The sequence below is a fragment of the Sabethes cyaneus genome, chromosome 3 (genome assembly GCF_943734655.1).
Source record: "Sabethes cyaneus chromosome 3, idSabCyanKW18_F2, whole genome shotgun sequence".
Taxonomy (NCBI): domain Eukaryota; kingdom Metazoa; phylum Arthropoda; class Insecta; order Diptera; family Culicidae; genus Sabethes; species Sabethes cyaneus.
Genome location: NC_071355.1, coordinates 244,338,568 through 244,399,515, shown reverse-complemented (window position 1 = coordinate 244,399,515; position 60,948 = coordinate 244,338,568). Strand labels below are relative to the sequence as shown.

Here is a 60,948-nt window from a genome sequence, read left to right as displayed (position 1 = left end):
TGTGAATTTGTTTTTCTTTCCTCTGTTGGTGATTTAACCAAATCTTCCGACCCTTCCAGCATCAGAAAAGTAGCAGGCATTAGTTGCTCATCGAGAATGTCATTCATGTTGATCGAAAAAACACTTGATTCTGTATCGCCGGCAATGCACCGGGTCAAAGTTCCCACTAACACAAATAACAGAAGATCCATTTTTCATCACATTCTACGAGTATGGAACAAGCCCGACCATTTTCCTCCGCAGCCCGTCGTGAAATGAGGATCATACTTTTGCAAAAAGTTACAGTTTGATGATCATGACTGCAAAAGTGCAGTCTGCATATCTTTCGCTACTTTTTCCAACTGGCTGCACTTGTCTCTGCTGGCTTCCCAGCCAGCGCGATATCATCTAATGGATGTGTAACCGTTAATCACAACCTTAAATACAGTTAAATTTTCTCCAACTAAAAATCCAAAAACATTTTTTTTTTCAGAAATCGAACACCTGGCAAATAAAACTATAGTAAAATGTCCCTTCCGGTCTACACCCGACTAGAGGATGGCCAAAAATCCCACAGATCATATCTTTCCACGCTAATCCTACTGTCGATTACGGTAGCGTTTGTGCTGTTTTGTGCCATCGGGTTCCTCACCACCACCAGACCTGGGAAATATCTGCTTCAGCCTCCGTACTATCAACCCCAGCCAGAGTACGTGTGGCTCAATCAGTCGAAGCTGATGCAACAACTGAAGTAAGTTGGCGAAACAAGTTAATCTGAACACAAACTAGACTCGCAACAGATTTGTTCTGAACTGTCATTCCACAGAGGCCAGCTTCCGGATCGAACAGCGTGGCAAGTATTGGGTGCTGGAGAATATTCTTACCCCTAGCGAGATGCAAATTGGCATACGGCAACCGCGCCGACCGGTGCAGTGTTACGAAACCATAACCTACACCACGCATGGCGACTACCGGTTTCTGGACAACATTGTACCGCTGCTGGAACGCTGGGACGGACCGCTCAGCTTGGCTCTGTACGCTCCGGGGCACGAAATTGAGCGCGCCATCGACGGTCTGCGATGGCTGATGTTCTGCCACCGGCAGTCCTATCTGGTGGAAGAGTGGCTCTCGGTTCATTTGTACTTCGACTCGGACCGGATGCCACCGATGCCGGTAAGTTATTTTTTATCTTTATATTTTATTTAAAACACGCCTGTTGTGATACTCTGAGCATCTCTTGGAGATTTTACGAGATTTTGACACACGAGTCCTTTATTACGCATGGGATGGGCTCCAAGTTTCCTATGAAAACGCGGTAAAGCGACCACTAGCGAGGCCAGACATAACCAAAAAGTGGCGCAACCGACCTTTCAAAAGAATGCTTTGGCCTGGAAAATTGAAATCCATTACTAGTTGTCACAAAAATACCAGCCGATTAGGTTAAAACTCCAGACTTTCGGAATTGGGCTTGTGATTAGACTTAGACTTATTTTTATTAGATTTTCGGATTAGATTAGATTCGGACTTTATATCATACTTTAAGTTTGGTTTAAAATTGAAATTAAATTGGACTTGAAATTGAACTTGACATTGAGTATGAAACTAGACTTGAATTCGAACATGGATACAAAATTAGCCACAAAGTTTTACTTGAAATTAGAATTTACACATTTCGTCTTACTCTAAATTTCTCACACGATTTGCCTCTTTCCAGTTCTATTTTTTCTCTATTCAGTCCCGATTTTGCACCGTTCTTTCCCTATTTTCTTCTTTTCTGTACCGTTTTCTTGGATTTTGCTCTCACTTTTCTCCTTTTTCCCTCTTTTAATAACGCTTTTTTGTTTCTTGTTTCTTTTCTTATTTTCAGTCTTGTTTTTCCTCTTGATTTTCACTCAATCTTTTGTAATTTTCTTTCCCGTATTCAGTCCTTTCACTTCTTTTTTTCCTTGTATTGTTTTCGTCCTTTTCTAATCTCTTTTCTCCCGTTTCGTTTTTTGTCATCGTCTGTTATGTTTCCTCTCTTTTAGAAGCCCTTGTTTTTTTCAATTTTCTGCCACGTTTATTCTGTTTTTGGCTCTTTGCTCTCGGTTTTCCTATTTTATTCCCCGTTTTTCGTCTTGTACTCTACAGTTTTATATATTACTTTGGTCCATTTCGTTCGTACTTTTCGTCCGTTTTGTCTCATCTTTCTTCTGTAACCTCTTCCTCGTTACCCGTATTCCTCGTTTTCCGACATCCATCAGTTATATTTTCTCTAGCTATTCTTTTCCCTTTTGGTTTCTATTGTTTCTTGTTCCATTTTGCCTTTCTTGTCTCGTTTTTTCTGGAAGTTTTTCCACCATTTCTGTCCCGTCTTCCTTCCATTGATCTTGTTTTTCCTTTTTACTGCCGGTTGTTTTGTCTTTCTTTTCTTTCCCTGACTCGTTTATCACTATTTTCCCTTATTTCTCTGATCTTGATTTTTCTGTTTTTCTCCTTTCTGGTACATTTTTCGTCTTTTTAGACCCATTTCTTCCCTGTTTACAGTGACGTTTTTTGTTTTCTGTCCCGTTTATTCTTTTTCTATTTTTTCTCGACTGTTCAGTTTATCCTTTTATTATGTCCTACTTTTCTTGCTTTCTTTCTGTCACGTATTATTTTTCGTTTTATCCCGTTTATCTTCCGTTATTTTTTTTTCTTTTCGTTTCCCCCTTTCTCAGTTCACATTTCTCAATTTTTTTTTGCTCTCGTATTTTCTTCTCTTCTTTTCCTCCCTCTCCATTATGTTTGTTTTTCTTTTTTGGTCCATTTTTGACTTTTGACTGATGAAAACATCATTTTCTGTCTCGTTTTCCTTGTTTTCTACATCGCCTTATCGGATCTTTTGTCTTATTTTTCACCTTTTTCCCGTTCCTCTTTTTTTGTCACGATTTCCCCCGTGGTATTTTCCATAAGTCATAAGTCATAAAGTCAAAAGTCAAACGTCAAAAGTCAAAAGTCAAAAGTCAAAAGTCAAAAATCAAAAGTCAAAAGTCAATAGGCAATAGGCAATAGGCAATAGGCAATAGGCAATAGGCAATAGGCAATAGGCAATAGGCAATAGGCAATAGGCAATAGGCAATAGGCAATAGGCAATAGGCAATAGGCAATAGGCAATAGGCAATAGGCAATAGGCAATAGGCAATAGGCAATAGGCAATAGGCAATAGGCAATAGGCAATAGGCAATAGGCAATAGGCAATAGGCAATAGGCAATAGGCAATAGGCAATAGGCAATAGGCAATAGGCAATAGGCAATAGGCAATAGGCAATAGGCAATAGGCAATAGGCAATAGGCAATAGGCAATAGGCAATAGGCAATAGGCAATAGGCAATAGGCAATAGGCAATATTGGGTTATTTATAGACACAAATTGTGCCTCTTCCTCGATCTATTGTAATCGAACCACCGAATTGAAAATTTATTTATTAACTTTTTTTATTGCGGCTTTCAACTAGTGGTTGGTTCGCCCCAACCCGAATTGAGAAGTTTTAATCTAACTCGTTTTACTCACGGGACGACAAAACTGCAGGGGCACTTGCGACTTACACCAGGCACTGCACGTGATGTTGTTCGTCCGTTACCGTTGTAAAAGAAGTACCGTTTCAAAAAATGTTAATTGTTTCAGATTTTCGAACTGATTTGGACTGGATTCTGGACCAGATTTTGACCAAAATTTTCATCAGATCTCTTGACCAGATTTTGGATCATGTTCGGAATAAATTTTGGACTTTGTCCCGATTTTGGACCACAGTTTTGATCAGATTTTGAGTCAAATTTGGGTCCGTAACTGGATCTGAATATAAAACAGATTTTGTTTTAGATTTCAAATTTTGTTCCAAATTTGGACTAGATTTTGGCCAAATCTTGAGCCAGTTTTCGATCAGTTTGTCATTTTTGATCAGGTTTGGATCAGATTCTGGATCTGGACCAGATTTTGGACCACATTTTTATCCGATTTCTGAGTTTAGATTTTTTAACTGGATCAGAATATAAACCCAATTTTGGGTAACATTTTTGATCAGATGTTGAACCAGACGCTGGACCTGGACAAGATTGCGCATATTTTTGATCAATTTTTGTTCTAGAATTTGTAACAAACTTTGAAACATATTTTAACTAGGTTTTGGACTGCATTTTTGATTAGCAAGTTTTCAACCTGAACTAAATGTTGGACCTCTATTATATTCTACACCAGATTTTGGACCGCATTTTTATCAAATTTGGACCATGTTTTGGATCAAATTTCGGACCACATTTTTGATTAAATTTTGGATCAGATGCGAGACCAAATTTTGAGCCTGGACCAGATTCTAAATAGATTGCATTTTTTATTAGATTTGGGTTCAGATTTTGGATCAAATTTTGGACCATATTCTCAAAGTGGGCCAGATTACAAGCTAGATTTTAGATCACATTTTTGATCAGAATTTGGGCCACATTTTTAATCAGATTTTAAACCAGATTGGTATTTGGTACAGATTTGGTACAAATTTTGAACCAGCCTCTGGACCTCGACCATATTTTGGACCTGTACTATATCGTGGACCACATTTTTTTACAAATTTTGTTACAGATTCTGGAAAAATCCAAATCTGGACTAGTTTGTACCATCGCCACGATGTCTCAGCACCCGCTTCTAGTGGAGATGTTTTGCGGACAAATTTAGGCTTCTTTCAGCTATGGAATAGAGGGAACTAAGAGATTTGGGCTCATTATAAATTCTGCCAAAATGAACTACAGTGTGGTTGGCAGAGAGCGTGTCTGCTCGTAAGGTGTTTGTGCTCTGTTGGGAACGCTTTTGTAATCGATTTAAAATAATCGTATGATTTTGACGTAGGGTTACGTCTTTGATTTCTATAGTGGGGTGCACTTCAGAAAAACGAAAAGGGAACATGTAACGAAAAGTGGTTATGGTTTGCTCGCTTATAACTCAGTCATCCCTCAATAGAATCTAGAGATATTGATATCAATCGATTGGAAATGTTTCTAAGAATTCATAACAATACAGTTGATTACACGTTTCCCTAGCAAACTTTTAAATAATTAAGAAATTGTAGGCATTGTCTAACTAAAAATCCGCGTTACTGGTTGGAATAAGTAGTACCGGTTTGCCGTAGCGATAATGATGTTTCTATACCACAAGCAGTACAGTTGTACACAACCGTACTTGAATTTACACTCATTCCAGTTTTTATACTTGCATTTAACGGTTCTCGTTAAATTTTCCTTTATTTTTATTTGATATCTGTGCTTGGGAAGTACGCCAGAAAGGGTGATAATTTTCTTAGGACTTACATTACAATATAGGGGCATTAGGGGCATAATGAGCACCCTAACTTGTTGGCTGATTTAAGCTCCCAAAATGACTGAATTTTTAATGTGTCGTCATTGCAAAACATATATTCACTATCGATAATCAAAGGCATACTGTTAACAAATTGAAAAATAATTGACATGATGACGAAAATTGCAATTTAAATTCATGCTTCCAAAACTAGAAATCGGTTAGTATGTGGGGCACAATGAGCACCCCCTGGGGCATAATGAGCACCCTTATAAACACATGCTTGAAGGGTGTATGTAAGTACAACAACTACACACACATACGCACACACACTCACACACATGCATAATCACATGCATGCACACATCCATGCATATATACATATACACATACACACCCATACATACACAAACATAAAACGTGTAAAAACGTCGAAAAAACTATTGACCGCAAGCCGCTTAAAGCCAATTGAGCCGCGGAGGTTACCTCTGGAGCACACAAGGAATGTTTCGGATGACGCTTAAGCTAGCTGTGTTTTAGTGTTGAAGACATATGCTTTTCCGTTTCCCTCTGCCAGGTGGTATACGAGGGTTCTGATTTCGCGGGTAGTAATATCGTAGCATCGAATCTCCATATACAAAATATGGGCCACCAGCTCTTATTCTGCAGCGGGAACGAAAACAGTTTTGAAGGAATCAATTTGGTCCACCTCCTGCCCCGAGATTGCCCTTTCGTATGGCCCCACATACCGAGCTAACGTCTGTCGCAGAATGCCTTGGTACTTGGCGACTTGTTTTGTGGATATTCCGTCTCGCCTTATAGTGGTCAAGGCCGCTTGCAAGGCCTTTTTGACCAATTATGTCTTCCGGATTCCCTTGGCATATTCATACTATCACTGTAAACAAGCATTGAAGCGATAAACAAAGAAACTGACAGGTTAGTTAATGCGACATAGTGCTCGTTTCACTCCATCTAAGGGTGCCCATTTCGCCCCCAGTCAAGTAGTTAAAGTAAAAATGGGTTTTTAAACTAATTATAGTATGAAAATCAAAACTTCAATGAAGGTGAAATTTGAGATACAATGTATACATCATGTTGCAGTGTGCCCTTGATAAATTAAGATATTTATATGATCGTAAAAGCTTATTTGGTAGTGCACCAAAATTATAATTTTTTCAGCGTCTGAGAACCTATTTAAGTTTTTTAATATAACTCCGTGTTTTAAAAGTAGAGATCACTCATTTTTTGATAAATTGATACTATAGTACCTACAGCAGTGTTTCGCATGCCATATGATGTTACAAAATGCGTACTTTCGTAGAAAAGAGGGGTGCCCATTTCGCCCCGTGTGCTCATTATGCCCCTAATCCCCCTACGACTGCCATTTTTGAAACTATCTCTGAACATTTGAACGACAAATAAATCTGACCTGAATTTTCGGACTCAGAACTATCAGTACTTACGATCTAATATTTATGTTCTGACCATTCCAGATCCAGTACTACCGGGATCGGGTTTACCAACCGATCGACGATTGTCCACGCCCTTATTTCGAAGATCCCGTGGATCCTACCCAGCCTTCCCTTCGCCAAGCCGGGTACAATGACTCATCCGATCACATCTACCCGGTGAATGTGGGTAGGAATATTGCCCGCGAAGCGGCAACGACACACTTTGTGCTGGCAAGCGACATCGAACTCTATCCCAATCCGGATTTCATCGAGATGTTCCTCCAGATGATCGCCCAGTCGGCTTATTGGCACACACTGGCCGAGCCCAGTGTCTATGTACTGCCGATTTTCGAAGTGCCGGAAACTGCCACCGTTCCCGAGAAGAAGTTTGAATTACTCCAAATGTTGAACGAGGGCGAAGCGATAAAGTTCCACGAGAAGATTTGCGAACGATGTCATACCGTGCCCGGCTACGAGAGCTGGTTGAAGGTGATCAAGCAGGATGATACGATGGGTATCGTTGCCAGTGCGTCCAGAACGGGGCCGTTTGCCCTGTGGGAACCGATATTCGTTGGAACGAAACGGGAACCGCTGTACGACGAGCGGCTCAGTTGGGAGGGAAAGTTCGATAAAATGAGTCAGGTTCGTCGTTTGGTCTCGTGTTGAAGATTTTTGATTTTTATTTTATAATTTTTCCTTTCTTTTTCTACAGGGCTACATCATGTGCGTACAAGACTACAAATTCTACGTGCTGGATAATGGCTTTCTGGTGCACAAACCTGGCATAAAAAGTGTTAGCGAGGCCGCCAGGCCAGAGTTGGAACAGAAACAAAGGAAGTTTGTTGAAGAAGTTATTTTTGAAGAGCTTAAAATTCTGTACGGTGAAAGTGACCAGTGTGAGTTATGATTAAAAAAAAAATACAAAGTGACTGACTGGTTTTGTGTAGGTTAAGAAACAACCTACATATTCTAGAGCTATTCGGCTAAATTATTATTGTACACTATAGTTTTGAGTATTGAGTGGGTGGTAACTGCTGCTGCTGGCAGTTCCTGCTTAAATTGCACAACCGGTAACATTTTCGATACCATCACAGGCATTGATCAGCTCGTTGAAGGCATAGTCTGGACCACAGAGATTAACCCGCGGTCTATCATCCACGCAGATAAAGTACTTCTGACAGTTGTCCGGAGCACGATAGAAACGGATGGGAGCAATCAGTCCGTCCGCTTGCGGTGGACAGGAGAATCCCAGGTAGGCATCTGCATCGCAGTCAGCGACTAAATCGGGCCAGTCACACTGGTAGGTAGCGCTGTTGAAGGCCAGCCCGTAGGGGCAATCCAGCACGAAGCCCATACCGTTGGCACAGTTCATAAACTGGCCACAATGGGAACTGTCTCCGACTTTGTAGTATCCGAACTGATGCGGACACTGTTCGGTCGGAATCGCAGGCTGAGTGCGTGGACGTCCGGTGCAGTCCACATCGATCGGATATTGGCATGGGTAGGCAAATGGTCCGGCTTTGTCGTTGAACAGCAGACCATCGGGGCACAGTTTGCGCTCCGGAATGCCTTCCTGGAAGGATAGATGAAGTTAATTAGATATGGTACAATTAATTGTTGTAAATGTGTTGGAACTTACAATGCATTCTATGTAGGCATCACATTCGTCCGAAACAGGAAAGCGACCGTTTTTATCCGGACATGATTGACTATGTACTGTTGAATAGAACAGAAAAATGTTAATATTAGAAGGGTATGGCAGATGCGAGGCTATATCGAATCTTTGTTCCTGCGGAACGCTTTGCCGATATAAGAGGTTGGAAAAACCTGTTCGTTTACGTTCTTTAAATTGGTGAGGAGGACATTCAGTCTAGACAAAAAGAAAAGAAGGAATGACTGACGTTTTCTGATCACTTTATCTTTTTTCAGTTATCGGCGTACGAAGGCGGACGTGCGTCGAGTAAACGAAGAAAACAAGACGGCGTGCAGCAAAAATAAAGGTAATAACAAAAAGAAAAAAAATTGGACCCGGAAAAAATATTCTCCTAATGTATGTACTCTAAATTTTTGATCTCGGATAATCCATTCTTGAGTTATGATGATCACAACAAATCATATTTTTTGGAAGGTTCTCTCCAAATTTGCTCTGTTAGCGAGGCTTAAACCGCAATTTAGCATTCTTCAATAACTAAATAACAATGTCCGAATGAATTAAATATGCTTACTTTTACAATTGCTCAAGAAAATTCTCAAAAATGGTCTTATTACCATTTAACGGGTGACAACTAGAATTTAATAATTTTTTCAATGCCCCTTTGCACAACAACAAACGGAATTAGAGAGTAATGAGAGTGTGCATGTATTAGCTCTCAGTTTTTCCTCTTTCTACCAGTATTTTTTGTTTTATTTATGCTTGCCAAGTTTTGCTGAAAATGGCATCAAAACAAGAAGCATTTCCCGAGCGCGTTTTACACTTCTACGAATTGCTCAAAGATCTCGGCAAAAAGTATACGGTACAGCATTTTAAAAGCGAAAATGTTGCGGTTTTGACTAGGTATCTACCATATCCTAAAATCCCCAACAACTACTCGCAAGCAAGGTAGTGGAAGACCAGCCAAAGATGTGGACGCAGAAGGACTTCGTTCTCTTTCTCGTGCCTTCAACAACAAGGATTCCGTGAATCGACGGGATGCCACAAAAAAGATCAACTGTTCCTACCAGTACATCTGCAAAACATTGAAAATAGTCGGAATAAAATGCCGAAAGAAGACAAGAGCCCCGGAATATGCTGAGGAATAGATTTCGACGCTGTAATTATTTTGGCAATCTCGTAAGGGCTACACACCGGAACCGGACACGTGTAAAGACGTGGGAATCTAATCACAAAAGAGCGCGAGCTGGTCGGCAGATGGAAGCAGTTCTTCGATGATCACCACAATGGCGAAGTTGCACACGGAGGCGAAACGGAAGTTAATCTAGGAATGCCCATGGAAGATAGTAATGTCCCAGCACCTAATCGGCAAGAAGTCAAACGAGAAATTAGGTTACTGAAGAACAACAAAGTCGTTGGTAAGGATCGCCTACCAGCGGAGCTTTATAAACATGGCCGAGAAATGCTAGCAATGGATCTAGACTGGGTAATTTCCAAAGTAATGATGATGATGGAGCCCACCATGAAGATTTGGGAGAAGGCGTGATCTGTTCCATCTACAAAAAGGGTGATCGTCTCGGCTGCTGCGACTACCGTGGCGTAATGCTGGTAAACGCCGCCTAAAAGGTACTCTCCCAGATTCTGTTACGCCGGCTGTCACCGATACCAGAAGGTATCATAGAGAATTATCAGGCTGGCTTCATGGGGGCTCGCGTGAGCACAGACCTAATTTTCACTATCCGACAGATCTTGCAGATCTTGTTCAAATGTCGGGAGTACAACATGCCTACGCATCACATTTTTATTGACTTCAAAGCAGCATACGATACAGTCGATTGAGACATTGGATCGAGTGATGTGTTTCGTGCGCATCTCGGTGACACTCTCGAGTTCCTTTGAGACGCGGCGAGGGTTGAGACAAGTTTAGGGCTTATCCTGCAGCGCTGTTCAACATCGCTCTTGAAGGGTGATCCGACGAGCGGGTATCGAAACGAGAGGGATGATTTTTACCAAGGGTAGTCAACTTCTAGGCTTTGCAGAAGATTTTGATATCTTAACCAGGAACTTTGCGACGGTGGAGGCAATGGACGTCAGACTGATAGCGGAGTCTAGGTGGATTGGAATAAAAGTAAATGCGTCGAAGACCAAATATATTATCATTAGAGGAAAAGGTTACCGTCGACGACGACGAACTAGAAGTGGTAGACGAATTCGTGTCATCAGTAAGCAGTAGGAAGCTGACAATGTACAAAACCCTTAGCAGACCGGTAGTTCTTTGTGGACTTGAAGCTGTGACGCTGCTCACGGAGGACAACCCTCCCTTGCCGTGTTTGTGCGGAACGTGCTGCGGACGGTATTTGGCGGAGCGCAAACTGAAAACGGACAGTGACAGAGGCGTATGAATCACGAGTTACTCGCACCGCTAGTAGAGATTCCCATCGTACACCTGGCGAAAGTTGGTAGGCTACGGTGGGCCGGACACGTCGGAAGGATGCCGGACGGCAGTGCGATGGAAACATTACTCTTTAATAATTCCACCGGCATCGGCACGAGAAACAGAGGGGTACAATACGTAAGTTGGATCGACTAGGTTGAAAGTGATTTGCAAATTCTGAGACGACTGGAAAATTGGCGACGAGTAGCCCAAGATTGAGTTGAATGGAGACAACTGCTTGAAACAGCACGAGCCACCCCGGTTCCATCCTGCTGACGACGACGACGATTTCTGCTGTTTATGTGCAGTGCAGTTTGGTGCAGTGTACTCGGTCGGTACGGTACGTGGAAGCCAGCAAAGCTAGTTAGATGCCGAGTGAAAATTTTGGTAGATGAGCCGAAGGACTAGATGCACTGTGCAAGTTTCTGGATTACGAGGCAGCGTACAATACAGTTAATCTAAGCAAGCTGTGACAGCTAATGCAAGAACGCAAACGCCTTGGTGACGTTCGATGGATTGAAATAAACGTGCTTAAAGTTTTTATCATCATTATTCTTGAAGACAGAGTGCGAAGAAGCGGTGTCAAATCTCAAAATCTTCTTCGTTTAGAGGATGATGTCGATCTAAGAAATGGTTGGTAAACGGCTGGGTAATGCGTACCATCGGCGCCTTGCACTGGGTCTGGGTACAAAGTATAGTGATCTATAACCTCTTAATATTTTTTGAAATGGTAGTTCTTTTACAATTGACGAAGGGACGGTAGAAGAAGGAAATGAAATTTTTAAAGTGAAGGAGAAAGAGCGGAAAGATGGGTGGGTAGAGTTGGCTATAATCTGAGATTATAACCGGATTCGAACCCCCAACACCCGCTAGGGCATGTGGAACGCTGGTACAAATGTATCTTTGAACCATAGAGGCACTGGACTATGCATATTTCTGTTCCCACGCATATCCTGCTCATTGATTTCAAAGCCGCATAAGCTAGTGTAAACCGGCAAAAGCTATGAAAAATTCTGGACGAAAACGGTTATCCGTGTAAGCTTACAACACTTATCATGGCTACCAAGAATGGGATCCAAAGCTGTGTGAGAATATCGAGTGGATTGTCGGGCCCATTTGAATTTCGCAGGGGACTTCGAGAAAGAGATTGTCATTTAAGCCCACACCTTTTTTGGGTACCCGCGGAACTGGAGAGCAGCTGCCATGGACCAATTTAGATGGAGGAATTATGTTACGCGGCCTACGAAGTACGGATTCTACAGACTACGCGCCCGATGAAGTTCCGTAACGTAACGTAACCAAAATTACTTTCTGCGGAAAACTAAGCAGAGCCGCGAAGAGCATTCTCGTGGTAGGTCCAGATGCTGTCTGAACTTAACACAGTCGAGTTTGCTGGCTGCTTGTTAGCGAATTTAAAAGTTGATTGTAAACTCGCCCAGAGTTATCACATATGGCGGGATTAGAACGGCAGTATATTGACGGACAATCGTGAGGTGACCGAAGTGTAGAAGCAGCACTTCGACGTACACTTGAATGACCCTCAGGCAGAGAACCAAGGCAAATGAGAAAGCAATTTCGACGGTGCGACAAACTTGGCCGATCGTGCCAGCCCCAACGAAGTTGAGAAGGCCATCAAGCAGCTAAAGAGCAAACAATCAGCTGAAAAAGATAGTATGGGAGCGGAGTTGTCCGCTTGTCTGCACCAGATGAATTTAGAATTTGGTATACTAAACTGCTACCAGAGGAGTTGAAGATTGGCGTTATTTTACCGATCTACAAAAAAAGACTGTGAGAGCTAGCGTGCGATTACCGTTCTTAACGCCGCCTACAAAGTGCTCTCCCAAATCATATTCTACCTACTATCACCAAATACGAACAGATTTGTGGGAATTTATCAAGTCGGCGTTGTTGAACGACAATCAATAACGGTTTAAATATTAACTGCGGCTGCAGTAGATCCTTCAAAAAGGTCGTCAATACAGAGTTCTCACGCATCATTTTTCATTGACTTCCAAGCGGCATATGATATTGTTGACCGAAAATAGCTACGCGAATTCATGAATAGGAACGGTTTTGCCGGGAAGCCTATCGGACTGATTTAATCCACGATGGTTGGTCACAGCGTTCTCTGCGGGTTTCGGGCGGATTGTCGATTTAATTCGAATTTTATAGAGCGCTTCGTCAAGGTGATGGTCTCTCATACCGGTTGTTCAACAGAGCACTACAAGCTGTTACGAACCGAGCGAATAGTACTAGATAGGATAGATAGGAATATTAGAGAGCTCAGGTACAAATTTATTATTTCAAATTAAACTTAAAGCACAGACAAACAGACATAACTCTTGGAAGAAAAATTATCGTACCTCACATTTAGCCTGAACACCAGCACCATCTGTGATAGACATTCCCAAATATCAAATAGCAACAAGAGTATCCCTCGAAGTAGCAAGTATTTTTTATGGGGAATTCCCCTTCTTTCGTCAATAAGCGCCACTTTGACCAAAACGGAGACATTCCCAACTAAGGCCAAATTTAAAATGACGGTTTAATCGGTATGAAGAATGGAAAACGAGTGTTATGTCTATTTGTCTGTGCTTAAAGTTTCAAACGAAAATTGATGAAATTCTAATATGGACAAATAGGCAACCACGTATCTGAATGCAAGTGGCACCGCTAATTGCACAAAAAGGACGTTTGCGTTTGCATATCGGTTCTCTGTGGTTATGGTTCGAAGGACTACCGTCTTTTATTCTTTTAAAGAACAATTATTAAATAATGAAGCTTTAGAATGTAGTTCAGCACATTTATAAAAAGTTAACTTTGACTAAACCAAAGAAAATTTAAGGTAAATTTCCGTGACGAACGCAGATTTCGCAGCCGAAACCAATTGGGTTGAATGGTCATACTTTTCCAGTACTTTTGGTGACGATTTTAATGTATGGAAAATGTGACCCCATATGCAATTCCCCGTGGAAAGGTCACGCAGTTCTCAGATAACCAACCAATGCCGTCAAAATTACAAGAATCGAAAACGTGCCATGTCGTGCATTGGTAAGACTACGTCGTTGAAAAGAATGCCTGGCTTATGTCACTAGAGTTTACTGTGTCTAATATTTAAGTTACGTTAGCAAATGCAAGTAAAACTCGCTTGTGTGCGAGATGAATCACTGAAAGTTAAATCAAAACCACATTCAAGCTTCCATGTGGCTCTTGTTTTCATCTAAATACAATTCCCCAACCATCTAACCTAACCTTGTCAAAGTTATAATTACTAAACACGAAACAATATACTTCCTCATTCCACTCATGCACGAAAATTTATTCGACGACGGTCACAAATAACGTCCCATAGGTCAAATTCGTCACCGAAAATCTAGTTTATCCGAGAAATGCTAATATTCTTTTCATCGGTCGGAGACAAACTCAGAGCTTCAAGGTAAACCACTCGAAGATCACGCCTCATCTTCGTTCGCACACACGCTGTACGCTGTTGTTCAAATTCGATGCAGCGCAGCATCCCGTAACCGACAGATGAGCAAGCCAGGTTGATGTTGGTTGGCGTGATCAATAGCAGGCACATTTACTCAGTCAGTTAGTCAGTCAGTTACTTGGCCTTGGCACTTAATCGCAAATTGATGTTTTTTTTTCACCACATAAAATGATTGTGCACTGGGATTATGCAAATGTTATCGACAGTCGAACAATTGAATTTTACCGTATATACTGAACACGGTCAGTACAGCAACGATCAGGAATGGAACAAATTTGGCCAGCCCCATCCTATAGCTTTTGGTTGGTCACAGATTGATTAATGTTACTAAAACTTAAACTTCGAACCTTCCTCACCGAAATCTGAATTAAAACTGAACATTTTGTCGATAGATAAACTGAACCTGTTACGACCGCTTCAGGTGCAGGGGTGGTAGGTTGCGAGAGAATCATCCATCCGAGAGAAGTGGTGGGTGTCATTTTGTTGCATTTCACACACCTTGCGTCTCCATCGAACTGCTTCCGAACAGTTCCGATTACCTACCTCTCACATTGTCAAAGGTTTAGTTACGAACCTACTTTAGATGCGCGGCATTTGAGGGTGCTAAACTCACATTAAACTCATCCCCCCGGGGGCGGTGATAACGATCGGGTAGAAAATTCTCGCACGCGTTGCGCCGGTAATAAATTTTCTAGCCTAACAGAAGTTACCGCGTGATCTATGGGATGCCCTCCGTCTGAATGGCAACGCATACCACAACTTCGTTGTGGAAAAATTACAACGTGTCAGTTGAGAAGTTTGACATTAATCCTTATATTAAAAACATGGCAGCCGCCACTAATTAAAACAAGGTTCAAGAATCAAATTTCGTTACCGTTTTGTGATATTCACCTGATCGGCAGGCGCCATTCTCCGGTAACGTCTCCGACGTTCTCGGGATCGGCTGTTCCAACACAGAATGCGCGTCGTGATAGAGAGAGAAAAAAAGTGTTTGAAATGCATCACCAATTGCTAACTGCAAATAATAAGATGCAGTAGCAGACGGCTAACGTCGTCGTCTTGTAGAGCCGACAAAGATTGAGCTGAGCGCATGCAAGTTGATCGTATTTTAATATATTTTTTTTCGCTCATCATGCCATTCATAACTTAACCACTGAAACGCGTCGTCGTCGTCGGTTCCAGCTGAGAAATCAAAAGATGAGCGCAAGCAATGCAAATGCCTTGACATTTGATCGGCGTGTGGACTTTGTTAGGGGTTGCCATGGGAGACTTACTGCTTTTTTCTTATTTTTTTTTGAAATATTAGGCTTTTTATGTGCCGACCGGTTATTTAGTGTGCTGCTAGTGGTGCTAGTGTGATCAATCTGTCGAAGAAACTAAAGGTTAAACGGGTTGAAAGTTCCGGTTAAGTGAGAATCAGAAACGTAAAATCAACCGCTAGTCAGAATATGTCGATAGGTATTGGTATGCAGCTTTTCTACAGAAAAATATATGCTGTGATTTTGTTTAAGCTCATGGTACATTTTTTGTTTTGAAAATAATTAGACACCGATGTAATGTGTAAATGAGTATTGTTCCTCATTACCCAAGCTGGTGGTTCGATCAGCGGATATCCGCGGAGCTTGGGTGAAGAGGAACGGTACACGTACCTTATAAGTGTTGCTTCAATGGCCCTCCCTTCCCTAATTATTTCACTCTTTCACTTCACGTCTTGCCCCACTCTGTTTGGATACTATATAAATAAGTTACTTTCTTCTATCGTACTCTCCGTCGATTGTACAGTGTCCCGTTATAAAAAATTACCGATTTTTTTCTATATAATGAAGGTTCCTTTCGCCACTAGGTGGATTAAATCGGAGCACTTGCAAGAATTAATGATTCAAATAATTACATGTAAGCCCACTGTTGCTTCCCAGGCAAGTTTAGACACTTGCCTTTGTGAATCAGCATTGCGATGGACCCAACTGAGACGACAAAGCTGAGATGGTGTAAATAACAATACTGAAATAGAGCGATTAGAATTGTATTACTGTTATATATTTACTATCATCCCCATAGAGAATATTAGATTCCTGGAGATGCTGAACAAAATTTGTAATATATAAATCACCCCGATTATGAAAAATGGAACAACCAGCAGAGAGGTAAATAAGAACGAAAAGTCAATTTACAAATTGAAAGTCGTATGTCTAATTCTGCGCAAATAAATTTTATTCCATAGTAGCTTAGAGATTGTCCGTACTTGGCTAACAAAAAAAACTAAAAAAATAGCTTCTCTTTATATTGAATTTACCAGGGATTGCAATTGTAATGCCAGGTAGCCAAAAACAAAAGAGACCGCTGAAATTAAGCACCACAAATCCTACGGGAGAAACGAGAACGAGCATCTCTTGGTAGTCGTCCGTGTTGGAAAAACGGCGGCAGACGATTGCTTGAAGAACTTTGACGTAGGACTACGTCTTACGGCAAGGTTTAGTACGGTCCAAAAAAAAGTATGGAGGTCTGTACCTAGAGTGAAGAGAGTATAGATTACAGAGGCGACAAAGCACTTAGGGCTTCAAATGGTGAGTTGACAACCTGGAAGGAGTGTCAAGCACAACTCTGGTCCTCACAAGATCGCGCCTCACGCCTCCAAGAGTCATATGATACCAAATGCGGCGTAGCCTGGGCAATGTTGTCAATCTGACAATAGCTAAGTGAGGAGGTGCGACTCGAATACTGGGGCGGTAACCATAGCATGGTGGTAGAGGAAATGCTTCGTCAAACATGAGCGTCTGTTCACCAAGGGGGTGCGGCTCAAACATCGTCTGTTCTCCATGGTAGGGACGGCTGATTATTATACTCGTCTTCGTGCCAGCATGGACAGTGCTGTGCACGATGGTCTTCCGGCGAGACAGGGGGTTAGGGACAGGCCCAACAAGCCGCCCCGGAAAACAAAAAGTTACCAACAACGAAGAAGAAAATAGGGATCGGAACAATCGGCGTCGACCTACGCGACGAAATAAGGACTACGATTGGAAACTCGGGACTTGGAATTGCAAATCCCTCGGCTTCCCGGGTTGCGATAGAATAATCTATGATGAATTACATCCTCGAAACTTCGAAGTCGTAGCACTGCAGGAACTTTGCTGGACAGGACAGAAGGTATGGAAAAGCGGGCATCGAGCGGCAACTTTCTACCAGAGTTGTGGCACCACCAACGAGCTGGGAACCGGCTTTATAGTACTAGGGAGATATGCGCCAGCGTGTGAGTGGTTGGCAACCGATCAACGCAAGGATGTGCCAGTTAAGGATTAATGGCCGTTTCTTCAATTACAGTATCATAAATGTGCACTGCCCTCACGAAAGGAGACCCGATGACGACGAGGAGGCGTTCTATGCGCAGCTGGAGCAGGTGTATGATGGCTGTCCGCGACGGGACGTGAAAATCGTCATCGGTGACATGAACGCGCAGGTTTGACGAGAAGCTATATACAGACTGGTAATCGGGCCAGCAGCCTGCATGCCGCAACGAACGACAACGGCCAACGATACGTAAATTTTGCAGCTTCCCGCGGTATGGTAGTCCGAAGTACCTTCTTTCCCCGCAAAGATATCCACAAGGCCACCTGGAGATCATTAGACCAACGAATAGAAAACCAAATTGACCATATTCTAATCGACGGTAAATTCTTCTCTGACGTTATAAACGTTCGCATCTACCGCAATGCGAATATAGATTCGGACCATTTCCTAGTTGCAGTTTGCATGCGCTCAAAACTCTCGACGGTGCATAACCAGGGTTGCCACATGCACAGATTACTCTGTGTTTAACAGATATTTGAAAGATATCGCCTGTACAGAATCTGTATGCACAGAATACAGATTTTCGCCAATTACACAGATTAAACAGATTTTTGAGCTTCTACATGAGAGTGTAAGTGACGGAAATAGGCAGCAAAATTACTCTCCGTCTCTTTCACTCTCATTGTTATGCATTGGACAGATTTTTGCACAGATATTTTCCTCGCTGCACAGATGGCCAGATTTTTCCAACAAAAAACACAGAATTTTATGCGGCATCCCTGTGCATAACACGCGTCGAAGTCGTACGCTGCGACACAACATCGCGCAGCTACAAGACACCGGAGTTGCCCAAGAATACGCGCGGCAGCTGGAAGCAGCGCTACCAACGGAAGAGCAACTTGGTGCAGATGGTTGGAACTCTTGAAGATGGTTGGAAAGGCATTAAGACCGCCATCGGTAGTACTGCTCTAGCGGCACTAGATACAATGAATGCGAGCAATTAGTGTCGTCGATTATCACCATTTGCAAAGGAGTTCGTGGGGAAACATCAAGCGGGATTCATGGGTGCTCGTGCAACCACAGATCAGATTTTCGCGCTTCGGTAAGGTGTTGCAGAAATGTCGCGAATACAACGTGCCCACGCATCATTTATTCATCGGCTTCAAATCGGCGTATGACACGATCAGCTATGGCAGATTATGCACTACTACGGATTTCCGGATAAACTAACGCGATTGGTCAAGGGGACGATGGATCGAGTAATGTGTGTTGTTCGAGTATCAGGGGCAGTCTCGAGTCCCTTTGGATCTCGAAGAGGGTTACGGCAAGGTGATGGACTTTCATGTTTGCTGTTCAACATCGCTTTGGAGGGTGTGATAAGAAGAACGGGTATAGACACGAGTGACACGATATTCACGAAGTCTGTCCAGCTTCTTGGTTTCGCTGACGACTTTGACATCATTACACGTACCTTTGAGAGGATGGCGGAAACGTACATCGGACTGAAAGCTGAAGCCAAACGTATTGGACTTGTCATTAATGTATCAAAAACAAAATACATGAAAGGAAGAGGTTCTAGAAACGTGAAAGCTGACCTCCCTCCTCGGATTCATTTAGACGGTGATGGAATCGAGGTGGTAGAAGAGTTCGTGTATCTGGGCTCACTGGTTACCGCAGACAACGACACCAGCAGAGAAATACAAAGACGCATTATGGCAGGAAATCGTGCCTACTTTGGACTCCGTAGGACGCTGCGATCGAACAAAATTCGCCACCGCACGAAGTTAACAATCTACAAGACGCTGATTAAACCGGTAGTCGGCCATGGCCGGTTACGGCCATGAGACAGGGACTATGCTCGTGGTGGACCAACGTACCCTTAGTGTTTTCGAACGGAAGGTGTTGCGCACCATCTACGGCGGAGTGCAGATGGAAGACGGAACGTGGAGGAGGCGAACGAACCATGAATTGCATCAGCTGCTTAGGGAACCACCCATCGCTCAAACCGCAAAGATCGGTCGCCTGCGATGGGCTACGCATGCCGTGAGGATGTCGGACGACAGCCCGGTTAAAAAAATTCTCAATAACGATCCGACTGGAACGAGACGGCGGGGTGCGCAGCGAGCAAGATGGATCGATCTAGTGGAAGGCGACCTGCGGACTCTACGCAGACTACGTGGCTGGCGAATGGCGGCCATGGACCGAGTGGAATGGAGACGACTTCTTCGTACAGCAGAGGGAACTACGGGCTAGAGCTGATTAAGTAAGTAAGTAGACATGAGATGGTCTCTAATCGCTATCTTGTGAAGGTCTGATGTTATTTGATATGCGTGATATGTCATGTTACATATTGTACTGATGCTGAAATGTTTCTCTAATGGAACCGGTTCCAGATCCCCAGTGTCATCCCAGCGCCACATGGCGCGTACATGGCTTGTAACTGCAGCAAAGTAACCGATATGACTACAGTCGATGATTTGTTAAAAAAAATCAGCATGTTTTCAGCAAATTTAAAATATTTAGCAACATAATCTAAAAAACTATGTCGCGGTCCCCCAAAGAACACAGGAATAACTCCGAAACCATGTGACATATGGCTATGATTTGTAGATATTATGAAAATAGAAAAGATTTTCGGGAACATTCCCACATTTGGTGAAAAAATTTTGAAAGCTAAAAAAGTTTCGCCCATTTTAGTAAATTTTGTGATGCTAAAACTGATGTAGACCTTAGAAAGGTTTATATGCACATTGAATGTTGTTTGTCAAATTCGTCATCACTGAACCATTTCTTATAAAGTTTGTGGCCTTTCAAAAGAGGTCTGATGTCAACTGAACCACTTCAATTAAACCATGTGAACTCCGATTAGTTCGTGCATCTCAACATTAGCATCATTTTATAGGCTTATATAAAAATTTGTCGTGAATATTAGACTAAGTGGGAAATAATCGAACGTAATTTCAAACACGATGAACGAACTTAAATGTATCTTTTATTCGCCTCGATTCTGCATTCCGATCGAGCTCGTTCCGATCAAAAACGTCCCGATCGACGTGTGTTATAACATACGATGCATTCCGATCGAAGCGCAATTTCTGATCGAAACTGACTCCGATCGGTATGTAGAATAGAGGCGATTGTTTTTTTATAAATAACCAAACTTAAATTGAAGTATATATTCAATAATAAGATTTTCTGTCAAAAGTTTATTATATTAACCATTATCTGTTTTATGCCTCATATCGACGTAATCTGTTGGATGGAATAAATACTTATGAAGATTCAACAATTCTAAGTGCTGGTATGTTCCATTTTCCAATTTTATTGTTTTTCAAGTTTTTATTATTTTCTACAAATTAGGATAAAAGACAAAAACTAGTTGTTCAACATCTATATTATGTATATCTTATATTTAAAAATGGATTTCTGTCTGTCGGGATGTTCCTTATAGAATCAAAAACTACTGAACCAATCGGCGTGAAAATTTGCATGTAGAGGTTTTTGGGGCCAGGAAAGGTTTTAGTGATGGTTAGAGACCCCTCACCCCACTAATGAAATACAAATTTCCTCATAACTCGAGAGCAAATGGAACCAAATTTGGCATGTGGGAGATTTTGGAGTCTTGAATTTATTTTATGATAGTTAAAGACCTCTCCTTCCTGTGGTAGGGGGATATGGACTCTTATATAAATAAAACAGAAATTTTTACGAAACTCAAAAACTAATCGAACTCGAGAAATTTGAGACTCTTCCATAAAACATTAGGCAATAACAAGACCACAAAAACTATCTATAGTAACTCTAGATCATTCAGGACGAGATGGCCGCGAGTGTCGCTGGCGACCCGCCGTCGGAAGCGCCGCCCACTGGGGGGAGGCAACTTCCCGCAGAAATCACTATTGTCTAGGTTTATTTGTTTTCCTAGGTCTACCTGGGTTTCCTGGAACGAGCGACAGCGAGTAAGGAGAGGATCGCGAAATGGTACTTTCCACAAAAAAGTTTTCCGTGAAAAGGTACATTCCGCTTAAGGTTTTTCACAAAATGATATTCGGCGAAATGTTGTACAATCATGGCGAATATTACTATCCGCTTTCTGGCTATGCAATGAGGGGACAGGGGAGTTGTTTTCTACTTTACTATGAGGAAAAATTGCAAATTTGTATATTAAACTAGCATTAACATAAGCAGCAGATCAGCCTATCTGGCATTTTATACTGCACGATGTTGTATATTAGCTTTTTGACTGCATAGGTGTTGTAAATTGGCATCCAAAATGGTATTCAAATTCTTCGTGTCGGTAATTAGCAGCAAATGAAGCACTATAAGAAGGTTATCAGTAAAGTAGCTGTATATTTCGCCAAAATAGTATTTAAGTAGCATTTAAGGCGATTGCAAAACCTTGCACGAGAACGCTTCGTACTGAGCCTCGATGAGATGGACTAGCTTATCTGGAACTCCTCTACGCCTAAGTGCGCCCCAGATGTTTTCGTGGTTGAGTCGGTCGAACGCCTTTTCGAAGTCAACGAACACTAGTAGAAGAGAGTTCTTGAATTCGTTGATCTGCTCAATTATAATGCGGAGCGTTGTGATATGGTCTACACATGATCGGTCAGCACGGAATCCAGCTTGCTGCCGCCGGAGAGTAGCGTCCGCATTCCGTTAGGTCTCCTTTCTTAGGGACTTTGACCAATATGCCCTGCATCCAGTCCACCGGAAAAGTTGCGGTTTCCCATATATTGCTGAAAAGCTCATGCATCATCTGGGCTGACAAATGTGGGTCAGCTTTGAGCATTTCGGCTGAAATACGATCTATCCCTGGCGCTCTATTGAATTTCATACTCTTGATGGCTGCTACAATTTCATCCAGCGATGGCGCCTTCGAGTTGACGCGATTTATTCGACGAACTGTAGGCGTCGTACGCTGCTGGTTTTGTTGGTCTCTGATATTTGAAACTCGGAAGAGTTGTTCAAAATGTTCAGTCCATCGCTTAAGCTGTTCTGTACGGTCAGTCAATAGCTGACCAGCTCTGTCCTTTAGCGGCATCTTTGTATTCATCCTGGCACCACTAAGGCGGCGAGAAATATCGTACAACAAACGGATATCACCATTGGCGGCGGTGGTTTCTCCTTGTTCGGCTAGGGAGTTAGTCCAGGCTCTCTTGTTCCACCTACAAGCACGTTTAACAGCCCTCTCCAGTTCGGCGTATCGTTAACGGGCAGCTATCTTAGCCGATCTGGTCCACGCTCGCACAATGCCGGCTTTTGCCTCTTTCCGCTCATCGATCTTCCTCCAAGTTTCATCCGAAATCCACTCCCTCCGCCCGCCGCGTGCTTTGCCGAGGGTTTCATCAGATTCATCAGCGGTTTCATGCAGATGTGGTCGATTTGATTTTCTGTTCGGCCGTCGCGGGAAACCCACGTGACTTTATGTACTGGTCTATGGGGGAAGAGCGATCCACCAATGACCAACTCGTTATTACCACAGAATTCTGTAAACAGCTCCCCGTTTTCGCTCATCTCTCCTAGGCCATGGCGTCCCATGACGCGTTCAAGGTCCGCGTTGTTTGAGCCAATCTTCGCGTTGAAGTCGCCCATGTTAATTTGGATGTCCCCCTTCGGGATTTTCTCAACCACGCTGTTCAGCTGGCTGTAAAAACTCTTTCTCCTGCAGGTCGGCAGCATCAAAGTATAAGTTATAGAATTTATCATTATTTTCAAGTCTTTAGGCTCGCACTTCAATAAAGTGCCCTCTTTCATATTCAATCTTTCGTTTTCCATTTGAACATTTTTTCCCATCTAAACTATTTTTCTGATCGTCGAAGAATAGTAACCTTCATGTACTGTACCGATTTGTTTTATTTATTATTCTTGCATGTAATTATCTATTCGGTATCTGAACATGGATTTACCTCTGCAACTAGCAAATAACTTGTGCCAAATAACGGAAATGTTGGTACAATCAAAATCGCACAGCGTTGGAACATATATTATTAAAAATTATTGAACATTCCTAAATAAGCGTCCTAATCCGTTTGACTAAACCTTAGCGCACCTTAGTCTAAATGAATATGACCCGTTTTTTTTTCTTTTTTGAGTAGTTTTAACCCAAAGGGTCATTCACCAATATTTTAAATGTCTCATATATCTTAATGATTCAACTAGATTTTCCATAGTAATAGCGGGTGGCTCCTCCAATATGGAGGAGATTCGTAGTCCTAGGTAACGTGAGCCCCTCGTTCGTGCTTCATACTTTTTTAATTCACTTAAGGATCGATAACACTGCATTAATGAAATTCAATTTATTCATTGCACCATCAAAATGATTTAAAAATGCGGACAACAAAACCACCATAAACACAAACAGTGTTGCACAACACAAACAAGTGTGAAAGTGTCACACAAACCGAAATCACATCGACTATGAAAAATGGAACAACCAGCAGAGGAGCAAATAAGAATGGATAAGTAATTTTTGCAAATTAAAGTCGTATGTCTTATTCGACCCAAATAAAATTTATTCCATAGTAGCTTAGTGCTATTACAAACGCTAAAATAATTGTCTGTCAGGTCATATATTCACTTTAAAGGCAAATCAGACCCTTCGAATCAAGCACACACAAATTCTACGGGTGAAACGAGGACGAGCATGTCTTGATAGTCGTCCGTGTTGGAAAAACGCAGCAGGCGATTGCTTATAGGAATTTTTGACGTGCGGGACTACGTCTTACGGCATTCCAAAAATGATTCCTGGAAAAGTGGTTAGGGTTTGAACGCTAATAACTTGACGGTTTGCTGATCGATTTTCAATACCTAAGCACCAATCGATCGGAAAATCTTCTACGCGGTGACGTTTGAGAGAACAACGTCTCTCAGGAAGGTAGCTGGTAGAGGGTTATCGGTGAAATACCAACCAATTTGGTAGAAAAAGTGGTGCGAAAGTTGACCTTGACCGGCCCGGATTCCTCGGCCAGCACTATGTTAGTTTCTAAGACATTATTCAATGAAATCAAGCGATAGACAGCTGTCGAAAATGAATCGAATCATTTTTATTGAATGCTTTAAGTTTTTTCCGTTTAATTAGAAACGACAGACAACATCGGTGACAAATGAGACGTTTGACTTATTCTATTATTTCTAGATTTCGATAGCAATGATAAATACCTTCCTTACTCTCTAGACGCCTAATACTCTAGTATACGGATTTCTCTCACCGTCGACATTCACGCCATGATCGCGTCCATAATGAGATTACACAGTTACGTTACCATAATTTTTACAACTCACATCTCACATAAACGCCGCGGCGGTCGCAATGGAAGCCGCACTCAGTCCGACGTCGTCCGCCGCGTACGACAGCATGTGCTCCATCAGGAGCTGATCCTGTTGGTCCTGATCGATCATGATGATCACCTCGGATGACGACGAAGGTGATGGATAGTGGTCTGTCGCTGGAAAGGCGGTCGTCATCGTCGTCGTTGTTGCGGCCGCCGCCGCCGCTGCTGCTGCCGATGCGGTGCAGTGAATTTTCGAATGAATCGCCAGCGCTTCCTTCCGGAGGAATTTTGCATCGCATGCTGTACAAGCGAAGAATTTATCGGATCGATGTACGCGCTCGTGGCGTAGCAGTTTATCTTTTCGAGAAAATCGTTTGTAGCATTGTTTGCATTCGAACGGCTTCAGGGTGCTGTGGACGGCGTTCATATGGCGGTCCAACTCTCGCTTTCGGATAAATTTTTTGTCGCACGTATGGCATCGGTAGTTGCGAACGTCCGAGTGGATCAGCTGGTGCGTGTGAAGGGTGTTCTTCGATAGGAATCTCTTCGGACACTTGTGACAGGTGAAGAACTTGGCCTGCAGCGTTGGTGACGCATTTGGCCGGCCAAGTGGCATCGTAATGTTGGAGAATTTCGATATGGCCGAAATCGGAGCAGCGTTTGGAATGCCTGGATCGTCTTCGGTTGGGGGTTGGTCGATTTCCTGGTACGGATCTAAAGCGATGACCATGTTTTCGGCATCGAACTCTGCTTTCGTCATTGTCGTTGTAGTTGTTCCACCGGAAGCGGTCATGCTCTGGGTTGTCTGCTGTTGCTGTTTTGCGTAGCAAATCCTCTCGTGGCTCAGAAGTTTATCCTTCCGAGCGTACGTATTGTTGCATTTGCTACAAGAGAACTGCTTCCCTAAGGACATGTGAATGTTCTGGTGACGAACCAAATCGGCTTTGTTGGCAAATGACCTAAAAGAGAAATATTTCCGTCGAAAACGATAACTTATAAAAACACTAAGTGTTTTTCGACTCACCTGGGGCAAGTGTTGCAAATGTGCGGCCTGAAACCCGAATGAATTCTCAGGTGTTTCGTCAAATTGGTGTTTCTGGAAAAACTTTTACCACACTCGTGACAAGCAAACGGTCGAACCCCACTGTGAACGAACGTGTGCTTCTTCAAGTCCGACCTCCGGTGAAAACCTTTGTTACACTGAATGCAAATGTACGGCCTGTCGATCCCGTGAACATCACGGATGTGTGTAATCAGAATGCTTCGGTTAATGGTTTTAAACTCGCAGAACTGACAAGCGTACGGTGCCAGCAGGTCGTGATCCTGAGTCTCATGCACGTAGCACGCATTCGACATGGCAAAAGCCACATCACAATACTTGCACATATGCACCACCTTTTTCAGCTTACTGTCCTCTTCCATTAAATCTTCCGAAGAATCATGTAGGGCTGCTATTTTGAGGCTTTCTTCGATGACATCGTCCAACCCCAAACCATCCGTATTTTCGTCATCGTCGGAAAAAAGTTCCTGCAAACTTTGATTCGAACTTTCATAGTCTTTCGTCGGATCGACAACGATCGTTTCCGAAGGTTCCTCCTCTTCGTCATCAGCATCGACGCTTTCGTTTTCCACCGTAGAATCCTCGTGTTTCGTTGAGGAAACATCTTCCGGCTCGCATTCCGGCTCTGGATTGACAACAGGCTCCTGGACGGCAATCAACTCCTGCAGCTTTCGCTCATTTCGGATGCAGTTGTCTCGAAAATCCGAGCAACTTTCCGTTTGTAACAAGCACAACTGACAAATGTGCGTCGGAAGGATGTCAGTCTCAACTATCTGCAACACAATTTCAAACATTTTTCACACAAATCCGAAAAACTATGGACCACGGTCCACCCTTACCTGCACTTCGAAAAACCGATGGATTCGTACATTCAGAGGCTCCTTGCCGGCTTCGTTAACGCTTTCGCTGAACACCGAGATCAGCTCGGTTCCGTCACGGCCAAGACACAGTCGACAAAAGTCCAAATCCAGTACGGCTGCAGTTTGACCATTCTGCAGTTCCACCAGTTCCATAAAAATTGCCTCGTCGGACTCCACGATGATGCTGTTCCCTTTGCGGAATGGATTACAGATTGTACCCGAACGCCCGATGCGGTTCGTTGTTTACGGCCTAACGGGACTGTGATAGTAAACAGTTCACGTCGTTGCTGGATTGCGTGCAGCAATGTTATAGATGTTCACTGATCGGTTACGCTTGCCGCTGAATGTTGCTTCATAGTTACACATAAAGTAGATACACAATCAACAAAGAACTATATACTAATAATGATACTGGCGATTTAGAAAAATCCAACAAGTTACTAGAAAATGTTTTGTAAATAAAAATCGATTGTTTTGAAAACGCTCGGAGCTTCGTCGCCTGCTTAGAAAGGAAAACGATAAAAAACGTACAAACAGTGCGGCCAGTTTATTGCTTCCCACAGTTCCCACATAATATTCGGTTGTCTAATTTTGAATGCGCGGGATGTGCTTAGGGCGACCAGGCCTCCTTTTGCATACCCTTTTTGCCAGAAAAGTATTTACCCAACAAAACGTAAAAATAATCATGAAAAACCAAGTAATGTTAAATACTTACATTGCTGGCGCATATCATTCAAATTCAATTTTTTTTTCTTTATTCAAATTTTCAAAGAAAGAATAAAATTTCACGATGAAGCCGCAGCGAAATCAAATTCACCACACTTCGTTGGAGATGGAAACGTCTCAGCGAACAAAAACATGAAACGAGGTGAATATAAATGTCATTGCTGCTCACACCTCATAGCAGCACAGGAGACAGGACATTCGTCTCCGAATGTGTCGTTGCGGTTACGGCATTCTAAAAATGTTCTCTTGAAATCGTAAACTTGATAATGAAAGAGAAGTGGGTAATTTCCAGTAGTTCACAGTGAGCGACGCGGGAAAGTGACATTTTAAACTTTAATTCACGTTCATTTTCACGAAAATGGTAAAACAGCCTTTAGCATTGATTCTATGCGTTCAAATCTACCAAATCCACATTTTCGCCTGCGTAGTGGCGGCTAGTGGGTACAACTTTCGGAAAACGTTAGCATGCCTTTTTCAACTTTATTTACGCCAAGTTCAAGAGTACGTCGCTTAGAACTTTGTGGCAGGCTCAATTTAGGAAACAGCTTACCTCATTGATTGCAATTGCGGTACATTCATTTCACAGTTTATGGCACGCTGTGGCCCACCTTTTTGACATTTAAATTTTGAAATGTTAGAAATTGGCAGCCCTGCCAATTTTTGTTATTGTCAAAACGATCAAAAGAGTCTGGCTGGGCGTAGGCAAGTTTGACAGGTTTCACACGATCAGAACCTCGGCGGCACAGTAAGGCACAAACTGAACAAATTTTATATGAATGAGGTAAACGGAATATTCTCAGCGACTTACCCTTGGCTATAAACGAATAAAACGGTATAGTATCTACCTTTTCGCGTTTGTTATGGCGGCTAGTGGGTACAACCTTCGGAAAATATTAGCATGCCTTTGGCAACTTTATTGTTAACTTTATTTCCACCTTTGATTGTTGTTGTAGAACTATCAAGCGTACGAGAGCGGAATTGCCAAAAGCAAATAAACATTTTTAAAAAGTGTACCTACTAGCCGCCATTAAGCACGCGAAAAGGTGGATAGGGATGTCACCGGCCTGGCTGGTACATTACAGATGCCCGCGATAATCGCTCGATTAACCTACAGAGACTATAGGATACAGAGGCGCAGAAGGTACTCAAAAACCGCAAAATTTTGAATCAAAACGGAGAGTACCAACACAAATGCAAAATGAGAGCGAAGTTGTGTCGCGTCGCTGTCGCGTTTAGCCCCGTACAGAGTGCACGCGACAGCGTCGCGACGCGACATCTCTCACATTGTTTTAAATGCGTAGCCCTGCTTCCGGCGAAGAAGAGCTGCGTATTCAAATGAATGTGAGTAAAGGCGCGTCACGTCGCTGTCGCGTTTACACTGGCGGTACAGTGCACCCCCGTTCGTTTGAACGATTCCTCATGCAAACTAACGGGATTTGTTTTTAATTTGAACAACTACTGTTTTACCTGACTCACTGCGAATATGCGTATTATTGAAATAAAACGTAACCATACGTTTTACTCGTTTATAACGCATATGGAGTTAATATCGAAAACAAACGATTTTTTATAAGTTGTGCTTTTGTTATTGCATTTAATTTGTAAAAAATTGCATAAATAACAATTCAGTTTCACAATACAATTATTGCGTACTACAGGCACACGAAATATAACGTTTAAGTACGTTATTTTAGTGATCAAAATTAACGATATCTTCGATACAAGGGCGATATTTTTCGAAAACTTTCGAACCAACACGATCCCGCGAATACAACGCATATTCGCAGTGAGTCAGGTAACACAGTAGCAACCCTAAATATGCTGAAACTTGTATAAACTGGCCGCCCTGCTCTTTGTTATTGTTTTGGTGGTTTGGTTTGATTTAGTCTCATTTAGTTGGTAGTTGCAAGCAGCGAATATGTTATTCTCCGATCGGATTTCTATCGTAATCGTTGGTGAAACTGATTAAACTAGGATTAAACACGCTAGATCAGTACAAACAAATCGTGTTTATGTGCATTGTCTGCGAAGGCAAATGATGCCATGTTGAGAATGACATTTGAACCATTTTTAATTTGCACATCGTGCAAACCAGTTGGGTTCAAATTAAAAAGTGTTCAGATTAAAAATGGTCAAACGAACGGGGGTTCACGGTACCCTTAGACCCCGTACAAAGTAAAAGCGACTCGCCGCGACTTCACCCACATGTTACTAAATGCACAATCCTACTTCGGGCTAAAAAGGGCTGCGCGTACCTATAACTACAGCAAGAAAAACGAGTTTGTATACGTTAGCTCACTGGCAACAGAGGACAACAATACCAGCCGTGAGATTAAAAGACGTATCAGCGGAAGTCGGGCCTACTACGGACTCCACAAACACTTGCGGTCGAACAATTTGACCGTACAAAGTGCACACTGTACAAAACGCCAATTAGACCGGGTGTCCTCTACGGGCACGAAACGTGGTTACTGCTAGAAGAGGACCTACGAGCACTTGGAGTTTTCGAACGGCTGGTGCTAAGAACCATCTTTGGCGGAGTGCAAGAGAACGGTGTATGGAGATGAAGAATGAACCACGAGCTCGCGCGTTTCTACGGCGAACCAAGTATTCAGAAAGTGGTTAAAGCTGGACGGATACGTTGGGCAGGATATGTTGCTAGAATGCCGGACAACTATCCTGCAAAAATGGTTTTCGCATCAAATCCGGTAGGAACAAGACGAAGAGGGAGCGGATCTGGCGAGCACTGGGTGCCCGCGGAACTGGAGATCAGTTGCCATGGACCGAAACAGATGGAGAAATTATACTGCGCAGGCCTTGTCGTAAGACGTTACCCAGGTAACCAATAAGCATTAGTATAAGCAGTAAATCAGTCGTTTATTAGCATCCCTGGCATTTTATACTGCAGGTTGCTGTTTATCAGCCTTTTGACTGCATAACTGTCGTAAATTGGCATCCACAATTCTATTTAATTTCTTCTTGTCGGTAACTAGCTGCAAATAAGCATTGTCAGCACTATAAGAGGGCTAGCCGTAAAGTAGCCGCATATTTTGCCAAAATAGCATTTAAGTAGCATTTAAGGCATAAATGCTTACTGGCCTGCATTTAAATTGCATTGGAAATGCTTATTGGTTACCTGGGTAGGCCAATTAAGTAAGTAAGTAAGGGCTGCGTATTTAAACGAATGTGAGTGAAGTCGTGTCGCGTTGCTGTCACGTGCTGACTGAGTGAAAAAATGGAAACATTCGCCTCTATTCTACATTCCGATCAGAGCCGAACCCGATCAGAAAATGCGCGTCGATCGAAATATAACGTATGCTATTACACACGAACGGGTCCGATCGGACAGTAAAATCGAGGCGAATTGCAGTTGAAGTTAGTTGAACAGAAACTTAGTTTTGTGGTTATATTTTGCTGAATTATTGTCACATTGACCCAATACAAAGATTATTTCAGCCAATGATAGCCACCCCAAGCAACCAAAAGTTCGAATTTCACTTAAGGAACAAACTTGAAAGTTCATATTTGGTTCAAATTTAGTTCCGCAGAACTTTCTTGTTGAACAACTAGACATTACATTTGTAAACCGAACTTCATTCTCATTAAAGTACCGTTAATATCTGTAGCAACTTGAAAGTCCAACATGCAGCTTGAAAGATCAACATACAACTTGAAAGCAACTTAGAGTTCGGATAATGGTGTCTAAGGAAGGTTAACAAGCTTTATGTCTATGGAGGTATAGCTTGCTAAGCAGCTTTACTTGTAACTAACCGAACTTCAAAGTTGCCTTGAGCTCGCTGCATAGAGCGCTAAGCAGCTTCTGAAGAAACTTTGGCAAAAGTTTATAAAACAGCGCTTGTAGTTCTATTTTTATACTTTTCCTTTTTCTACCTCCGCCTCCTCCTAACTTTTGTAAAGTCGGTTCATGCGCTTAAGATGGACCAATTAAAAAAGCCTAACTTACACCGACCGCTACTGGATTTGAACCCGAGCGTTCCTCGTTGCATGCCTATCCTGATGCACTGCGTCATCTCTGACGCCGCTAGTGACATGAATTTTGCCGATGAGTTGTTCTTAAGTGTAAGTTCGTTTTGGGGCTGTGATAAATGAGAAATTAGCACATCGAGTAAAAACGATGCAAATCGCATATTCCAGCAACGGAGCAGTGGTCTGCGTCTAAGTTACCGAAAAGAAGTACTCGAGTTCAAATCCCCGAGGTTTATGTTGGTGGCGTGTGGTAAGTTACAATAAATTAATATTTATAAAAAAACAGTCGATTATTAACCGAAATTAAATACCTCAGTTAATGAGAAATATCATGAATCGGCAAAACAGGAAGTGGGAAAATATTCCCCCAATCTTTTTTATTTTGAAAATTGTTGGAGTTTCTTTTTGGGCTGAACAGTGTTCTATATAGCGACTTAGGTGAACTTTTTGCGAACTTTCTAGTTCTGTTCGAAGTTACTTTGTATTCCTTTCGAAGTTTAAACATCAAATACGAACTTGAAAGTACGGTTAATTACTTAAAAATGAAGTTGAATAGAGTTCTATTCATGATCATTTCGTTGGCTGATTAAGCCAAAAAACCCCTTTTATCGAAACTTTTGGTTACTTGGGACAAAAGCACAAAAATTTGTTTTCCCTCAACTAAATTACTCTTCGGCTTATCTGCGAAAACTAAACATTACATTTTTCCACTCAACCAGCAAACAATCGTAGTGGCTTCGATAGTAACCGCGCCTGCATTGAATGTCAAAACCGAACTGTATCCTTTTGAAAGTTGTACCAACTACAGAGACTATCCACCTTTTCGCGTGCGTAATCAGGTTGACATTTCCAGCCTTGATTGTTGTTGTAGAATTTTCAAGCGTACGTGAGCGGAGTTCCCAAAACCAAATAAACATTGTCGAAAAGTGTACCCACTACCCAGCAAACATTTTTGTTTAAGAGTGGCTTATTCAACTATTGTGTGGCTAAAACCAATGGAACAAGCGCTGGATAAGCTGCGATTCAACAAAAATATTCCTTTGGTAACCGCCATTACCCGCGCGAAAAGGTGGATAGTCCCTGTAGTACCCACCAACCACCATTACCACTCGTGGAAAGCTGGAAAACTCAGTTAACTATATTTTTAAACTTTAATTATCAATATGTTTATTTACCAACAATTGTCCAAAAATTTACTTCGAGCAAATATTGTATTCCCAGTTTTCCATCCAACTTTTCCCGTACTATTAATGAGAATTCAACGTAGTTTCCACTGTCAATCCATTGATGCTCCCTAGTTTATCTAACATGTAACCCCATGCATAGAAGTCGTGACGATTCAAATCAGGCGTCGAGGCAGATCGCTCTTTCGAAGAAATCAAATCCAGAAAACTGTCCTCGCTCCAAGCCTGTGTAACTTTCGCCTGGTGAGACGTTGCAGAATCTTGTTGGAAGCTGTATGGTGCAGTGTTTTTTAACGATAGAAAGTAAATAGTTCTTCAAAACATTATCGATGTTGTACTGCATATATTTGATCTTGTTGTTGGTTGTTGTGATCCTGTAGCAGAAAAATTGTTTCGTCCGAAAACAGAATTTCACAATTACCCTTCCGCTTGAGCAACTGCCAACATCTTTCGATTCTTACAGCCTTCTGTTTTTCAGTCAAACCGCACACCCATTGTTTTTTGTATGGAATTATTTGATCATCTTTCAAAATATTATTTATGGTTGACTGCGAAATTCCTACTACCTTGGCCATCTTACGTCCAGGCTGATCTGGTTTCCGTCGAATACGCACTTTTACTCAATTGATGGCTTCCGATGTCCTTACAGTGCGTTTACGGCCAGGTTTGGGAAGTATGACTCTTTGTATGGCTTGATGGTACGAAAGCTGAATCTTTCGTTGATTCCTAGTGACTTCAATTTCTTTACAATATCATATACGGTCAAAAAAATTTCAAAAATATTTTTTATTATTTTTCCTAATTCATTGTCAGTTTCTGCTCAATAAAAATCGCCACCCTATTGTATGCTATCAGTACTGCTCAACTCACTGTTCGATAATAGTCATCAATTAATTTGTAATGGTGAATGTTGCACGATTATTTTATTTCAGCATCTTGGTTGATATTTCCTCCACGCAATAGTGCGACCATTCATGATTGAAGCCATCGAGCGTTCTTGAACTAGAAGATAATATATTGCTCCTGTTATCTGCGGCGTCTCCGCCGCCGTCGCGTCGTCAACGCCATTGATTCCGTCTCGCGGGGCTGTTGTTCACCAATAGCGCTACTAGCGTGGTTATATGGTTATCAAATTCGGCGGAATGAACTGATTAACGTCTATTGTTATTATTGGCAAATGAGCGACACTTTCGCCGTTTTCGGGTGGCCCGACAGTCCAGTTTTCGGTAGACAGCCGAGCAGAGGTGTTTTGTTTCTAAAAATTGCCTTTCTCGCAATTGGTTGAGTTGAACTTTGAACGGTTGAGCGGTGAGGTGAGCTGTTCAGAGCAGAATGACGGATTGCGCGCTCTGCCAGACCGTTGGTATGTTTCTTCAATTGATTCGATTGCTTAATGTTTCTTCCTAACTCAGATTGATATTTTAGGTCTGTTCGTTCGCTACTATGCGTACGCTTGGTTGATTGGAATCGGCGTTTGGTTCCTGCTGATTTTGGCCACCAAAGTAGGATCGGATGGCAACAAATTCAAATACTACGCTAAATATGGCATGATTTATTTTGCAACACAAGCTTTCACCACTCTGTTCACTCCAATCTCTCTGCTGAGGCCTCGAAATCCTGTTAATGCTCGGTTGGTTAAGATCATCGTCCGTACTAGTTACGTCGTTTATAGTTATTTTTATGGTCATTTTTAGAATCATAGCTACGACGGTGTCGTATGCATCGACACTTTTGCCGATAACATGGGAACTGCGTAATGCCCGCATCTTAAAGGAAGCCAAGGGTGCGGTCGTTATGGCTAACCATCAATCGTCGATGGATATTTTAGGTGAATATATGTTTAAAGTTCGGTCCCATTCCAGGTCTTTTATCGCAATCTAGTTTTTGGCTTTTCAAAGCGATTTTGATAACAGTTTGCCGGCTTCCATACACGTCTCGTTCAATCATTATTTTGGTCTCACGATCTACTGATACCAACACATTTACTTACATTCTTATGCGATAAGGATAAGAAATACGTTTAGTAACAGGTTAAGTCGCTTGTAAGTGTATTCAATGCACTTGCATCATGTAATGAAATGATGCAACTTCGAATTTAGTGAGAAATGTCGGTTGTTGAGTAGTACTGATAGGATAAAAATTCTTGAAAAAGATTAAGCACCTGCTAGAAATAAGCAACCAGAACCGCCACCTCACATGGATTTTAATTTCAGGAATGATGGTCCTGTGGGACATAATGCGAGATGTGATCTCCATCGCCAAAAAGGAAATGCTTTTCATTATACCCTTCGGTCCGGCCGTCTGGCTGGCCGGGATTACCTACATCAATCGAAAAAATCGCCCATCTGCTATGAAAACACTGGACGGTTGCAAGCAGAAAATGATCAAGCAGGGTTACAAAATGTATCTCTACCCGGAGGGAACCAGATATCCGGAACGGGGTATGCTGCCGTTCAAGAAGGGTGGTTTTCACACGGCCATCGAAGCCGGGGTTCCCATCGTTCCGGTGGTGTTCTCCCATATGTACTTCATCGAAGCGAAAAAGTACATCTTCAAGCCGGGGCATGTGCTGATTAACGTGCTGGAACCGATCCCGACGGTGGGCCTAACCAAGGATAATCTGGACGAACTGATCAAGCGAACCCGTGACGCTATGCTGAGCGAGTACGAGAAACTGTCGGCAGAGATGGACGCCAATTTGGTGGATCCGAAGTGGTTGCGAGCTGAGCGGCCTCGTTTGAGCATCCTTGATGGAAAGAAGACGAACTAGGTATTTTAACTATTGCTACAGATTGTTAAAAATCAATTTATTTGATGCGATAAATGATTAAGACTTTTTTGTGGGATTAAAAAACTCACGTATCTTAGTCTTAACTACAAATGCAGTCGATGCTATTAACAAAATAGAAATAACATATAACATAACCTTTATTACTATTTCTTCCATACCCGGTGAAAAATTTGTGGCAAACTTCCTCCAGATAATGTTTTCGCTAGACTGTTGAACAAACATTTTGATGCTAAAACAATGCTTGGTTCATAAGATATGAATTTTTGAAGTAAACAAATGTATAGAAGAATAAATTATTTTAAAATAGCGCGTGACCGGTCGTGAGTTTTTCGTTCATAACCCAGGAATACCTAGGAAAGGACTAAGAATTAGAGAGTAGGAAAAATCAGGTAGAACATGATAGTTCCCCTCACTTTTCTTTGAAGTTTTTTCATTACCACTTACTACACTACTCTACAATGCGTGGTTCAAGAGCTATGAATTGTTCAAAAAAGCAATGGCCGAGTAAATCGAAAAATTTGCCCAATTTTATGGATATTCGGGGATTCTTTGACCCAAACCTGAACGTTAATTTTGAAAAATGTCCGGGTTTGATATTGCACAGTACGAAGTACACTAGACGATGGAAAGTGATTTGTGTTTATTTTTAATTAAAAGCTTTCGAACAATTGGAAATAAGCTTTAGTCATTCAAACTGCGGTTGACCTCCAAATTCCCATGGGCATGGGAAAACTCCAAGATATCGATATCGTTGTTCATTGTTCGTTTCGATAAAATGTTGATTGCAAATCCAAGCCGATAAGAGTCGGCTCGGCTGTGTCATTGAAGGTTGAACTTGGATATCGTATCGGGCGATACCAGAAACCAACCAAATTTCGCTGGTGAATTAGATTGTAATGAATTGCAGTTTTGCTGTTTTTTTCTCAAAACTTATAGGTTTTGGAACAATGAGAAATAATTCACATAAATAAAACATTTTCTGCAATATCATCTTTTGCAGCGTAAAAGTTTTACAAGCAGCTAATTTTCCATGTTAATGCAAAGAAATTCCATTTCATCTGACTTTATTTCCATGTATTCCCATCTACGTCTATCAACACAAAGCTCTTTGCGTTACAAATATCTTACAGATTTGTTTGAATTCTCCAAACTGTTTGCCTGTTTTGCGGTTTTTGAAACCTGGCTGAGCAATCTGTAATTCTTATAAAACAGTAAGATTTGCGTGAACGTTTTGCTGAAATTCGGCAGTCTGAGATTTCCAGCATGTCTTGTTTGATAGTGGTGCACATCTCTTTCGTACACTAACGTTTTGTTTGAATTACATTTGATTACAATCGTATTGAATTCGATTCCCTGCTTTATAGACATCTGCTGCAAATAACTTAACATAAACGTCCTTGTTGTTAGTCGATCACAACATAGAATGAATCGTATACCTTTTTTCTGGAGAATCTGCATCCGTTTTAGCTGTTGTTTTGACGTAAGAAACAGTCTTGTGGTAGAAGTGGGGTTGATGATTGGCTTACAAATCGGAATTTTTGCATTTGAAGTCAAGAAACGATTGAAACTATATAGCAAACAAACTTTCGAGAAACTTTTACTTAGTCTAGTTTTTCGGCAACAATCCGTTCATCGAATCTGGGCCGCATTTAGGAGTCGTCTCCAAGCTTCTGGATCTTGGGCTGCCACTATCCAATTACCCCTTACACACGTTGTTCTAGCATCCTCATCAACAGCGCTCATCCAGCGGGTACGAGTATACGTACATTTGTATACGTACTAAATTTCGGGGCTCATGCGCCTGCGCCACACTCCATCTTCTAATATGCCGCCAAGGATCAATTGATCACAGGATCATACGCTTAAAAACACTCGTCGCTCTCTTTCACCTCCACGCTTCGGTAGGCCTTATGGGGATCGTATATTTAATGTGCTCACTGAAATTTAATTTTTCGTCAATAATCACACCATCAAGATGCTTCACAACCTGTATTTACTGAATCACTGTTACGTCACTTCGAACTGTTCTATCTTCGTCAATCTGCAGTGGTGCAGTAATGACCATACATTTTGTTTTAGCAACGTTCAACTTCCATTTTAACCACTCAGAGAACTTATTCAATTAATAGGACACTACACGCACCGTTGCTCTTCAAGAGATGGCGCTTTTCTAGTTGTAGTAAAATCTAAATTTCTCACTTATCTATGTTTACCTACCTAAAAAACAATCACTAATTACATTTTATTTGTGGTACACTTACTGTATTACGCTTAATTTTCATAACTTCTGCCTAATATTGATAAAAAACAAATTTTTGCTACACGTCTCTACGCATCTTACTACCATTCTTCTGTGAGCCCGGAAAAGTGATTTTGAAACCGTGCGAGAGCCGGGAGCTGAACATGTTTGCGACATTTCAGTTCGAAGAAATTAAATTTCTTCCAATGCTTACCAACCACTTATTGGTTCAGGTGTCAAACGTTATATTGCGATAAGCGATAAACACAAAAGAAACCGAGGTGCATGAGAGAGTACAATTGCTGCGATGAGGAAATTTATTGTCATGCAAAATTGGGCTGTTTCCAATATGTACAATATGCGTTACAATGTAACGTCATCTGTTGTATTCGTCAGGGTAACATTGATACAGTAATACCACGATATAAAGCAACCTCGATTCAAAACAACTTCGATATAACGTAACTCATATATAACTTTTTTTTTAAATCAGGAAAAACAACATTATGGTGTGACCTCGCATTTCTATTGTGTGAAATTCATTTTTATTTTTGTAGTTTTGTAAGTTATGCAATAGTTCCGTTATTTCGATTTTCAAATTTCAATTAACAATATCTTTACACACTCTTTGCTTCTTCGCATTTCTTAACGAATCTTTTAAACTACAAGAGAAACATCGTGAAATTTAAAAGTTAACGGTTTGAAAGCATTCCCTTTCTTTTGCAAACGATATCGTTTTAATAGAAAGAAATTTCGTTTTTGCTTCGATATAACGTAACTTCAATGTGTCGTCCTTGTCGTGCTTTGAACATACGACGGTTACTAGCAATCATGTACGTCCATTTGGGAGTGTTAAAGGTAAGTCCCAATCTCGCAGCTTCTCATTTAAAATGCCTAAAGGTCTCTTCCACTTTTCTACGGTTGATTTCGATGATATCGACGTCATCCGCAAATAGTAATAGTAATTGCGTAATAGTAAATTTTCATATGAAATTCCATATGATTATCATGTGCCGCATATAAACACAATCTTCCAGAAATACACATAAAAATTATATGCATATGAATAGTATGTGCAAATTTTTCACGTACACATAAATGATAACTGTTTGGCACATAAAGATCATTTACTGGGTACATTGCAAAAATCTACATGTGGGATACATAGGAACTATACGAAAAGTTTTCTCAGTGTACAGTGTAACTATGTTTTGGCATTATCTGCTACAACTCATTTCGTTTGACTGAATCGAACGCCGCCTTAAAGTCCACAAACAGATGATGAGTTTACAAGTTGTACTCCCGGAACTGGTTAAACATCTGATCCGTCGTGGATCGACCCTCACGAAACTAGCTTTGTATTCGCCGTCGAATGACTTTTCTAATGGTCTCAGTCTGCAGGACAGGATATGGGAGAGCACCTTACAGGCAGAATTGAACAATATAATTTCTCGAGTCCATGTCCTTTTTTAAAATAGGATAAATAAAGCCATCCAACCACTCATTCGACATTTGTTCTTCTTCCTGGCAATGATCCGGTGGATTATTACGTATAGCAGCTCGCTCCCCACTTTTAGAAGTTCAGCTGGAATACCTTCCTCTCCAGCAGCATTACCGTTTTTAGCTCACTGATTGCCTTCTTATCCTTATCATGTGTCGGAGCTAATCTCCGTGTTTATCTCTCCATTCAACAGTGTCTGAAAGTGCTCCTTCCACCTGGCTGTGGCTGCTACAGAAGTTTTGTCAGAAAGCAGGTTGCCAGCACTATCATCGTAAATCAAGAACTTGGCAAAATTCCTGCACCTCATCGTTTTGGAGAAACTTCGTGTGTCATTGCTGGCGAATCTCTCCTCTGGGCAGGCGAACACGTGTTACTCGTATTCGCGTTCTTTTAGACCGTGGATTCCTTTTTCCGCAGTTTTAGTCTCTCAATACCGTTTTCTGTCCTGTTGTGTAACCGCAGTGAGCATGCGACTCCTAGCTTCGCTCTTCTTATCTGTCACCCTCTGGCATTCGGAATCAAATTAGTTGTTACGCTGTGTCTTCCACACGTCGTACCTACCACCTCTCTCGCAGTTATTTGAATGACACCATGGAGGTTCCTCCACACTTTACTTAAATAACCCTACTGTTATGCGATTCGTTGATCAAGCTTTCTAACATATTTCGCTGCCACGCTTTTTCCGTGTTGGATGTTGAAAAGTAGCGATCTCTCAGTGCGTGCCTTCGCCGGGTTCGCGAAAGTCAAAAAAGCTGGCAGAAATGTCAAAACGACCTCCTAAAGGGTTGGTGTTCTGCAAAGGCAAAGTTGTTTGAAATACTCAGGAGATCTATGTGATATCATTCAACTAGTGCTTAACCCTTAAATTTTAGGTTAACTCTTTAATACACGATCGATTTGAACTCTCAGTTGCATTATAAGGCACTGAAAGCTTGGATAACATTACATTTTTATTTAAATGAATTGTTATCCAATGTAATTTTTTTATTGAAAGGTTTTTTCGCATTTTCTCAGCTCATTTAATTCAGCAATTGTGCATTCTAATTGCATCCGAATGATACTATAGACCAGCTATTTATTATTAAATAAGTTTTCAAATATTAAAAAAATACAAAAAAGTTCAAATTCAAAGCAGACACTGATGAAGCTGGCAAGTCATAGGCGAAATACGTATCGGCCTGAATAATAACACAACTAATAAAAGTTAACCAGAAAAACTTTCTTCTTAGTGCTTCGGTTCAGCCTCTACTATGCCCTTGATTAACTAATATTACCCAGGTAACCAATAAGCATTTCCAATGCAATTTAAAAGCAAGCCAATAAGCATTTAAGTTGCCTTAAATGCTACTTAAATGCTATTATGGCAAAATATGCGGCTACTTTACTGCTAGCCCTCTTATAGTGCTGACAATGCTTATTTGCAGCTAGTTACCAACAAGAAGAATTTAAATAGAATTGTGGATGCCAATTTACAACAGTTATGCAGTCAAAAAACTGATAAACAACAACCTGCAGTATAAAACGCCAGGGATGCTAATAAACGACTGATTTACTGCTTATTTTAATGCTTATTGGTTACCTGGGTAGACTTCTTTTTTCTTCCACTGAAAAGTATGAAATTATTTTGTCATATTATTTATTGTATTAGATATATTTATAATAACTGCAAATTTAGACTAAAGTATACATTAATGTAATGTAACATACAGCGAACGATAATTACAGTAGCAGAATAGTCAATGCCTACTATCATGTATTGAAACCATTGCAAGTATTATTCGTTATAATCAAATGTGCGTACATGAATTCGTACATCTTCTTAAAAATTTGCCTTTACTTTCTTAGTTGCAGAAAGTTGCAGCCAAATTTAGGCTTAATCGGTTGCTTACAAGTATACCTGCACATTAAAAGTAATATGGCAACGGAACTCGACGGGGTCCATAAGTTCCGCCTGTCAATTCGAAAGAATTTGGATTTTCGTCCTCATTTTTGTCATAATCAAGCCAGATTTGGTGAACCAATAATATTTAAAATTAGTGTAACCTTCTAAATAATATTGAAATAGGTGTCTGTCAACTAAATATATCTTTATTTATGATATTTATGCAACGTCTGCTACATACAGACAACAAACAACCATGCGTGTTTTGAAAAGATTTCACCGGCTTTAACGTTATTCAACAGGTTCAGAAGACCATAGCTTTGAGAAAACTAAGAAGCGTACAACCAAAACGAGGATTTAAGCTCATATGTGTATGTAGAATAACACTTTTGGGTTATTTGATTTGAGTTATTTGGGGTTTCTGCCAACTTTTTTGATTTTCGGACCACTGTGGTTCGCCAACCTTGCACAAATCTTACACACGACGAGATAGTGGCCAGAATCGGTAATTGGTCACCGAAATGACCATACATGGATAGCATCCAAAAAGTGTCGACAGTCAAACAGGACATGATCGATCTAAGAGCTAAAGTTTCCATTTGGATGCCTCCAGGTGTGTTTCCGAATATTAAGACGTGGAAAGTAGGTGCCACAAACGGTCATTCCTCTGGTCGAAGCAAAATTTATAAGTCTCAGACCATTATTATTGGTCGACAGATGAGGCTTATGTCTTCCAATGACAGGACGGAAGAATTTCTCCTTACCGATCTACGCATTTGCGTCTCCGATGAGGATTTTCATGTCATGTTTTTGGTACTCTCCATAGGTATTCTCGAACCTGTTGTAGAACTCGGCCTTAGCATCATCGGATTTATCAATTGTCAGTGCGTATACGTTGATTAGGCTGTAGTTGAAGAATTTGCCCTTAATTCTCAACACACATACACGGTCATCTACAGATCTTCACCTGATAACTCGTTGCTTTTGCTTTCCAAACACTTAATAGGAAACCGATTCAGCAATCAACCGACTGCCTTTCTATTGCCACTGTACTAGATGTGTATACTCTACGGAACTCCCTTTTTCCAGAATTTGGCCACCAAACTTCGTGAGTAGCAACGATCTCCACTCCGAGTCGATGCAGCTCTCGAGCAAGCAAGCCAGTTAGTGCAGGTTAATTGACAGTTTGGACATTCCAGGTGCCAAGTTTCTAATCGTTATTCATTAGTTGTTTCCCGCTGACGGGTCAGCCATCTTAGGTATAGTTTACAGGATACAGCATTTCGTATTCAGCTGCTCGTTCGGAGACAGACGCTGTTTGAACCGCCCCTCGCCTGGGAAATTTTGCTCCTCCTAACTTAGCTGCTCCAACATGTACATTAAGCATTTCTTTTCCAGGTATGGCCATCGGTCGTCATCGTTTGACTTCCATCTTCGGGGAGGCGCTAGGTAGGGGTTTGAGAAAAACAAAGTTATAGGGTAACCAATGTATTTTGGACCCCATCAGCAGTTGTACCTAATTTGGACACCTACAGCAAAATCAAATGAAATTATGTAGAGTTACTGATCCAAAATAGTCCAAAATAGGTTGGTTACCCTGATGTTGATTAAACATATTGTACAATAAACTTAGGATAGGAAGTTTCCGGAACTGGAAGGGTAGGTCTTCAATTACGTAGTCGTGCTAACGTAAGAACTAGAATGACTCTTAAATGTCTTGGACACTTTACTTTTTGTTCTTACAAAGTATAAAAATTACCTTTTTGCCGACCGGTTTCGGGTAAGTAGTTACCCATCTACGGGGCCGAGTCCAACCACGGGGATGGGTAACTACTTACCCGAAACCGGTCGGCAAAAAGGTAATTTTTATACTTTGTAAGAACAAAAAGTAAAGTGTCCAAGACATTTAAGAGGGAAGGGTAGGTATTTAGAAGTCGGAAATCCTTACAATATGGATTGTTTTGAAACATCGAACATAATATATTTACAATTCAGAAATGTACAGTTTCTTTTTGAGATAGAAATTTTTAAGGAAATGAGGTTGCGATAATACAATGGAGACGCATGGCGTTTTGTTTCAATATCAAACAAACGGATAATTTGACATAAAACGGATATTTGTGGTTCCTTTTTGCCACGGGCTTATACCAATTATAATGTTCCTTGAATAGAAAGTATACAAAGTAAGTTTGAGACTGGAACTTGTAATCGAGATATGAAGTCTTTCGTGCACATTTTCTTCGAAATTTACAATATCCATTTTCACTGTCACCCTAATATGCAGTAAGAGAGAGCACAGAATTGTAAGCTAACAGCGAAATAATTACCATTAAAATCGAATGCAAATCTATCTCCAACTCACTGCATTGAGAACCATGAGACGTTGTACGATTTGCTCTGTAAACTTGCTCACGGGGATAGTTGCTATCCCAACCTATTAACCACTGGTTGGAGTTGATATTGTCGCGTTAGGGTTATAAACTTGTTTGCACCATTTGAAAACTTTTAACGCTTCCCAGTGATAAGAACAAAGCATCGACTGGTGGCGCAGAGCTCACACCCCCGTTTCGTCAGCTGGCAATTTGCGCCACTTTAGATATGAAATCCTACTTGACGTTGTTGGTGCTGATGTATGGCTATATCGGTACGGCTTTGGGTGAGTAATAAATACTCGTCGTCGTCGTGTCGGACGGAGCTGCGAAGGAAGAACTACACGCACCGTCCCGTCAGTAGTCGTGATCGAGCCGTAGTGAGCGGTGCATAGCGAACACCAGTTGTGATTGTCCGTCCCGATGCGTTGCAATATACGGTTACGCTCCCGCGGGCGAACCCTTTCTTCTGTCTGATGGTGATCCCATGAGAGTGTGCGCACGCGTGCGAGTTCCGTCGCCGCCGCCGGTAGTCTGCGGCAAAGAGGACAGAACCCTCAGTGAATGAACGTGAGTGATTGAAAGAGAAAGAAATACACACAGAAAGGGGATAATGTTCCGACCAGAACGGAAGTATTCATCACCGCGGCGGTAAGCGGTTCGGAAGTGTCAACCGTGCGAAGCTATTGCCAAGCAAACAAAAAGAAGTTTTTAAGTTGATGTTTTTGTGTGTTGCTTAGTTCTACTGCATTCTTGTGGGTTTCAAATATTTGCATATCAAACAGTGCGGATAGGATAACTGCTAGGAATTGCTACATTGGTGGATGAACGATTATTGAGGTCAATAAAAGAGGAACGATCCGCACTGGACAACAGCAATCTGCAGCACGAAAGCAATATAAATCGCAATTGGAAGAAAAATCAATGTGACATGCTCTGACTGACACAGTTGCCTTGTGTCAGAGGTCACCAGGAGATTCCAGTTTTAAAATAGACGTCACATACGGACACGTTAACTATAGCTGGAAACGAAACAAAGTGGTTGATTATGGAAGTAATAATTAATACAATAAAGGTAAGTGCTTCAATTGCTCGGTCGAATAAGCAGTGCACCACATACATAGAATCTGGTGGGTTGGAAGATCAATAACAAACGAGGAATGTAACTTTCTGAATGTAAATATTTACGAAGTGGTTTTTGCTAGTTTGTTTATTTGTTCTTAAGAGCACAAGTTAAATTAAACAGGGAAAATTTTGCGGCTGCAGAAATACTACGAGTCTGACGTTACTACGTTAAGATAGTGCGGTGATTGTGTTATCATTTTTCCGTTTTAAAACGAGTTTTTTCTTGTGTAATTTAAGTCGTTACTTGAAGCGGCTTATCTCAGTTGATTTTACGCTAGTTGATAAATCTGCTATTGTCGAAACAGGGAGTCGCCAAAATATTTGTCGCTCTGCGATGGAGACGCACGGTTGTTTGTTCGTGTCAGCATAATATTTTCAAACGAAGAAAAACTACTAGAGTTTCACTCACAAGGTTACTCTCAAGAAGATTGGTGTCACTTGTCAAACGGCTCCTGTACTGATACAGGAAAGTGTCGGTGAAGCCGTTACGCAATAACACATGCCAGTTGAATCCTATCGTTGTCGTCTGTCTCAGTGTAGTTGACGTTCGAATGTGAGTAAAGTTTAGCTGGTGGGTGGGTGGTTGAGCAGGGCAGCTCCTGTAACGCAGCTGTAGGTACTGACAAGTTTTAATCATTGTTTTTGTTTTCGCGCGTTGTCGCTGCTTCATGGCGAGATCACTGAACGGCGTTTACTCGCCGAACGGTTCGTAGCATCGCCCTTTTAAATTGATTTAAAAATAGAGCTTCTGTTTACATAGCTATGCGAGGAAGTGCTTCATAGTTGCTGTGGTTAAAAGAGTTCTAATTAGATAAAATGAATCTGCAGGAATCCTATTCGAGCAGGTTATCGTTTGCTACTGTAATTTGTACTAAATTATCCACTGAACAAATTTTTCATCACCAGATAGAATGAATAGGTAGTTTGAACAGCCTGGAACGAATAAATGAATGAAGGAACGATGAAGATAGTTCCTAAAATAAATCACTTCGTCACGCTACGCACCTTGCCGAATTGTTCGATGCTGACAAAGTAAAATTTCAGGGCCGTTACGCCAACCGTTCTCTGTGAGCGGACAGCTATTAGCAGCACTTTTTTCTGAACGCTTATCGGTGCATCGTACCAGCGGAAGCTATAGATTTCATGGGCTATGGAGTTACTCTGGAAAATCAAAATGTAATAATCATTAAATGAATATTATACGAAATAATCGCTCTTTAATCGTTGTCGTATGACGGTCAGTGCATGAAACGATTGCTATCGGTGTTGAGAGAAGTACTTTTTACGTATATCGATCGGTAAAAAATGGAGTTTAATGCTAACACAGGTCTACATGGAAAATAACTGCATGAGATTTTTGACTGATTTATGGCTTTATATTCACTTTATTCAGGAATTTTTGTTAGAAAAAGTCCATCACGTGAAATTATCTTGTCTTTTCAAAACTCATTTTTTTGTTTTGTTTTAGTAAGTTTAAAATTTGGTAGCAATAAATACATTACGATAATGGGCATTTTACAAAATAATCATACATAATAGGTCGTTGAAGGGTCACAGAATTGTTGTACTCGGGCTAATGAATAAACTGAACATAAACAAAAACAACGTTTAAAAAATCATGGTTTCCCATTTTTTGAGAATATTTTCGATTTGATCGGGCAACGCTCATTACAAAAATTAATAACCTGGACCAAGCGTCGTCGAACAATTATCTTTTTAAGAAATATTAAAATAATTTCTTAACAATCCAGCAAATCAGTTTTAAAAAGTTTATCACAAACTTTCCTACGACGGTGAAAAACTCCTGAGAAAAATCAGTTTTTCTGTTTCTATGTTTAAATTCTTAAATGTTTTTTAAATATTTGTTCTTGCTTGTCAATCTTTTAGAGACAGAAATTTTCCAATAGTGTTTTTGTTTTGCCATTCTAAAGCTATGACCGGGAAACTCCATTTTCCTAAATGTTTACTTAGGCCATTACAATTTTTTTTATAAAGTTTTTGTTATTCCGATGTTGGGCAACTAAAGAATATACATCCAAATAAAATAAAATTGTGATTTTTTTTTCAAAAGTTTCAGTCGTTCACGTTCCCTTATGTTTAATCGTTAAAACCATTCTTGCTTTTCATATATATGACATTGCTTTCCATGGGGCAACCTACCAAAAGAGAAACGATCGAAATCGAAGACTTTTGTTATCATTTTTCGGTCATCGCAGTGTTCGAATTTCTACTTTTGTTTCGTTCTAGAATCGTTAACACTCCGGCCACTCTTTTTCCGAGTTCTTTAGGTTATAGAGTGAACAGACAATTCGTGTTTTATAATCAATTTTTACTCATGCCCCATAAGTGTTTTGACCTTCGATTTTTGAAGTCAATTTCAAAGCGTGGCAAAAATGTTAAAAGTAATTTGCAACGGTCTTGCAAATTACTTGGAACCAAGAATTGCATACAAGATATTCTAGTATAAAATGGTAAATGGGTTATGAATTTTCTTAGCAATCCAGAAAGAACGGCTTTTGAAAATATCGAAAAAAATTTGTTACGATTGCTAAAGGAGGCGTAATATCACCTCTATTGTGGTCTTTAATAGTTGATAATCTTCTTCAAAAGTTGACAACGCTAGGCTTTGAAATAATTGGTTTCGCAGATGATATACAGTCAGTCCACAATCATGGGTCACAGACAATTGTGGGTGATTTTAGCTCTAGCTGCTGATTAGCGTTTAAATATTACTTAATGATTGATCAAATTATTAGTGCTGCTTATGAATAACAATTTTAGCAATCACTTCGTATGATTCGTTTGTTTCCTCAGCTTGACATAACTTGTTTTATATTTAATCCAGAAGCTCTGGTCAAAATTTCAGCCAAATCGGTCAACATTTGCAAATTTGAGACCATTTTTAAGAATTGTAGATTTTTTTTTTCTTTTCATATATCACCCGCCTAATCTTACAACTAAGCATCTTATACACGATTCGTATCCAGATACCTAGTTGTAAGATTGAGCGGACAATATTACAAAGTATATACAATATCCTAAAAATCCGCCTTTTGATCCGAGGGTCCTAGTCCCAAATCAACATCAACAAGACGAACGGCTGCTGGAGGACGTCGATGGTCCCGGCAGCATCCCTTGCTTCGACAACGATCACTGGATGACAACGAGAGTCCCAACGGAACCCGCTGATTCGAAAACGACCGCTATAGGACGCTAAGGGCCCCGGCGGCCCCCTCTTCTTTATCAACGAACCGGGAGAGAATCGGTGATGGTTCCAATCCCAACTGTAACGACCGACAGTAAAAGACTTTGAGAGTCCCAACAGCGCTTCGTAGCATAGGAACGGTTGCTGGAGGACGTTGAGAGTCTAGGCGCAACAACCTGCTTTAATGACGTCCGCTGGATGAGGTCGAGAGTTTCAGAGGCGACCCCTACTTCAATGACGTCTGGTCAAGAACGGCGAGAGTTCTTTTGGTGCTCCCAACTGCATCAACCGACCGCAAAAGCTCTTTGAGAGATCCGGCAGCGCTTCGTAGGATATGAATGACCGCTGGATGGATGCCAACGAGAGTCCCAGTGGCTCCCCTTTTTCGACAACGACTGCTGGAGAACATTGTGGGTTCCAACGGCGTCTTCTACTTCACCAGCGATCGTTCTAGGACGTTCTAGGTTTATCTGCTACGAAGTGCTGCTTGGTCTCTCAAAGGCTTTTAACGGCTGGCCCTTATGCCACCGGTACTTTCGTCGTTCTTGAGCAATCTTTGTCAAAGCTGGGGTGCCGCACGTTCTCGTGCGATCGCTGGTAAAGTAGAGGGCGCCACTGGAACCCACAACGTTCGCCAGCAGTCATTGTCAAAGTAGGGGCGCCACCGGTTTTCTTGATCTCATATAGCGGTCGTTGTCGAAATAGGGGAGCCGCTGGGACTCTGTTGGCATCTATCCAACGGTCGTTCATGTCCTACGAAGCGCTACCGGGACTCTCAAAGTATTTTTGCGGTCGGTCGATGCAGTTTGTAGCACCAAAGGAATCACACAGCGATCCTCCAGCGTCGATACTTCGACGTCCTTCAGCAGCGTTGGTGCTGTTGTTGTTGATTTAGCCCTAGGACCCTCGGATCAAAAGGCAGATTTTCAGGATATTGTATATATTCCCGCTCAATCTTACAACTAGGTATCTAGATGCGAATCGTGTATAAGACGCTTAGTTATAAGATTAGGCGGGTGATATATGAAAAACCAAAAAAAGCTACAACTCTTAAAAATGGTTTCAAATTTGCTAATGATTTGGCTGAAATTTTGAGCAGCGCTTAAGGATTGAATATAAAACAAGTGATGTTGAGCTGAGGAATGTGGGTCATTCTTAAGGTCACTTTAAGGACCCCTAAATTGAGAAAAATTTCGTTTTTTTAGTTCAATTTTACATTTAATTGAAAAAATCTCGTCTAACTTTTGTAGAACCATCGTGAATGTGTCCATATTCAGAAAGCTTATCTTATAAACTTTCCAAAAATGTATAAAAAACCTGAAATTGCTTGGAAAATGATTGAGTTATTGATGATAGTATGTGGAAATGTAGCCAAAAACGTATTTTTTGCAATAACTTGAAATGTTGGGGGTGTTAGAAAGATGTCAAATGTGTTTTTATGATGTGCTGGGTGCGACTAACAACGTACACTAGGTCATTTGAGAAGTATTTTTTTCGTGTCACACCGTGATAATTGTTCGAGGAAAATTTGATTCTATTATCACTGACCGAATGAAAATGGCTTCAAATTTGATTTCATCATGGTGTGATAGGCAGGGCCTCAGCATAAATGCCAATAAAACTACTATCATACCATTTACGAGAAAGAAAAAAATTACATTAAATAACATAAGATTGAAAGGAACACTTTTAAAACTTTCAAGCACTGTCCAATATCTTGGAGTATTTTTTGACAGAAAACGCAATTGGAACACACATCTAGAGCAAGCAATGAACAAAGCTAGAAATGCTCTATGGATATGTAAAAGAACTTTTGGTAAGCAACGGGAACTGAAACCGAAGATAATCCATTGGATCTATTCGGCCATTGTCAGACCTAGGTGCTTCATTGGTCTGGTGGCCAAAAACGAAAGAAAAAGTTACCCAAACAAAGCTGAAAAGATTTCAAAGGCTAGCCACTCTCTCAATAACAGGTGCAATGAGAAGTACACCATCGAAAGCATTGCACTATAGTCCAGAAAGCGATTATAGACGGACAAAAATGATTGCGCCTAAACGGGATATTCTAGCTCAATGAAGTCTTCGGCAACTAAAAAATCGAAAACAAACTTATTTAAAAAATTATTACTTGAATTGTTGTTACGATATCATCTGAACATTGGACGACCCTTTCAAAAGATGCATCATGTTTACATTCAAAAAGTTACCGAAGACTTCATTGATCTAGAATATCCCGTTCAGCCGCAATCATTTTTGTCCGCCTTAAATCGCTTTCTGGACCATAGTGCATTGGATGCTTTACTCTATATACTTCCATTCTATCAGTTTATACAATTAGAAGCTGAAAAAGTGCTCTGAGGATCAAAAGATCAATGAACCTCTTTGAAGGTGACTTAACAGGTCATTTCAGTATTCTAAAAACTATTAGTATTAATACTTTTGTAACCAATTATGAAGATTAGATGGAGAAAAACACAACTTTACTCGAATATTTCGTGTATTTGAGGCTAGACGTAATTCTTGGGAAGATGGTGGTCCCGATCTTCGCCCAGGCTCTACTGTTTTCTATACAGATGGCTAAAAATGGTCAAACAAGTGGGAGCAAAAGTAACTGGCGCAGGAATAGATATGTCAATTTCTATGGACAGGTGGCCAACTTTATTCCAAGCTGAAATACAAGCAATTTTAGAATGTACGACTGTGTGCTTGCTCAGGAACTATAGACATGCAAATATATGCATCATGTCCGACAGCCAAGCAACTCTAAACGCTCTAAAGTCGGCGACATGCACATCAAAATTTGTCTGAATCACTTCGAAAATTGTCCTGTCGTAACCAAGTCAACTTGTACTGGGTTCCAGGTCACTGTGGAATCGATGGAAATGAAAGAGCTGATGCACTTGCAAGACTCGGATCATCTCATCAATTTGTAGGACCTGAGCCCTTCTGTGGTTTATCTGCTTCTGCTTTAAAAATGAAGCTAAAATCATGGGAATGTACGAAAGTGGAATCAAATTGGAATAACACTTTCAATGTTAGGCAGTCGAAACGGTTTATCTCTCCAAACGTTTCAATGACTCGCAAATCCTGGAGCTTTCGAATAAAGATCTACGCATTTATACTGGTCATATAACAGGACATTGTCCGAGCCGCTATCATCTGAAGCTAATGGGAAAACTTCAAGATGAGGAGGTGTTCTCCAAATACCAGAGGGTTCTAACAATCCTCTTTCGAAGAACCTTAATCTTTTATTGAGAATTGCCGTACATCGGCTTCCGAGGTTCATACTTCCCACGGATTGTAACCGGAGGACATACGCACCCTTGTCTTATTCGAGCGAAAAGCACCGTAGACGATATTTTGCGAAGTACAAACTGAAAGCGGAGAATGGCGGAGGCGTATATCAGGCACGGATTCACAGGAGAGATTCTCGTCGTATGTCTGGTGAAAGTCAGTAGGCTACGGTAGGCAGAACACGTCGTAAGGATGCTACACGACAGTGCGGCGAAAACAGTCCTGTTTCACAACCCCGCCGGTATCCGGAATAGAGAGGCTCAATGTGAAAAATGGTTCGACCAGGTCAAAAGAGATTTGCGACTTCTGAGCCGACTGGGGAATTGGCGACGAGTGGTCCAAGATCGTGTAGAATGGAGACGACTGCTTGAAATAGAAGATAACAACGACGGCGATAAGGAAGAATTACAACTAACACGATAGATCCTCGTTGTTTAACATGTTTCTACTAAGCTAAATTTCAGTCAGCAATTACGATTAATGCTAGATTAGGGTGCCAAATAAAGACCCTTGGTTTTTAGTCCACGAATGATTGGATAGAATATTATTGAGGAAAGAACGACCTGAGTTTCCGGATGAAAGTGTGCTTGTAAAGGTTTGTAGGGATGCACCAGAAACATGCTGGTAGTAAACATTTGAAGATTTGAAGGAGTTCTGGGATGTTGTTCAATTGCTGGTCCGATGGCAATAACCAGGAAATGGATCCATAATACCAATAATAGTGCGTCCCTTTGTCACGCTCGTTTTCTGAAGCTAGTAGTAGTGTCGGGTAATTAACTTCCATAATGACAAAAGGAGTGAGTTGGTAATTAAAGTACTGGGAGCGCAAATTGCGTCAGTGCAGTGATATTTGCATATTCGAATATATTTGCCACCGGCAAAGTCTTGGAAGCCCTGGATTCTACATGCAACACCGGGACGATTGCTTTACTCAAGCGAAAAGGGTTCGATTGTGGAAAGAAGAGGGGTAGAGAGCTTGCATGATTTCTAAAATTATATTTCTTCCACCGCAGGAATTTGCGGTAATTCTGAAGTCTATGGGAGCCCTAATGGGACTGGAGAGCGCCATCGGAGTAACAGATGAAGAGTTGGTATTGGATCGTAACTGTGGAGTGTTGGCAATGGGAGGCAGTTTTACTGCTTTCTTTCAAGCGTCAATAAATTCCCTAAAAGTGTACTTTTGTGGCTAAATCTCAGGGTTCAAAGTCACAATGTAATGCTTCAAAAAAATACCAAGCTTGAAGAATGCGAAATTAAGCGGCAGGAGGTTAGTTTCCTTTTTTACCAGTGGGACAATCCATATAGTGGAATGGAAACTCGACAGATATACCAGTCACAACTTAGCTGGAGAATTGATCACAAGATTTTTGTGATTCTCAACGAATTTAGTGCCGGTTGCCGGTGTATTTGGAGTTTGCAGACCACCGCAACGACGTTGAAGCCCGATCACGATTAGGTGTTCTTTCAAGCTGCGCAGGTCGGCGAAGCGACTGAAGCGAGCGAATTTCATCACTTGAACGCGTTATCAGACATCCAAAATAGATTGATTTTTTTTTCACAATCTTAATGAGCATTCAGACTGATGCATTGAATTTGGCCAGATTTTATGAGCTCAATGAGGGTCACATAACTAGTCCCGTAATTGTTCTGTACTCTAATAGTTAGCCGCAAAGTCTATCGAACACAAAAGCAGAAAAGTTCGAATGCCATTGGCGATATGTAGTGCCAAGACTTTACTTTGCCGTGCATCAATTGAGAAAATATAAATTGTCAATACAAACTTCAGCATTCAGAACAAGCAAAACCTAAATTGCTGCTTTAAAATATATTATTTCTACCGCTCGATATTACAATGTTACTCACCACATGCGTCAATTCCGAACCAAAGAAAGAAAATGCCAACATTTCGAAAGCTACAATCTCGCACAAAATCAAAGTCGTAATTGCTCCCATATCACCAGAACTCTGAAATGTAAAGAATCTCAATCAAATTTTTCGAAATATTTTATTTGGTCTTAATCCGGCTTGATGTTACCGTAGTGATGTATAATATGAGTAGACACCACACTATGACGCAGCCCAGAAATTGAGCCAACAGAATCGGACTAATAATTTCCTCCAGCAGCTGGGCACATCTGTTAATTAAAAATGAGCGAATATTTAATTAGTATTCTCCAAGTTCATATTGGCTATAAGCTCGTACCTCAATGCCAACAGATGCGACCGGACGACTCCGTCAACCTCCCGCTCGAGGTTGGATTTTCGATCGGACGGATCGAGCCGATCCAACAGTTGAATACGCTGAATTACTAGTTCAAACATAAGTGAAACGTATTTAATCAGACTGTAGTAGAGCATCGACTTAAGGGCAAGGAAAACTGCACTGAACAGAAAAATTGGTGCAATGAGCGTCTCGCAGGCCACGTAGTGCCACACATTGTAGTGGTTCAGGTAGGGGAGTCTGCAAAAGGTCGGTGCAGGTTGTTGGTGTCAATCTTCTCTTTTTAGACCAGATTTATCGTACTCGTTTGGAAACTTGAAGTAGAATGCTTGCTGCGGGTCGTTCCAAATGTAGTATTTGTAGAATGTTAGCAAAACCGGAGCCACGATGTAAACCGGGATATTGGCGCCGGTGTAGATGAAGTAGAATCTACATATGTTGCGGACGAACCGGTTGGTTTTCACAATCGTTTTCCGATATGCAGCTGATTGATTTTCGTTGCAATCTAAGTTGAACAAGTTTCAATTAGTATTAGGAAATGTGGTTTTGTCAGTACACAAATTATACAGTGGGCGAAAGCTTTTCTCAGTGTGTTCAGTAGTAGGACAATTTTCGGTAACTTCCAGACGTAAACGATGAAAACCGGGTACAGCATCGATACAAAGACGCACTCGCCGAGAGTTTTCATCAGAGAGTGCATATCACTGGCATCAAGATAAATGAATAAAGGTAGTAGTCGGAAACAGAAGTGAAATAGGAAAAATCCATACAATCCGAACACACGCCGATGTTTATCCCAGGCTTTGAACAACCGCAGAAGGCGGATTACTACGGGGAACACTTCCTGCAGGCTTCCTAATCGGAGCAAGTTTGGGATGAAACTCATTTTTGTCTGCCTAAATATCAAGTGTTTTTCAAAGAAAGTTACACACCTAACTGGTAAGGTTAACCATTTTGGCTGGCTTTAAATTGGTGGAATTGCGTGTTATACGGTGGAAGCCTATCATTATTGGTAAAGGATTATTCTTCAAATGGCTACCCCGTGATTACAGGGTTAGAAATTGTGTGCTACAAGAGCAATAATCATGTGGGGTAACAGGAAACATATTACATGCCTGTACAAAATGTCTGTCACCTTTTAACAATTCTGACCGTTATTTTCTTCCACTTTCTACATTCCAGGACGTCTTCCTCGGCAGCTTAATTCTGCAGTTTTTTGCGTTATCAATCCTGCTCAGCCTTCTATGGCCCACATACAAGTACTATGCCAAACTGGCGGCCATAATGACGGTTTCGTCACTAGTTCTAATCATACCGATACCGCTGTTTCTCTTCAAACCTCGGTGGCCTCTTAATGCCTTGTGAGTTTTTTTTTCTCTCGATTCCATCAGCGTTCGTAATAAATCATAATCTATCCGATAACTGCATTCCAGAATACCCGGAATTGTGGCATGCGAATTCATACGATGGATGGGCGTCGAGTACGAAATCCGTGGTAAGGAACACATCAACGTACATAATGGCGGGGTGGCTCTAATCAATCATCAGAGTGCGATCGATATCGTGCGTAAGTTTTGTCACCAAAAAGTTAACCTATCGTGTGGGAAGTAATTGGCTAAACTTATCTTTTTTTTCAGTTCTAGCTCGACTCCTTCGTGAGTTTCGCAACATTGTGCCTGTGGTGAAAAAGGAAATATTCTACGCCCTCCCGTTCGGCATTGGATCCTATCTGGTGGGAGTGGTGTTTATCGATCGTAAAAATACCGCCTCGGCTAAGGATGTCATGAAACGAGAAGCTGTGGCCATCACTAGAGATAACGTAAGTGACGTACTGTTCAAGGATTGCTGTGTCAGAAAATTTCACTGTCACTGTCATTTTAGTTGAAGTTAGCAATTTTCCCCGAAGGCACCCGCCACGACCGGGATACATTGCTACCCTTTAAGAAAGGCTCATTTCACGTGGCAGTGGACTCCCAGGCGGTCATCCAACCGGTTGTCGTTTCCAAGTATGTCTTTATAGACCACAAGAAGAAACGCTTCGGCCGAGGACGAGTTATAGTGAAAATTCTGCCGGAGATACCGACCAAGGGAAAAGGTAAGGACGACATCAACCAACTGGTGGAACATTGCCAGAAAATCATGCAGAGCGAATTCGATAAAGTGAACGCGGAAGCGAAACAGTACTGCCGTATGTAGGGGACCAATCCAATGGATGAACGCAATTTCCATTCAAAGAAGTGAATTGATAAAAGAAAACATGTGACAACAAAGCTAGATGTAATCCAGTGTAACTTAGTTAATTACGGCACAGGGAATCATCAGAATGGTTACGTTACAAAACAAAGTCAAAACGAACTGTTCAGTATCTTAATAGTCTAGTCTAGTCTAGGTCGGCGAGTTTTTTGATTAAGGTAAAAAAAAGTTAACAAAACACAAAGTTTAAAACATTTAGGATTTGATAATAGCAAACAGCAAAGTAGGAAAGCAATACGTTCAAAACAATCGCTGTATATACTGCGGTCACAAAAGTCTTTTTCTAAAATAGTGATTATTTAATTACAACTACAACTTAACTGTTCTATTTTTCCACTCATTTATTCTACTTAACGATTCGTATTAAATAAAAGTATCTTTTGAAGATGAGTGCGCTGTTTTTTCTCGTCATTTATTGTTTCACGTTTGTTATTTGGGTATGTCAGCTTTAGTTTCATAATGACATTACGAATAGTTGACTACCTCAATTATAAACATTAGCTGGCATTTTCTCAAAGTCATGGTAAGGAAGTGAAAGATATGCCAACAATGATTTATTGAACACATCCGTGTCAGCGTCAGGTAACTTCCGTTTTTTGGTCTTTGGTTCCATAGTTATATATTCCAATTTCTACCAGCAGACGGACCTGTTACTCCAAGCAGGGAAAATAAAATTCGCCGAAATTATGCAAGGATATAAAGGATGCAGGAAATGGTAAAGCTTTCGTTCTGATGGTAGTGTGCCGGTTTTGCCGAAAGCTTTCCTAATAATAGGGAATGGGAGGTCGGGAAAGTTTGGGCAGTAACTCGCTCTCTTTCCTTCCTCGCTTTCTTCCTTTCCTCATAAACATAAACATTAAGTTTGTATAATGTTCCTCTTTTTTCCAAGCTTTTACAATAGAATACCTTTGGAATTTATCTTGAAGAGCAACTGACTGACTGATGATTTGAGAAGGGTATTTGACACTTGCTTGATTAATTGCGAATGCATTGGTGTTAAAAATCAGCGAAAACGATGAAATCTTATATATAAAAATGGATTTCTGTCTGTCTGTCTGTTAACGGAATGTTCCTTATGAGAATGAGACCCCTCCTCACTCTAAGAGGGGGGCTCCTATACAAATGAAACTCAAATTTCTGCATAACTCGAGAACTAATCAAGCAAATGGATCCAAATTTGGCATGTGAAGGTTTTTGGAGGCAAGCATTTTTTTATGGTGAATTAGGACCCCTCCCCACTTTAGGAGGGGGGCTCCTATATAAATGAAATACAAATTTCCTCATAACTCCAGAACTAATCAAGCAAATGGAACCAACCCAAGTAACCACAAGCATTAATCTAAAACCGTATATTGAAAATAATTCCGCATCCCTAGTGCCAAACTTTTGTATATTAGCAATCTTAATGCTTATAAAACGTATAATAACATTGTTGATGCATAGAAGCATTAACATAAATTAGCATTAAAGAAAGCAATATATGCGCATATAACGTAACAATATAATGCATTTAGTCAATTGCATTAAAATGAGCCGTAAGTGTTGATAAACGGCTTGTACTTGACTTCTTATTTTGCTATTCTACGGCCACTATTCGTGTCCTCTTCCACCTAACGAATGCCGTCTTTTTCTACCCCATTGGTAATGCAGGACAAGTAACTATGATATGAGAGGGAATATCACCAAGATTTAAATACGACTAATTTCAACTCACTCAATCACATCCGCTATGGTTCAGATAGCAAAGGTGCAAGGAAACGAATGAGGTTGCATGACTAACTCCCGGTTCGAGCCCTGTCTAGGTGGTAACATTATCCAGCATTTCAAAAAATGGTTCTGTTTATCCTGCTCCCCTTGAGATGCAGCAAAAAAAAATCGCTTGCTTTTTTAGTTTTTTAAATCCCGACCGAATCTATTTTTATTTTTCATATCAAGCAAACGATATGCCGTCGATACTTTTTCGATACGTCGATAATGTAGACAAAATGACATTTCGATTAAGCCTCAAACAAACACTGATAATGTTATTTGATGCTTGCGGTGTAGCATTTTAATAACCCGCTATTTCGCCTTTTTAGCATTATGTGTGTTCTACACACATAAAAAGTATATAAAGAAAAATATGCTTTTAATCATAGTTCTGTATGCTTATATAATGTTGTCCAAGGACTAGTGTTAAGTGCTTACTGGTTACTTGGGAAATTTAGTATGTGGGTGTTTTTGTAGGCAATTTTTTTTCTATGGTGAATTGAGACCCCTCCCCTCTTTAGGAGAGGAATTATGACTCTTCTCTTCTTTAAGAGGGGGGCTTCCATACAAATGAAATACAAGTTTCTTCATAACTCAAGAACTAATCAAACAAATGAAATCAAATTTGGCGTGTGAAGGTTTTTGGAGGCAAGAATTTTTTCTATGGTGAATTGAGACCCCTCCCCACTTTAGGCGGGGGGCTCCTATACAAATGAAATACAAATATCCTCATAACTAGAGAACTAATCAAGCAAATGAAACCAACTTTGGCATGTGGGGGGATTTGGAGGCAGGCATTTTTTATAATGGCTTGAGACCCTTCACCCCTGTGGTAGGGGGATAAGGACTGTCATACTAATAAAACAAATTTTTGCGTAACTCAAAAACTAATCGAACTCGAGAAATCTTAGACTCTTTCATAAAATATTAAGTTTACAGCAGCATATTAGAAAGTTCATATTGGAATAATCGATCTGGTTGTGATGTGCGTGGAAGGTTATAGTGTAAGTTAGAATTTTAAGTTATCCAATTCAATAGTTAGTTTGTAAAAAATCCGTTTCCGTTCATTTTGTTATGCTTTCAGTATAGAGGGCCAACAAAATTAACATTTTCATGTTTAAACACTTGACTAAGAAAACATTTGTCAACGTTGTAAGTAATTATATGTGTAATGTGTAATGATGAAGATTGTTTAAATAATTGTCATGTTTTATAACAATAGTTGCTCCGATGATGAAGGCATAGTTCTTCGAAACGTCAGCTGAAGGCAAAATAAAGTTTTCGTAAGAAACCCGAGACTGAAAAGCAGCATCTTTTAATAAAATATTAATCAATAACAAGACCACCAGAAACTATCAATAGTAACATTAGATGATTCAGGGCGAGACGGACACACGCCGGGAGTGTTGCCGGCGACCTTCCGTCGGAAGTGCCGGCCACTGTGGGGGGCAGCCCCCTGTAGAGATCACCTCTATCTAGGTTTATTTATTTTCGTTGACCTACTGACCTCTATTACTTTCCTTCAGTTGGGTCACCCCTGCGAAATGGTACTTTCTACGAAAAGATTTTCCGTGAAATGGTACATCCCGCATAAGATTTTTCGCGAAATGGTAATCTGCAAAACTCTATATTCCGCATTATGGTCAACCGAGAATTCGTGTTCTGCAAAATGGTATTCGGCGAAACGGTTTGTAATGATGGCGAATATTTAAATACTATCCGATTTATTTTATCAGGCTAAGCAATTGGGGAGCTGTTTTCTACTTTACTGTGAGGAAAATTTGTATTTTAAAACACCCATGAACTGCTCAGAAACTTGCAAAACTCGAGATTGTGATAAAGGTCATCCGAGATTCAGGATTTATGTACAGGTATACCTCGATAGGACGTACACCCGCACATCGTTTAGCGTACGTACTATCGAAACGTACGTAATATCGAATCACAATTTTTAATGTAAAGTATTATTTTTTATATGCTAAGTATTGTCTAAAATTTCCAAATTTTAAGATATAATAAAATAAAAAATCATCTTGGGAGCGTGTAGGGCGCTATATCTCTACATATTTGCGTTGGTAAGAAGAAACGCTTATCAACTTAGGGACCAATTACTTCAAGAAATGGTTTATTGGTTTCACTGTTCCTGGTTTTTGCTGTCAGGTATTGTGACCAGTTAGCAATGTGTGATTATTTACGTCTTGTTGAAAATTGCCAACAACTTGAAGTGGTTTCGTTTAATTCTAATGATTATTGAAGCAAATCTTTATTCTCAGTTTTCGTTAATAGTGCTGAGGTGTTCAAATTCGGAATATTTTATTGCAAGGGATCAGCATCGCTTGCTTTCGTGACTCGTTCGTTGCAAAATCTTTGACAACAAAATTTTTTCGGAGCCGTGACAATTACCCAGTTTTAAATTCGAGCCAGTAGTTTGGACTTTGGAATAGTAGTTTGTTAATATTTGACTCAGGTGAAGGGCCGAAGTCGCAGAGCAGCAAATTTTTATATGTAACGGTTTGTAAATGAATTAGAACGCGTGATTTTAATGACCACCTATATAATGCAGTTTACTTTTTTCGTTACGGGACACCATTTGCAGAATACCGTTTGCCCAGCAGCGCATGGTGTCCCGTAACGAAATGATTTTTATTATATCTTAAAAACTTAACACAAAACATTAATATACTTTTACATTTTGAGATTCAGACCGCCTTCAGCTAAAAATTTTCGGAACATGTCGACTTTGAAAAACTTGAAGCAGAGCAGAGTTTTGCAAATGTTTGAATCATGTTCGGAATACGCATTTTCTGCGATGGTGTCCCGTAACGAAAAGTATTCCGCCACTATTCAATGATGCTTATTATAATAAATATTTCGCCCTCGTATTGAGAAAGTACTACTAAATAGCAGCTCAAAACACCTATTTTGAAAGATATTCGTCAGACTGTTGGTGTAATATGAACAAATTTGCTTCGAAAAAACGGTTGCTCATGGTGTCTCGTAACGCTGGAATGTGTCATAAGAGTACAATAAATCTCACATTGTTGCTTGGGCAGTATTTGCAAACAAACGAATATAACATTGCCTGCTGTTCCCCCCATCGCAGTTGGAAAGATTGTGAATCGTGGAAAAGGTTAATTTTCTGAGCACAATCTGCAAAATCAGAATGTTAGACAACTGTTATTTAGAACGTATATTTGATTAGGTAATTTACTATTCAGGAATTGTTTTTAATTTTAAAATAATGGTTTTTACATAACAGAAATAACTGATATTATTCAAAAATTTAGAATTATTGAATACGTTTTTGCTTGTATTGACTCATAAATATTCATAAACAAAGTTTCTGCTTTATATAGAAAATAAAAAAAAAATCATTGCTGGAAAATGTACATACTATCGAGGCAAAATGTACGTATTATGGAGGGTACGTATTATCGAGGGCACGTACTAACGAGGGTACGTACTATGGAGGTATACCTGTACAACACATTTTATTTTGTGACAATACGAAGTTTGTCGGGTCAGCTAGTAAAAATAACTATAAAAATTGTCGTTTGCAATGCCAATCTATGCAACAACTTGAGAGAAGTTCTGCCACTGAAATTTGGTGTTGCAAAATCCCGGTGCTGTTTTC

The 60,948-nt window shown here is 40.8% G+C and overlaps 5 protein-coding genes across 6 annotated transcripts; 3 read left to right on the top strand and 2 right to left on the bottom strand.

Moving 5' to 3' along the window:
* The first annotated feature begins 506 nt into the window (after positions 1–506).
* LOC128741003 (beta-1,4-glucuronyltransferase 1-like) lies at positions 507–7,641 on the top strand. The gene is made up of 4 exons (XM_053836578.1): positions 507–730; positions 780–1,152; positions 6,777–7,376; positions 7,447–7,641. The coding sequence occupies exons 1-4, from the start codon at positions 507–509 to the stop codon at positions 7,639–7,641; spliced, it is 1,392 nt and encodes a 463-aa protein (XP_053692553.1).
* LOC128743082 (protein obstructor-E-like) lies at positions 7,501–14,603 on the bottom strand. The gene is made up of 3 exons (XM_053839601.1): positions 14,535–14,603; positions 8,374–8,450; positions 7,501–8,307 (listed from the first exon to the last, which is right to left on the bottom strand). The coding sequence occupies exons 1-3, from the start codon at positions 14,596–14,598 to the stop codon at positions 7,789–7,791; spliced, it is 660 nt and encodes a 219-aa protein (XP_053695576.1). The 5' UTR covers positions 14,599–14,603; the 3' UTR covers positions 7,501–7,788.
* A 10,105-nt stretch (positions 14,604–24,708) lies between these two features.
* Positions 24,709–27,204, bottom strand: LOC128743035 (zinc finger protein 271-like). The gene is made up of 3 exons (XM_053839541.1): positions 26,768–27,204; positions 25,893–26,701; positions 24,709–25,827 (listed from the first exon to the last, which is right to left on the bottom strand). Exons 1-3 carry the CDS (start codon positions 26,939–26,941, stop codon positions 24,882–24,884), a joined length of 1,929 nt encoding a protein of 642 aa, XP_053695516.1. The 5' UTR covers positions 26,942–27,204; the 3' UTR covers positions 24,709–24,881.
* A 6,813-nt stretch (positions 27,205–34,017) lies between these two features.
* On the top strand, positions 34,018–35,455 carry LOC128743779 (1-acyl-sn-glycerol-3-phosphate acyltransferase beta-like). Its single transcript, XM_053840440.1, has 4 exons — positions 34,018–34,048; positions 34,111–34,315; positions 34,380–34,513; positions 34,899–35,455. Exons 1-4 carry the CDS (start codon positions 34,018–34,020, stop codon positions 35,453–35,455), a joined length of 927 nt encoding a protein of 308 aa, XP_053696415.1.
* Positions 35,456–43,521: 8,066 nt separating this feature from the next.
* Positions 43,522–55,946, top strand: LOC128741403 (1-acyl-sn-glycerol-3-phosphate acyltransferase alpha-like). Of its 2 annotated transcripts, none has more exons than XM_053837201.1 (5): positions 43,522–44,542; positions 54,495–54,673; positions 54,746–54,879; positions 54,950–55,131; positions 55,194–55,946. In XM_053837201.1, the coding sequence occupies exons 1-5, from the start codon at positions 44,516–44,518 to the stop codon at positions 55,506–55,508; spliced, it is 837 nt and encodes a 278-aa protein (XP_053693176.1). In that variant the 5' UTR covers positions 43,522–44,515; the 3' UTR covers positions 55,509–55,946. The 2 variants fall into 2 exon arrangements, with proteins under 2 accessions (XP_053693176.1, XP_053693177.1); XM_053837202.1 differs by lacking the exon at positions 43,522–44,542 and adding an exon at positions 53,382–53,561.
* The last annotated feature ends 5,002 nt before the right edge of the window (positions 55,947–60,948 follow it).

What these genes read in the sequence shown, in the direction of transcription:
- LOC128741403 (XM_053837201.1), top strand. Translation starts at nt 44,516, where the DNA reads ATGGAAGTAATAATTAATACAATAAAG. An exon ending in TAATAATTAATACAATAAAG is followed by an intron (nt 44,543 to 54,494) that starts GTAAGTGCTTCA and finishes TCTACATTCCAG; the next exon opens with GACGTCTTCCTCGGCAGCTT. An exon ending in CGGTGGCCTCTTAATGCCTT is followed by an intron (nt 54,674 to 54,745) that starts GTGAGTTTTTTT and finishes ACTGCATTCCAG; the next exon opens with AATACCCGGAATTGTGGCAT.
- LOC128743082 (XM_053839601.1), bottom strand. Translation starts at nt 14,598, where the DNA reads ATGGGGCTGGCCAAATTTGTTCCATTCCTGATCGTTGCTGTACTGACC. An exon ending in GACCGTGTTCAGTATATACG is followed by an intron (nt 8,451 to 14,534) that starts GTAAAATTCAAT and finishes TCTATTCAACAG; the next exon opens with TACATAGTCAATCATGTCCG. An exon ending in ATGCCTACATAGAATGCATT is followed by an intron (nt 8,308 to 8,373) that starts GTAAGTTCCAAC and finishes CTATCCTTCCAG; the next exon opens with GAAGGCATTCCGGAGCGCAA.
- LOC128743035 (XM_053839541.1), bottom strand. Translation starts at nt 26,941, where the DNA reads ATGGAACTGGTGGAACTGCAGAATGGTCAAACTGCAGCCGTACTGGAT. An exon ending in ATCGGTTTTTCGAAGTGCAG is followed by an intron (nt 26,702 to 26,767) that starts GTAAGGGTGGAC and finishes ATTGTGTTGCAG; the next exon opens with ATAGTTGAGACTGACATCCT. An exon ending in ATTTGCAACACTTGCCCCAG is followed by an intron (nt 25,828 to 25,892) that starts GTGAGTCGAAAA and finishes TTTCTCTTTTAG; the next exon opens with GTCATTTGCCAACAAAGCCG.
- LOC128741003 (XM_053836578.1), top strand. Translation starts at nt 507, where the DNA reads ATGTCCCTTCCGGTCTACACCCGACTAGAGGATGGCCAAAAATCCCAC. An exon ending in AAGCTGATGCAACAACTGAA is followed by an intron (nt 731 to 779) that starts GTAAGTTGGCGA and finishes GACTCGCAACAG; the next exon opens with ATTTGTTCTGAACTGTCATT. An exon ending in AGTTCGATAAAATGAGTCAG is followed by an intron (nt 7,377 to 7,446) that starts GTTCGTCGTTTG and finishes CTTTTTCTACAG; the next exon opens with GGCTACATCATGTGCGTACA.
- LOC128743779 (XM_053840440.1), top strand. Translation starts at nt 34,018, where the DNA reads ATGACGGATTGCGCGCTCTGCCAGACCGTTG. An exon ending in CGCGCTCTGCCAGACCGTTG is followed by an intron (nt 34,049 to 34,110) that starts GTATGTTTCTTC and finishes TTGATATTTTAG; the next exon opens with GTCTGTTCGTTCGCTACTAT. An exon ending in ATCGTCGATGGATATTTTAG is followed by an intron (nt 34,514 to 34,898) that starts GTGAATATATGT and finishes TTTTAATTTCAG; the next exon opens with GAATGATGGTCCTGTGGGAC.